Source organism: Raphanus sativus, chromosome 1 (assembly GCF_000801105.2).
Source record: "Raphanus sativus cultivar WK10039 chromosome 1, ASM80110v3, whole genome shotgun sequence".
In the NCBI taxonomy this organism is placed as follows: domain Eukaryota; kingdom Viridiplantae; phylum Streptophyta; class Magnoliopsida; order Brassicales; family Brassicaceae; genus Raphanus; species Raphanus sativus.
This window is the reverse complement of record NC_079511.1, coordinates 12,815,366-12,871,947: the sequence shown is the minus strand read 5'-3', so window position 1 is coordinate 12,871,947 and position 56,582 is coordinate 12,815,366. Positions and strand designations below refer to the sequence as shown.

At 36.3% G+C, this 56,582-nt stretch overlaps 9 protein-coding genes across 14 annotated transcripts; 8 read left to right on the top strand and 1 right to left on the bottom strand.

Moving 5' to 3' along the window:
* The first annotated feature begins 212 nt into the window (after positions 1-212).
* On the top strand, positions 213-3,826 carry LOC108845719 (disease resistance protein RPS6). Its single transcript, XM_056985663.1, is given in 6 exon segments — positions 213-727; positions 824-1,745; positions 1,748-1,936; positions 2,023-2,322; positions 2,429-3,513; positions 3,603-3,826. Coding segments are annotated over 6 exon segments (2,970 nt in total). The 5' UTR covers positions 213-254; the 3' UTR covers positions 3,604-3,826.
* A 1,462-nt stretch (positions 3,827-5,288) lies between these two features.
* Positions 5,289-11,279, top strand: LOC108806781 (probable LRR receptor-like serine/threonine-protein kinase At1g29720). 3 transcript variants are annotated; one of them, XM_018578976.2, is made up of 25 exons: positions 5,289-5,448; positions 5,550-5,739; positions 5,830-5,901; positions 6,142-6,213; positions 6,284-6,355; positions 6,432-6,503; positions 6,625-6,696; positions 6,991-7,062; positions 7,142-7,213; positions 7,309-7,374; positions 7,468-7,539; positions 7,633-7,695; positions 7,763-7,831; positions 7,925-7,975; positions 8,059-8,100; positions 8,209-8,252; positions 8,336-8,724; positions 8,813-9,011; positions 9,103-9,123; positions 9,232-9,366; positions 9,455-9,573; positions 9,649-9,859; positions 9,957-10,188; positions 10,263-10,413; positions 10,502-11,279. In XM_018578976.2, exons 1-25 carry the CDS (start codon positions 5,340-5,342, stop codon positions 10,868-10,870), a joined length of 3,036 nt encoding a protein of 1,011 aa, XP_018434478.2. In that variant the 5' UTR covers positions 5,289-5,339; the 3' UTR covers positions 10,871-11,279. The 3 variants fall into 3 exon arrangements, with proteins under 3 accessions (XP_018434478.2, XP_056841636.1, XP_018434485.1); XM_018578983.2 differs by lacking the exon at positions 5,289-5,448 and having other exon boundaries at positions 5,671-5,739; positions 6,077-6,213; XM_056985656.1 differs by lacking the exons at positions 8,813-9,011; positions 9,103-9,123 and having other exon boundaries at positions 8,336-8,548.
* Positions 11,280-16,959: 5,680 nt separating this feature from the next.
* Positions 16,960-19,965, top strand: LOC130494851 (uncharacterized). Its single transcript, XM_056985668.1, has 4 exons — positions 16,960-17,232; positions 17,368-17,961; positions 19,074-19,241; positions 19,325-19,965. The coding sequence occupies exons 2-4, from the start codon at positions 17,377-17,379 to the stop codon at positions 19,823-19,825; spliced, it is 1,254 nt and encodes a 417-aa protein (XP_056841648.1). The 5' UTR covers positions 16,960-17,232; positions 17,368-17,376; the 3' UTR covers positions 19,826-19,965.
* A 260-nt stretch (positions 19,966-20,225) lies between these two features.
* LOC130494857 (uncharacterized) lies at positions 20,226-20,785 on the top strand. The gene is made up of 2 exons (XM_056985678.1): positions 20,226-20,412; positions 20,502-20,785. Exons 1-2 carry the CDS (start codon positions 20,272-20,274, stop codon positions 20,712-20,714), a joined length of 354 nt encoding a protein of 117 aa, XP_056841658.1. The 5' UTR covers positions 20,226-20,271; the 3' UTR covers positions 20,715-20,785.
* Positions 20,786-20,868: 83 nt separating this feature from the next.
* LOC130494859 (uncharacterized) lies at positions 20,869-21,460 on the bottom strand. The gene is made up of 2 exons (XM_056985682.1): positions 21,206-21,460; positions 20,869-21,135 (listed from the first exon to the last, which is right to left on the bottom strand). The coding sequence occupies exons 1-2, from the start codon at positions 21,410-21,412 to the stop codon at positions 21,007-21,009; spliced, it is 336 nt and encodes a 111-aa protein (XP_056841662.1). The 5' UTR covers positions 21,413-21,460; the 3' UTR covers positions 20,869-21,006.
* Positions 21,461-27,142: 5,682 nt separating this feature from the next.
* Positions 27,143-33,025, top strand: LOC108806761 (probable LRR receptor-like serine/threonine-protein kinase At1g29720). Of its 4 annotated transcripts, none has more exons than XM_056985647.1 (25): positions 27,143-27,386; positions 27,488-27,668; positions 27,767-27,838; positions 27,939-28,010; positions 28,088-28,159; positions 28,239-28,310; positions 28,433-28,504; positions 28,817-28,885; positions 28,977-29,048; positions 29,133-29,198; positions 29,296-29,367; positions 29,583-29,645; positions 29,751-29,819; positions 29,907-29,957; positions 30,056-30,097; positions 30,187-30,230; positions 30,311-30,699; positions 30,785-30,986; positions 31,068-31,088; positions 31,178-31,312; positions 31,398-31,516; positions 31,601-31,811; positions 31,921-32,152; positions 32,232-32,382; positions 32,468-33,025. In XM_056985647.1, exons 1-25 carry the CDS (start codon positions 27,290-27,292, stop codon positions 32,864-32,866), a joined length of 3,045 nt encoding a protein of 1,014 aa, XP_056841627.1. In that variant the 5' UTR covers positions 27,143-27,289; the 3' UTR covers positions 32,867-33,025. The 4 variants fall into 4 exon arrangements, with proteins under 4 accessions (XP_056841627.1, XP_018434461.1, XP_056841633.1 ...); XM_018578959.2 differs by having other exon boundaries at positions 27,144-27,386; positions 28,814-28,885; positions 29,769-29,819; XM_056985653.1 differs by having other exon boundaries at positions 27,186-27,386; positions 27,939-27,980; positions 28,814-28,885.
* Positions 33,026-33,168: 143 nt separating this feature from the next.
* Positions 33,169-34,384, top strand: LOC108860010 (oil body-associated protein 2C). Its single transcript, XM_018633922.2, has 3 exons — positions 33,169-33,566; positions 33,643-33,840; positions 34,089-34,384. The coding sequence occupies exons 1-3, from the start codon at positions 33,308-33,310 to the stop codon at positions 34,343-34,345; spliced, it is 714 nt and encodes a 237-aa protein (XP_018489424.1). The 5' UTR covers positions 33,169-33,307; the 3' UTR covers positions 34,346-34,384.
* Positions 34,385-35,716: 1,332 nt separating this feature from the next.
* Positions 35,717-38,647, top strand: LOC130496962 (uncharacterized). Its single transcript, XM_056989719.1, has 5 exons — positions 35,717-36,052; positions 36,162-36,567; positions 36,770-37,687; positions 38,457-38,514; positions 38,635-38,647. The coding sequence occupies exons 1-5, from the start codon at positions 35,717-35,719 to the stop codon at positions 38,645-38,647; spliced, it is 1,731 nt and encodes a 576-aa protein (XP_056845699.1).
* A 10,848-nt stretch (positions 38,648-49,495) lies between these two features.
* Positions 49,496-50,221, top strand: LOC108854780 (protein S40-1-like). Its single transcript, XM_018628443.2, has one exon. It carries the CDS (start codon positions 49,680-49,682, stop codon positions 50,139-50,141), a length of 462 nt encoding a protein of 153 aa, XP_018483945.1. The 5' UTR covers positions 49,496-49,679; the 3' UTR covers positions 50,142-50,221.
* Positions 50,222-56,582: the final 6,361 nt, after the last annotated feature.

Genomic DNA, 56,582 nt, shown 5'->3' with positions numbered 1-56,582 from the left:
TTAAAAGTTCGGATCAAAAATTTAGTATTGTATTTAAAATTCATTTTGAAAAAAAAACTTATTTTGCAACCGCGTAGGTCTTCACTTGTGTTGTGTGGTGTTTGATTAAGTCAAGCGTCAAGTTGCATCACAAAAATCCGAGATACTACCAGCGTCAAGTTGTATCAAAACTGCTATATTATCTACGTGCTACTCACACTTTTCTTCTAAATCACACTTTTCTTCTAAATCAAGTATAACCATTGTTATTTTTAATGGCTTCTTCTTCTTCCCCCTCTTCTTGCAATTGGTCATATGATGTATTTCCAAGCTTCAGCGGAGAAGATGTCCGCAAGACATTTCTCAGCCACTTTCTAAAGGAGTTGGATGGGAAACTGATCATTGCTTTCAAAGACAATGAGATTGAGAGAAGCCTATCGATTGGTCCTGAGCTTATACAGGCAATTAGGGATTCAAGAATTGCGGTGGTTGTGTTCTCCAAAAACTATGCCTCTTCAACTTGGTGCCTTAACGAGCTCCTGGAGATCGTGAAATGCAAGAAAGATTTGGGTCAACTTGTGATACCAATTTTCTACCGTTTGGATCCTACTCATGTGAGGAAACAAACAGGAGACTTTGGGGATATCTTTAACAAGACATGCGAATATAAAACAGAGGACGAGAAAACTAGATGGAGAGGAGCTTTGACAGATGTGGCTAATATCCTTGGATATCATATTGTCACTGGGTACGTACGAAATTATGAATCACTCTATTCTTTGTGTAACAAACATTATTACTTCTTTTTTCTTTTTGTCAAATTTTTGTTTTTTATCTTTATTAGGGCTAATGAAGCAAGCATGATCGAAAAAATAGCCAATGATGTTTTAGGTAAACTGCAGTTATCTCCATCAGATAATGATTTTGACGAGTTTGTCGGAATTGAAGATCATATCAAAAAGATGAGTTCGTTGTTGTCCTTGGAATCTGAAGAAGTGAGGATGGTTGGGATATGGGGTACCTCCGGAATTGGCAAGACTATCATCGCAAGAGCTCTATTTAGTAGACTCTCTCGTCAGTTCCAAAGTAAAATTTTCATAGACAGAGTTTTCATATCTAGAAGTAACAAAGAAGGAGCTGATCTAGTTGACTATAACATGAAGCTGCACTTGCAACGACATTTTCTAGCTGAACTTCTAGGTAAAAAGGATATAAAGATAGATAATATAGGTGCAATAGAAAAGATGCTCAAGCACCGAAAATCTCTTATCATTATCGATGATTTGGATGACCAAGACGTGCTAGATGCTATAGCGGGTAGAAGTCAATGGTTTGGAAATGGGAGCAGAATCATTGTGGTTACAAAAAATAAGCATCTCTTAAGGGCTCATGGGATTGATAACATTTACGAGGTGTGTCTCCCATCCTACGAACTTGCTCTTGAGATGTTTTGTCGATCTGCTTTCAGGAAGAACTCTCCACCTCATGGTTTTTTGGAGCTTGCTTCCGAAGTTGTATCTCGTGCAGGTAACCTTCCTTTGGGTCTTAGCGTTTTGGGCTCTTCTTTACGGGGTAGGGAAAAAGAAGACTGGGACGATATGATGCCGAGGCTTCGGAATGGCTTGGATGGAAAAATTGAGAAAACACTAAGAGTCAGTTACGACAGGTTGGATAACAGGAAGGATGAAGCAATATTTCGTCACATTGCATGCATGTTCAATGGCGAGAAAGTCGATGACATCAAACTGCTACTAGCCGATAGTAACTTGATGTTAAATTTGGGCTTAAAAACCTAGTTGATAAATCCCTCATCCAAGAAAGATACCATACTGTAGAGATGCACTCTTTGCTTCAAGAACTCGGTAAAGAGATTGTCCGTACACAATCGGTTGAGCCTGGTGAACGGGAATTCCTTGTGGATTCTAAAGATATCTGCGAAGTACTTGGAGACAACACTGTAAGTTTTTTTTCCGTAATAAATATCTCATTATACGATAATAAAAGCATGCATGTAACTTGATTTAATCGATCTTATAATTTCAGGGTACTAAAAAGGTGTTGGGTATAGCATTGAATATAGATGAGTCTGAGGAACTGGATATACATGAGAGCGCCTTCAAAAAAATGCGCAATCTCCTTTTTCTAAAAATTACAAATAAGGAATGGTACATGAGGAGAGAATGGCACTTACCGGAAGGCTTAGACTATTTTCCCCCTAAACTGAGACTATTGTGTTGGGATAATTATTCAGGGAGATGTTTGCCTACTAAATTTGTTCCTAAAAATCTTGTCAAGATCCAGATGCAGGGGAGCAAACTCGAGAAGCTGTGGGATGGAGCTCATGTAAGTTCTTTTAGTATCAGTATCAAGAAGATTATTATATATATATATATGCTTTATACTTGCTTTTTAGAGTAATATGTGTAATTAAGTTACTTGTACACTTCAGTCACTTACAGCGCTTAAGAATATGGATTTGAGGGGATCTAAGGATTTGAAAGAAATTCCAGATCTTTCAAAGGCCACTAGTCTCGAGACCCTTAATCTGAGCCACTGTTCAAGTTTGGTGGAGCTCCCTGCCTTCATTCAGTATCTCAATAAACTGAGTGAATTGGACATGTCATTCTGCAGCAGTCTGGAGACTATTCCCACCGGAATCAACCTCAAATCTCTCCACAACGTCAATCTTGATGGATGCATTCTGTTGAAGAGTTTTCCCGACATCTCAACCAACATCTCAGAGCTCCATCTAAACCAAACAGGGATTGAAGAGGTTCCTTCGTGGATCGAAAACTTCTCTCGCCTCGGCTGGCTATATATGTATGGGTGCAACAGTTTACAACGTGTGTCCCTTAACATGACGAAACTGAAGCATCTTCATAAGGCTGAGTTTTCAGATTGCGCGGCGCTGACTGATGGTAGCTGGAATGATAGCTCAAGTGAGGTGGCGGCCATGTCAACAGACGATATTCAGCCAAAGTTCCTTGAAGATGAGCCTTCCTGTCCTCCAGAGGGCTATTTCTCAATGTTGAACCTTAGTTTCATCAACTGTGACAACTTCGATCCAGAAGCTATGATTAAACAACAATCAGCTTTGATGGAAATGATTATATTAGGTGAAGAAGTGCCTTCTTATTTCACTCATCGTACCACTGGAACCTCTCTCACCAATATCCCTCTGCCTCGCATCTCTCCCTCACAACCACTCTTCAGTTTTAGATGTTGCGCCGTGGTTGATGCTGCGGGACCTCTTTCATTTGAGATCGAGACTTGTTTTCGGTTCGTAGACATACTCGGGAACCATGTGGAATCTGTTGACTTAGTGCGAGACTTCTCAACAACGAAGATGGGTAGTTATCTGGTTATATTCGACTCTTACTTCCCTCTTATGCTTGAAGAAATTGCTGCTCTAGCTGATCAGCTTAAGGGCGGTTCCATGGATATACAGTTTCGTCTCGTTAAAGAAGACTCTCAGCTTCAATTAAAAGGTTTTGGTATACAATTTCCCGATCGAGATCACTCAATCCCTGGATGGTAAGTGCTTAAGATAAACTACTGAACTATATATATATTTTTATAATGATTTCATATTTTTATATCAACAATTGACATTGTTTATGCAGATGAAGATGGGAACACTACTCAAGAAACTGGTGAATTGTTATGTAGCCGATCCGCACACTAAATGGTAGCGGCCCCTCTGCTTTGAGTTCTAAAAGACATGAGGTTCTTCGACCTGTCTTTTGAACTCGTCTTCTCTGTACTGGCAGTGTATTGTTTATGTAAACACTATTAATTATGTTTTGATCAAACCAACTTTTATAAATAAATCTTAGTCTTCAACAAAGGAGGTATTATTTAACAAGCGAAAAACAAACAAAGTAGTTAAAACAACTGCAACAAGAGCTAAGCGAGAAACAAAAACACAAGGGATAGAAACATCCATAATACATGAGCAGATTATGACATAAACATCACAATTACTAAATGCTGAGATGGAGCAGAGGGAATCAGAAGACACACATGGTGAATTACTGCCCAAACATGCTACGACAACAAGTGCAAAGAAAGCAGCAATAAATCTGGTTATAGAGGTGATCATGAGCACTTTGATGAGCCTATCAACTGTGAGGATATATCCTCAGTAACAAAGGGGTGTGGAGTTGGAAGAATCACCACTGGCAAACAACCAAATCTGGACACAAAGATTCAAACTTGGCTTTTGTCAATTCTTCACCTATTTTTTTTTTTGGTATAAATGTTAAGAAAGTAACAAACCCTTCTTCTCCTCTCTTTCTCCAGTGTAACCCTGAAAAATCCGATAAAAATACTACCAACCAAGTAGACTTCGTTGCACAAGACGGCACTGCATGGAGCATTTAGGCGGCTGCAAAATCGGTTATTAAGTCCAAAATTCGCCACCTGAAACTCCAAAGTAGAGTTTTTTTCCCCAAAGTAGAGTTATCTTCCGCGTAAGTGCATTTTGCCTTTCGGTCATATCTCTAAAAGTAATATCTTTCCATGAAAATTTTGTAGTGTTTGCTGAAATTTTGTAATATATAAAGCTGTGAAAGATCCTTTAAACTAAATTGATCCATCATTCGTTTTAATTTGATAAAAACAAATATAAATAATTCTATGAAGTTTAGCAAATACAAAAGTCAAATATCCATTAAAAGAAATCAAATCATATAATATAAAATAATAAGAAATGTATTTACTATATATATATTTTAAATGTAAATTTTACTAAAAATATTTATTGAATTAATTCTTATATTATTATCTTTTTAAAAATATAAGTATTTTCTATACAAAATATTTTTTGACTAATTCTATACAATATATTTATTTTAAATTTTATTATTCATTAAAAATTATAGAGAAATCCAGTTACAAATTTTGATTTAACAGATATTCCAATAATACGAAGTGTATGGATTCAGAAAAATATTGATCCGGACAGAACATAAATACTACAAAATTTAAAGATATTTGTTTCTTGGGACCCCTTATTTGTACTGGGTTTTTTCTTTCTTTATCTGGGTTTAGTTAGGTGTCATATAGGGTAGCGACGAAACTTCTCTCTCCCCGTATAAAAGCTACTAAAATTGATTAACTAAACACATAAAGGGATATGAAATATGTGACATTCATGAATCTGTAAGTATTCGCATTGGCAACTTGCACAATAATTCAATCTTTACTTTTAGTCAAAACAATGCATGTACGGCTACTTTCTACTAGCCGACGAACCAAGAAGACCCCGAAATTATATTATACCCATTTCTTAAAATATATAATTGACATCACTAAACCCAAACAAGTCCACACACAAAACTATCACTATATTCTAATCTATGTCAATGATGTGGATCGTCTTCTCGGCTCTCCTGTTCTTCACCATCATCACACGCTTCTCCGTGATTCAAACAGCCTCTACTTCACCAGCTCTCCATCCAGATGAATGTAATTAAATCATATAAGCTTACCTTTTATAATATCAGAGGTTAACATCCAGAACTTTTCCATATATATATATATATATATATACTCGATAATCTGTGCAGTGAATTCGCTTGAGAAGGTAGCTACTACACTTGGTATAAAGAGAGTGAACCTAAGTTATGAAGACCCATGCAGTTTAGGAACTCTAATGATAACACAACAAGTTGATTCTGTTTGGAATCCAGAGGTGAACAACACCATCGCTTGTGACTGTAGCTTTAACAACAAAACGATATGTCATATTACAGAATTGTGAGTGTTTTCTTCATTTTCTTTCTTTTTCTTTTCTTTCTCTTATTTATAAATTTTTCTTTACTTTACAATAATTTCAAACAAATACAGAGTTCTCATGAATTTTACTCTTGAGGGGAAACTTCCACCTCAGTTGGCCAAGCTTCGATATCTCCAGTCAATGTAAGTTCTACCACTGCACAAGTTATAAATCAAATCGATGACTAGTCCAAGGTTTGATACATATAACAAACACTTTTTGAGCTAAAAGTAGACGTAGAGAGGGCCCAGACTTCTATGATATAGGATAATAGGAATAAAGAGAAAATTTAAATAAGGACTCTTGTTGATGTGTCAGACTTAGAGAGGATCTGCTAAGAGAACCACCATAAGGAGACGAGTTTTGTTTTCTCTTATTTGTAGCGACTTATCAGCAAACTACCTTACGGGCACGATTCCAGTGGAGTGGGCTTCAATGTCACACCTCGTTCTCATGTTGGCCCCCTCTCTTTCTCTCTGATGCTTCCTTTTCATGATTTACTTGTAACATTGAATATTCTCGCAGCTCACTCTCCGGGAATCGTTTGTCTGGGAAGTTACCAACCTGGTTGCAAAACTTAAAGAACCTGAAGTTCCTGTACGTCTCTAATGTTTTCCCACTTATGTGCCTTTGCATTTGAACTGATATTACGGTGATGTTATGAAATTTTCAGAGGGGTTGAAGGAAACCAGTTCTCTGGTCCCATTCCTCATGAGCTTGGTAACTTGACCAACCTTGAACGATTGTAAGACAATCTTTGGCTTTGTAGGCATCTAATCAGTTTTGTTATTTTTGTATCCAAATCTTTGGTTTTTATTGGAAAATTTTAAAAATGTTAGATCGTTTCTAAAAACTTGGTTTTGCAGGTATCTTTCATCCAATCAATTTACAGGAAGCTTGCCTATCACTCTCGCTAAACTAGTAAACCTGAGGCGGTTGTAAGTTGTTGATATCCTTTGAAATGAAAAATTTCAAAAACGTTTTTTTGTCTTTTCTTGCAGTTGTTGTTTTATTACCACCTAGATTGAACTGAAACGTGTATTTAAAGCTTTCTTACTGAGCACTTTTTATGCAAGCTTTATTACTTCGTAGTATGTGTAGTTTAGTTGTCAAAATTGATCTTGACACCTTCTAAACTCTTACTTAGTTAAGTGTGTGGAAAGATAGTCCAGAAAACCTATAAACATAGCTTTTGGACCTCTAAACTAGCTGTTTTTTTTTTGTTTTTGTAGTTGGATATGTGATAATAACTTAAGTGGAACTATCCCAGCATATATTGGCAACTGGTCTCGGCTTGAAAGGCTGTACGTAGACTTGTCCCTTGCTAGTTTTAACTGTCACTTATCTTTTCTAATGTAAATATGTATCAATTATGGTAAGCAGATATCTATACGCAAGTGGACTAAAAGGACCTATTCCTGATGCAGTGGCCAGCCTTGAAAGTCTTAGTGATCTGTAAAATTTACTCGTATCTAAATAGATTAGCAAAAGGACAACTGAGACAACACTCATGTACTAATTAAGCTATATATACACATTCATATGCGCAGGAGAATTAGTGATATGACTGGAATAAACTCCTTTCCAATCCTATCCAGCAAAGTCCTCCAAACCCTGTATTTACTTTTTCACTGCACCTCTATGGTTTCATCTGTAGTATTATTTTTATCCGAACATTTCAAACTAATAATGTCTCCCTTCCTGTCCAGAATTTTGAGGAATGTGAGTTTGTCTGGTCCCATTCCTCCTTACATCTGGAACTTGCCAAACCTAAAGAGACTGTAAGTTCTTTCTAATGATATGTGGAAAAGAGTTTTAGAGTGTGAGAGTTGTATGCAACTATGAAAGGATCCTTTACAACTTGTCTTATGCAGAGATTTATCGTTTAACAAGTTGACTGGTGAAGTGCAACAAATACATAAAGCACCGAGATTTACGTAAGTAGTTACAATCTAAGTTGAAAATGTTAATCCGAGATTGAGAATTATTGTTCTACTTTTTCAGCTACCTGGCTGGCAACATGCTTACCGGAAACGTTGAATCTGCTTTTTTCGTCAACAGTAAACCTAACATGTATGTTTTGACCAACTTGTATTCCTTAAGAAACTTGCCAGCGTCCCAACTAATATTCTTGTGGGCATTTCTATATATTGTGAGTCTTCACAGTGATCTCTCTTATAACAATTTCTCATGGTCATCGACCTGTCATGAAAATAGGTATCAACTTGAAATGGAATTTTTTTTATTTATTTCATATATAGTATATCCTGCTCATTTTGAAGTTTCTGTTGATGAATCAGTAACATTAACACATACCGGAGCTCAAACTCGAAAAACAATTTGTAAGAACAAGAATGGATTACATGGTTGTATATCTTGTTTTTTTTTTGTATACAACTTGGTGATATATATATGGTATAGCTTAATATTCTGATCGCCTTGTCATACAGAACTGGACTTTTTCCATGCGCTGGTCCAATCACCTGCAAGAGCTGTTAGTACATATTGAGATTTATTATCTTATATATAGTTTGCAGTCTTTCTGTTAATTATGGTGATACTCATTGTTGATTGTAGATCATAGATCATTGCATATAAATTGCGGTGGAGAAAATGTACAGGTTACAAACTCCTCTCGTAAAATCACTTATCAAGCTGATAACAAAAAGGTCTGGGCGGCAACAAATCTTCACATGGAAAGATGGGGAATCAGCAACACTGGCGACTTTACCGATGATAAAAGTGACGATGACACGTTTATCGTTTCAACTAGTTTAAGACTATCTGGAGGTTCTCCTGGTCATCTATATAAGACCGCACGTCGATCTGCACTCTCTCTAGTTTATTATGCGTTCTGCTTGGAAAATGGAGCCTACAACGTGAAACTCCATTTTATGGAAATCCAGTTTTCAGACAAAGAGGTATACAGTCGTATAGGCAGACGCGTATTTGATGTTTATGTTCAGGTAAAGCGTCACTACTTGTTACTTGTAAGAATATATGTTTTCAGTCATGCATGGATGGAAGATTGAATTGTTTCTGTCCTTTCTCTAGGGAGAACTGTTCTTGAAGGATTTTAACATTAAAGAGGAGGCTAATGGGACTCTGAAGCCTGTTGTGAAAGAATTGAATGCTGTTAATGTGACTGATCATATGTTAGAGATTCGGTTGTATTGGGCTGGTAAAGGGACAACTTTCATCCCCAACAGAGGAAACTATGGTCCTCTTATCTCTGCTATCTCCTTGTGTCACAGTAAGTATTTCCATTGTGGCTTTCTTCACGTTGAGTTGTGTCACTTTCATCTTCTTAACCTAATTATAACATTCATCTTTCAACATTTCAGGTCATGAGCCACTATGCGGAGGTCCTTAGACAAAACAAAAACTACTTTGTTAAACATTATCTTTTGTTATGATGGTTTATATATGATGCAGATGTATATATGTTTACACTCTTACTGTATCATTTGCAGCGGAGAAAATAAAACACCACATTAATTATCCCCTAGTTTTGGGGGCAACGGGTGCGTTTGTAACAAGCACACTCTTGGCCTTTGGAATATATGCTTGGAGGAGACGCAGGGAAGACAAGATTACAAGAGAAAGAGGTATCAGAGTTAACATATAATATGAACCCTTTAGCCATATATGCTCATAGCTGTACTGATGATTTCTGTCTTGAACCTGATCACATAGATCTGAGATCTCAGAGTCTGCAAACGGTTTGCTATACTTGGAGGCAGCTGAAGGCTGCAACAAACAATTTTGACCAAGCCAATAAACTTGGAGAAGGAGGTTTCGGAGCCGTATTTAAAGTATGTTAAATTATGTCAATATATGAGAATGAAAAGCTGTTTTTTTTTGGTTTTGATATGAAAAATTTAATGCAGGGAGAGCTGTGGGATGGAACTATCATAGCAGTGAAGCAGCTTTCTTCCAAGTCACACCAAGGAAACCGCGAGTTTGTGAATGAGATAGGCATGATCTCAGGTCTGAATCATCCAAACCTTGTCAAGCTTTATGGATGTTGTGTTGAAAAGAACCAGTTGTTGCTGGTCTATGAGTACATGGAAAACAACTCCCTTGCTCTTGCTCTGCATGGTAAATAACAATCATTCAGGCTTTTCTTCTTGTTTTTTTTTTCAAGTGTGTAGAATAGAATCACATCATTTCCTCTTTGGTTTAAACCCATTTCCAGAGAAGAGGTCCCTGAAACTAGATTGGGTAGCAAGAAGAAAAATATGTGTTGGAATCGCAAAAGGCCTTGAGTTCCTCCATGAAGGATCGACGATCCGGATGGTTCACCGTGACATTAAAACCAGTAATGTGCTTCTAGATGCCGACCTAAATGCAAAGATATCTGACTTTGGTTTGGCTAGGCTCCATGAAGAAGAACGCAGTCACATTAGTACCAAAGTCGCCGGAACCATGTAAGTATAGAACATAAAACAAAACAAAAAAAGATGCACCATTAGCTCAGTGTTGGTATATCTTGTAATGCCAGGGGATATATGGCTCCTGAATATGTACTATGGGGTCAGTTAACAGAGAAAGTAGACGTGTATAGCTTTGGGGTTGTGGCAATGGAGATTGTTAGTGGACAGAGTAATACTAAACACAGGGGAAGTGATGATCAGGTCTCCCTTATCAATTGGGTAAACCTTGGAGCTTTCCTTTCTCTTTATCCCATTTGATTCATAACTTATAATGTAACAAAACGTATTTTATTACATCAAATGTCAGGCACTGACGCTGCAACAGAAAGGGGACATATTGGAGATTGTAGATCCATTGCTGGAAGGTGATTTCAACAGCAAAGAAGCCATGAGGATGATCAACGTTGCTCTTGTTTGCACAAACTCATCTCCTTCATTGAGGCCAACAATGTCAGAGGCCGTGCAGATGCTGGAGGGAGTGATCGAAATAAAAGAGGTTATGCCAGATCCTGGTTTATATGGACACGACTGGAGCATGTCAAAGCTGATGCACATTGATACACGTGGACGCTCGAGCACCTCCGGTCTGACAGATCGAACAGAAACAACAATGAAATCCTCTGTTTCTGGTTTTAATCCCTATCAGTATCCTTCCTCATCACTGGAATGTCCCTAGTGCTCGCTGAAGCAAACAACAATGAAATCCTCTGTTTCATGAATGCACCAAGTCTCTGTGTCTGCTTGTGAACTGTACATAGGAAGTACCGAATCCATTATACTAAACCATTCCATTATCTCTCTCTCTCTCTAAACAACTGCTCTTTCTGTGCGCTAGATTGGGCTGGACAAAAGGGTCACTTGTGATTTTGGCTTGGCTTCTCACTCTTGGCCAGCTTCTCTTCTTACTCTGTTTTTCTTATTCTTCTTAACGCGTTCACTCTCTATTTTGTACTTGTGTAAAAATGCACAGGTACACACACTCATATTCTCTTGACTCTCACGTTTTGTTTATTCTTGTAGAGAGAAGAGAGAACACTTTGTATTGTTAACCCTTTTTTCATTACACTCAAACTTACAAATACACATACATATAGTTGTTTTCTCACTAACAACTCCACACACACATACTTAGACTTGTACATTTTAACTACTACAACTCTAGGCTTTAATTCTACTAACCACTCTTAACAACTCTAACAACTATACCTTTAGGTAAACTTTAACCAATACAAAACACTCCTTGTTGTAGGCTTTGTCTATTCAAATGGTTAGTTGCATCTTGATTTATTTGTTGTGACCAAGTCACAGGTCAACTCCTCATTGGTTTGTAACCAATTTAAAGTGGCTTCTTCTCCCACTTTGACTTCCTTCTTTTTTTTTTTTTTTTGCTAGGAATGTAAATATCATATAAATATGAAAAGGTTCAGATATACAAGATAGCTGCAAGATATCACCTTGGCAAAAAAAAGATAAAAAACAAGGGGATACAAGTTTGGGAAACAAAAGATGAGGAGAAAATTAAGAAAGCCATCGAACCATGAGACCTTCAAATCGCTTTCTTCCTTTTCTTGCTGTGATCACGTTGCGGACTTCACGATCAATGAGCCTAACGACAGTCTGAGGGGGTAGACAGACCCCGTTATGGAGACTGTTGTTCCTCAGCTTCCATAAATGGTACACTGTCGCTTGGGCCGCCACCATTTTTAGAGTTGGAGGCGTTGTTGAAGAGTGTTGTCTGATCCATGACAAAAGCTCTGTCCATGAGTAAAATAGATGAGAGCGATTGAGCTTCTGCAAGATATGGTGCCAAACAAATTCTGGATAACCACAGGTGATGAAGAGATGATTCCTGGATTCAGCAACAGTGTTACACAGACAGCATGAGGGTTGGATATTCATGCCCCATCTGATCAGCCTATCCTTTGTCGGGAGACGATTTAGATTTGCAACCCAGAAAGTGAAGGCGTGTTTAGGTATATTACCTTTAAACCAGATAGTCTTAGCCCATTGCTTGATAGAGGAGCGAGGTCTCAGCATGTCCCAAGTTTTTCCAGACGAGAACCCATGACAGTCGGTTCCGTTAACAATCCACACATTAGAGTCCGGCTCAGCAGAGGCTTGAGGGGGCGTGACAGTTGTTAAGTGGATATGAAGAGCAAGAGCACTGTCCGAACTTGGCTGTGGCAGTGTCCAGTTTAGGCCGTTTGAGGCTTCAGATACTGTGGCTGTTAATGGCATTCTCATGTTGCGAGGACCAGTTGGACAGATGTAATCCAGGAGCCGTCCAAGAGGGGTCCAACAATCATACCAGAAACTAGTGCTTTCACCATTTCCCACTGGACTTTTCAAAAACTGTTGCGCAACAGGTCTTAAAGATAGAAGCACATTCCAAGTCCAGGTATCTGTAGCCCTTGGCTCTATTGCCCAGAAGTTGACTTCCTGAAGGTGGTGAAATCTTTGCCATTGAGACCAGAGAGAGTCGCTATTTTCAATCAGTATCCAGATATAACGCAGACAAAGAACCTCATTCCAGACTGTAAACCTGCGAAGCCCAAGACCACCTTCTTGCTTTGGGAGGCATACAATAGACCACGCAACTTTTGCTCCCGAGCTTTTTTCGATGTCACCTGTCCAAAGGAATCTAGCACAAAGGGATTCAATCTTCCGTATACAGCTTTTGGGAAGGAGAAACGTTGAGATCCAGAAGTTCACTGTCCCTGCAATAACCGAGGCAATCAGTTGCACTCTACCAGCAAAAGAAAGCGTTTTAACACTCCAAGACTTGAATCTAGCAGTTATTGCAGCAAGGAGAGGATCATATTCAGATATCCTTAGCTTCCTAGACATCAACGGAAGTCCTAAGTAGCGGATGGGCAGAGAGCCAGTTGGGTATCCGTAAGCTAGAACCTCCGTTGTTTCGGAAGGAGTGAGACCAGCATGGAATAACTGAGACTTCGCTGGATTCATTTTCAAGCCAGACCAGGAGGCAAAGTCTTCAAGAGCCTCCGTGATTCCGTGCAGCAAAGAGCCCCCACCATCAAAGAATATCATTATATCATCGGCAAACATAAGATGTGAGATTTTAAGCTCGTCTGCCTGAGGATGATATAATATATAACCTGCTTCAAATCTGGATGCTAGAAGCTGGGAGAAGACCTCCATTGCTAGAATGAAGAGGTAAGGGGAGAGTGGATCCCCCTGCCTTAACCCCCTCTTGCTCTGGAAGAACCCGCTGGACTGACCATTTACCGAGATAGAGAACGAAGGCGTGGTGATGCATTGCGCTATCCAGCCAACAAATATGTCAGGTATGCCAATGGTGCGAAGAGAAGCAAGAATAAATTCCCAGCTCACCGAGTCGAAGGCTTTTTTAATATCCACTTTGAGCATAGCACGGCGAGAGATGTTACTGCGGTTGTAGCCATGGACAATTTCTGTTGCAAGGAGCACATTTTCTCCCAATAAGCGGCCAGGGATGAAAGCAGACTGTGATGGGGAGATCATCTTTGAAATCACCTTTACCAGTCTGTTGGTTAGAAGCTTCGCTATGACTTTGTATACTGTATTTAAACATGAGATGGGTCTAAAGTCAGCCATAGTCTCCGCGTTAGGGAGCTTCGGTACGAGGACCAGCGTCGTTGCATTCCATTGCTTCAATAGTGATCCTGTTCTGAAAAATTCTGCAACCGCAGCGGTAACCTCTCCTCCCACCACTGACCAGCAAGAGTTGAAAAATTCAGATGAGTACCCGTCAGGTCCGCTGGTCTTGTTCCTGGGAAGACTAAGAAAAGCATTTTTTATTTCCTCATCTGTAAACATTGAGTCTAGCGCTGTCCTTTCCTCAACCGAACATCTATAGGTCAGCAGCAAACTCAAGTCTTCTTCCTCAAACCGAGGCACTTCCTCTTGATCTCCCAACAACTGTGAAAAGAAGTCAACGCAATGGTCTTGTATCTCTTTCTGTGATTCAATTCTTTGACCTTGAAGGTCGAGGAGAAAGTGAATATGATTAACTGATCTCCTGGTGTCTACGAATCTGTGGTAAAAGGTTGTATTCCCGTCACCATATGCAAGCCAGTTCACGTGGGACCTCTGCATAAAGAAAGATTCCTCGGCATCAGATAAGACCTTCCATTTTTGCTCAGCTTCAATAGCAGCACACGCCGTCGTGGTTGAGGGATAGTCAAGTGCTCTGGCCTGAGCTTTCAGCATTTTTTCATGAGCCTGAGTCACTCTTTTTTCTATTCCAGAGTAGTTCTCCTTACTAAATGCTCTGATGATGGGTTTCAACTGCTTAAGCTTCGAAGAGACCCTAAACATAGCAGAACCAGAGACTGTGATCGAGAACCAAGCTTCAGCAATGATAGGCAGGAAGGCCGTGTTTTTCAGTAGCAGATTATAGAACTTGAATGGTTGCTTAGCACGCTGCATTTGCGGGTTCAGAGTGACAGTGCAGGGAGAGTGGTCCGAGAAATCAGGTTCACCGAAGAATCCTAGTGAAGCTCCAAAGAAAGCCAGCCACTGATCATTCACCAGGATTCTATCAAGTTTTTCTGCAACCGGGTTGGATTTCCTCTTATTCCACCATGTGAAGGTAGAGCCTCTGAAATTCAAGTCTGATAAATCCGCTTGAAGGAGACAGTCCCTGAAAGCTCTCATTCTCCTGTCTGTGTTCAAACTTGACGGTGATGAATGCTCGGTTGGTGATAAGATCTGGTTAAAATCTCCCAGGACCAGCCAAGGCTTTCTGCCAGTAATCGAACTTTCACTCAATGCAACTATCTCTTTCCACAACTCCTTCCAAACCTCCGCATCGTTTGATGCATAAACTAGAGATACGATGATTGCCTCCGTGTAGTCTGGTAGAAAAACTTCAGAGGTGATCATTTGTAGAGATGTTTCCAGAATTGTAACCCTTACACTCGGATGCCAGACAACCCAAATCTTGCCGAGGTCTGAGAAGTCATAGTTATCCACAAAATTCCAGCCAGGAAGGACGTTCTTTATGAACTTGGTCGCCTTGGCCTTCTTAACATGAGTCTCGATGAGACCCCCAAAAATTGGTCTATTGACCCTTATCCAATTTTTAAATCCGCTACGGTGGTTGTAGATGTTGAATCCACGTACATTCCACCCAAAAAAGTCTGTACACATTATTAATGAACAGAGGAGCGCTTGCCCCTGACCCCCTTACGGCGTCGCTTTGACACCACCTCTGTAAACTCAGCGAGAGTACGCTGAAACTCCGGATCCGTAGTATCCTCACTAGATGAGACGTCTGAGGAGTCATGTTCCACTTCTGTGTGGGGAGGACTGCCATCTCTCAACTCGAGGTTTGCCTTATCAGGTACTTCTGTGTTACTTGTACTACCTTTCTCGATCGTCTTTGTACTTCCGAGAGCAGTATCAATAACTACTTCTAGCGTTGAGAAGGTGTTGGAGGCTTTTGGAGTATTTTCTTTCGGCACAACGCTAGCCACTTTCTCCTTTATCTTATATTGCTTCTTATTCGAGTGAGCAAAGTTTGGTTTCCTGGGACAGTCCGCCGATTGATGAACTGTGGAGTTACAAGTGGAGCAGTTCTTCGGAGCAGCTTTGCATCTCTTTAAGCTATGTCCTATCTCTTTGCAGTGGGAGCTAACCGGTGGCATCCAAGGGCTCGATACACCGATGCGTTTAATCTCACCAGAGTCGAACTGCACATTAACAGCTTCAGGGAGAGGCTTTCTAGGATCAATAAGAGTCAGAACCTTCGCCACTTCCAAGTTTGTTTTATTGGCAGTTGAGGGATGGAGTAATTTTGGGTCGCCAACCAGACCTGCAATTCTTTCCAACCCATCTTCATGGAAGAATTGCAGAGGGACATCTCTCAGCTCCAACCAAATAGGGGCAGAAGTCAGCTCCGGCTTTTCAGGAATTACACCGGGTTCCCACTTGGCAACAAACATGGTTTGACCTTCAATCTGCCATAGACGTTGGTGTATGACATGATTGCGGGTCGCAGCATTTGGTATTCTGAAGAGAAAAGAAAATCCCTCCATTTTTGTCACCGTAATGTCCCTGTGATGACGACTCCAGATGCCGTTTGCAACACTATGAACCAGACCTTGTGGTGGTGGGTCAGAATAAAACTGGCCTAGGATGAAGCAATCCCAAGCTTTTCGGTTCTTCTCAATAATCTTGTTGGGTATTTTGACGCAGGCTTCTCCCGAAGGTAGGGTGAAGGCTTCGCCTTTCTTCTGAAGAAGTTTTGATGTTCCCTTAACCAACCTAGTCCATACATCAGCCGCCGAGGTAGGTTTGGGGGCTTGCGTTTCTGTTGAAGCCACCAAAGGAGTTTTGGGAGCTAGGGTTTCTGGGTTAGCCGTTGTTGGGGCCTTCGCAGTAGGAGTTTCAGAGTCGCCATTCTGGTTCTCTGAAGTTTCCTGGGCACCTGACGAGGAAGAGGTGATAGCCTCCTCTGGTGGAGCCAACGGGGTAGACGGCTCTGGTGGTTGCTGTCCGGCCAGATCAACTTGCGGCGAAGGTGATTGGGCAGATAACGATTCCGAGGAACCTATAGCAACGTGGGAAGCAGTCTTCTGAAGAACTAGGGCATGAGAAGAAGAGAAATCGTCTCCACCGCCCTTACATGAAAATTTTAATTCTGCAATCTCCTCGTTATAACTGAATATTGTATATACAATTATTTTTAAATCGAGAAATGAATGAAATACTAAAAAACCAATCAAGTTGACAATATTTACAAAGAAAACCAGGGTCAAACCCATCCAACCAGTGACCCGTCGGATCTACACGGGTAAACCAAAGTAAACCAGAAAATCCCAAAAATGAAACGCGATTTGTAATCGTTTCTCGAATCTGTTTATATTTTCCGATTTCTCATTTCCTTTAAACATTTTTTCGAGCCATTTTTTCATTCTCTCGGTCTCGAAACTCTTCAGTTTCTCTCTATCTCTCGCGAAACTCAAGAGAAGAAGCAGATCTCTCATCTCATCGAGGCATCTCGATCTCGGTTTCGCCAAACAAGGAGAAGAGGTAATGGTCGTGAGGAGATTCAATTCTAGGGTTTCAATTTAGGTTCTCGAATTTGTTCTTCTCTCAGTCCGTGTCGTGTCTCGATCTCTCGATTAGGTCTTGTAAGGTTGTTGAGAGTCTTAATTTTCGTTGCAGGAACTGAAAATGGTGAAGACGAAATGGACGAGGAAGAAGAAGAAAACGAAACCATTGAAGGATATAACATCTCCATTGAAAGATATTGAGATTCCGAAAGAGATTGAGAAAGAGAAGAAGAACGATGTGAATCTCGTTGAAGATAAAGAAAAAGAGGCGAACCCTGTTGAAGATAAAGATTCTGAGATGGAGACGAACACTAATGAAGAGAACGAGACCGAAGAGAGAGTTGATGATGAAGAGGCGAACAAGGTTCAAAGTGATGTAGAGGAAGAAGATGAACAGAGGTCAGAGGAGGAAGAGAGGTCAGAGGAAGAACAGGAACATAGGTCAGAGGAGGAAGAGAGGTCAGAAGAGGAAGAGAGGTCAGAGGAAGGAGAGGAAGAGAGGTCAGAGGAGGAACAGAGGTCAGAGGAGGAACAGAGGTCAGAGGAGGAAGAGCGGTCAGAGGAAGAAGAGGAAAGAGAGGAAAGAGAGGAAGGAGAGGAAGAGAGGTCAGAAGAAGAGGCGAACTTGGATGAGAGCAATGATGGAAGAAGAGAAGGACGTAGGGAAGAAGGAAGTAGGGAAGAAGAAATTTACAATGTAGACAATGTAAGTATTTCTACATCTCATAGTTGTAGAAAACAATTGATACAACTAAAGATAACTGGTTTGTTTGTGATATGATGTAATGATATGGTTGATCTTATTTAGTAATTGGGCGTGTGGTATGTGTGAGATGGGAGAGTTTGGTGAGGAGTATGTTAAATTAGATAGGCTGTTATCTTGTACAACTAGAATAACTACTGGAATAACTAGTGGAATAACTACTGGAATAACTACCGGAATAACTAAGTATAACTAAGTATAACTAAATGAGTTTGTTTCTTGGTTGGTTGCAGGAATTCGTCGAAGAGGAGCCGGTCGCGATAAAACCGTTAGGCATGTACTTCCCACCTTCTGAGTATAGGAAGAAGATCAAGATATCGACGAGGTGTTTTATTGCTGATGTATTAAAAACCCTAGGCGAATTAAAGCCTCCGATGACTCCGGTAGAGAAGAGTTGGTTTGAGACTCATCCGCAGTTCAAACACATATTCCACATGCCACAGGCTGGAAACCACAAGGTAATGGGGATGTGGATGCTCCTTCTCCGAACCGTACGCATAGTAAAAGAAAAGGAGGCTTGGTTTGCGGTGAATGGTTGTCCAATCCGCTACGGTATTAGAGAACATGCTTTGATATCTGGTTTGAACTGTAGAAAATATCCACTGAACTACAAGCAATCCGGAGGCACGAACTTTGTGAAGAAATATTTTGGCCATCGAGTAGTTAGGTATCATGACGTGAAAGCAATGGTTCAGGAGGGAATGGAACCTGGTCGTGATAGGTTGAAGCTGCTGGTCTTGTATTTTCTATCGAGTGTTATAGTTGGGCAAAGAAGGGCCGGTGAAGATGCCCCTCCCGTGGAGCCATTCTTGCTTAGAGCAGTTGATGATCTCAACTTATGCAAAACATTCCCTTGGGGTAGATTGTCGTTTGATTACATGCTTAGACAGATTTCTAACACTATGAGCCATTTTGATGGGGAGGTGAAAGAAGGTGTGATTTGGCCAGTTCCCGGATTCTGTCTTCCAATGGAGGTAAATGTATATGACTCGTATGTTGAATATTTGCATAGAAATTATGATATTGACACTGGAAAGGTTTTTTTACTTGTGTAGTTCTTAGCATTTGAGGCCATCGAGAAATTGGGGGAGAAATTCCGAGAGCGAGTACCAGATGAAGACGTACACCCAACATGTCCAAGGATGTGCCGATCAATGTTCAAGAGAAGTGAAATGAAGGGATTTCCACTAGAGAAAATAAATAAAGCACTCGGTGATACTACGGTTAGTTGTCCCATGTATCCAAATATTGTAGATAACATGTTATGTAATCTTTTGGAAATTTGAATAAGGCGTTGACACTGCAGGACATTGAGAACATCTTGGCTTGTACCGACGAAGACAAGACTCTACTAGATGGGATAACAGAACCAGAAGACATCAGAGATAAGGATGACACGATTGTGGAGAGTTGGATGAAGGTGGTGGAGAGGGGTTATGTTGTTAGGTTTGAAGATATGTTGAAGGAAGATGTGGCTGCTAGACAAGCCCCTCCCCCTGAGCCTCAGATTGGAAACGACACAGAAGCTACCAATGAAGCAGGAGGGAACAGCGTCAAGCTAGATGAATTGGTGCAAGTCATTAACAGCTTCAAAGAAGATATTGGAGGGCGGATGACGAAGATTGAGGAAAAGGTTGGGGAGATTGACTCAAGACTCGCTGCATCGGAAGGTTTTGTTCAAGAGCTCTTAGATGGTAGGAATGTGAATGCGGATATGGAGGAGGAACAACAGGGCGTCTCGAAGAGGTCAAGGAACAAGACAAAGGACATCACTTCCAGGGCAAAGAAGAAGTCAAAGAAAAACTGATCAATTGCTTTTGTTGTTTGTTATGAACTTATGTTGCTTATGTGTGTTCTAAAACATGTTGCTTTTGTTTGCTTTTGGAACTAGGTGTTCTAAAACTTTGTTTGCTTTTTGGAACGAGTAAGAGAAGGTGTGTACTAAACTTATGTTTGCTTTTGGAACTAGGTGAGTAAGTACAACTATGGAAAACTAATAAAACTATATCTAACTAGTACAACTAGGTGATTATTTGATTGGTTCTCCAATTAAATAAACCGGATTTGATTGGTTCTCTCTCACTCTTCACTCTCCTCTCATCTCTCTCTCATCTTCCCTAGAATCTTCTCATAAATATACTTTTACTTTTCTCTCTCTCTCTCTTCCTTTAAAAAGAAGTCAGACGATTTCTCATTCTTTATCTCTCTCTCTCTCTCTCTCTCTCTCTTCCTTTAAAAAATCTTCTACTGAAGATGGAATATGGTTCGGGATCGTCCAGGAGAAGGCCAAAATCTGGTCGGAAATTGTGCTCATGTGCCTTAGAGGCGACCATATATCAAGCTTGGACAGAGAAGAACCCAGGGCGACGATTTTATGGATGTCCGCGGTACAAGGTATGGCATCTGATTATACAACTTGTTATCTTGCAATTCCATGATGAATAATGACTCGAATAATAGATTGGATTTGGATTATGTGACAGGAGCCAAATGGATGCAACTTCTTCTCCTGGTTTGATAAAGAGGATGGTACATTATGGCAAAAAAGAGCTTTGCTTGAAGCCCGGGATGAGATCCGAGAGCAGAGTCTGGTGATTGAGCAGTTGAAGGAAACAATTGCGGAACTGAGAAGCAATTTGGAGAAGAAAGAAAATGAAGATGAGATTGTTAGGAAGTTTGAAGACTTCTTTGTTTAAGCCAATGAATCCATTTGTATGTTTAAGAAGACCTCTATGTTTAATAAGACCTCTATGTTTACTACGGAAAACTACAGAAAACTACCGAAAACTAAGGAAAAACTACCGAAAACTAAGGAAAAACTACGGAAAACTACGGAAAACCACACAAGTCTTAACTTAACACAACATCACATACATAATCCAAATAAGAAACACGTACAAGGAGATCCACATACAAGTCTTAACAAACAAAGACTTGTATTTACCGAAAATTAAAGACATACAAGTTGTTCAAACAAACTAACACTTCTCAAACACGTGGGATAAGTAGTTTCAGAGCTGCAATTTCCGCAGCCATGTCGTCCACCTCCTTCCTTAAGCGGCGAACCTCTTCCTCAACTCCGATGACCCATGGCTGACGGAAGTGGAGACCATCATCCTGTCAGTTTCACATTGTTATTACATATTGCATTATCTTTCGGAAAAGAAGGGAAAATCCATATTTTTACCTCAAACTTGTCGCAAGTGAAGTACTTGCGGCCTGGTGAGAAATCTTTATCTTTCGGATTAGCTGAAACCTCGTTGACAATTCGTCCCCCGCATGGGCAAGATCTTGGAATCCCGTACTCAGCATCGCATGTATATTGAACCATGTCCAAGTGTTTCTTCGTTTTCTTCATCTCCCTCCTTTCCTGTTTTTCAACCCATGGATCCATCTCGAGAGAAAGATGACTGAATTGTAATTTTGAGAGTAAAGTGAAGATGAGGAGAGTCGAGGAGAGATAAAGGTTGTAGAGAGATGAGGAATGTGTGGTGAATGAGAGAGTAGAAGAGATAATGTTTAGAAAGCCCGCCTAAAATTTAAAATGTTTTGGAAAGCCCGCCTAAATTTTAACTTAGTTCTCCCTAAGATAGTTGTTGTACAGAATTTACAAATAGTTGTACATCGGGTGATTTCCATTTATTTCAGTATTACAAGTATTTATATATTTTTTTAGTAGTTGTCCAATGATATATAAGATTTCATAATATGATTATTGGTGTTTCGCGTAATTAAAGTGTCTATAAGATCTCTAAAACGAAATCTCATCTTCAGTATTCACATATTTAGCAAAGTGAGTCCAAAAGTGTATGTAGTATGTTGGGTGGTTGTTTTGATTCTTGAATAATAATTTTTTATCTTATGTTGGATAGTTGTTTTGATTCTTGAGTAATAATTTTTTATCTTCTATTGGATAGTTCACTTCACTATAAATATCATTTGATGATGCAACTTTGTAAAATTCACACTCAGTTCGAAATTCAATTTCAGATAGTTATACCAGCATCAATATCAGTTCGACATAGTTGTACAAAGAAAACAGAGTAAATTCACACTCAATTCGACTTAGTTGTACAAACAGAACAGAGTAAAATTCAAACATTTCGATTTCCAAATAGCAACCATTGCAGGCTTTGTCTTGGTCGCCTTTTATTTTGTGTCCTTGGCCTACGCTCCCCTGCTGATGGAAACCGTTTCACTCTTTTTCTTCCCCTCTGCTCAATGCGCTTAGGAGCCAAGATCTTCTTGTTTTTTATGTAATCCGGGACATCCCATTGGCTCCTATCCGGAACCACATATATAGTCCTGTAATATGCCAATGCCCACAGCTCTGTCCAATAGTATTTAGATATCAAATCTTCTAAATCGAAAACGTGATTGCTATCACCTTTCTTAGAGTAGAAAATGAAAGCGGCTAAGCCGTGGACACAAGGATACTTTTCAATGTCAAAGAACCTGCAACTGCAGCTTTTGGCTAGTAAATTCACCAAATACGGTTTCCCATCTCTGCCCATGACACTGTATTCAAGGTGAAAAGCATTTAGCTCCGACACAATTAGGCATTCTGCTTCCCCCCACGTGTCATGCACAAAGTTTTCCACTAGAGGCACCAGTTTCCGCTCACTGGATCCTCGAACTGTCTCTTGCCTGTGCGTATTAAACCAATCTGCAGTTTTTTTAACAATCGTATCCAACATTGGTATTAAAGAGTACCTCCTCGCGTCTTTGAACACGCTTTTCATCGACTCCACAACGTTGCTTGTGTCAATGTTGTATCTATCTCCTGGAAACCAACACCTCGCCCACTTTTCTTTCTCACTACTTTCCTCAAGATACTTCGCAGCAGATGGATACCGAGTCTTGAAACCGGAATAAGCAGCATCGAATTCAGGCACTGTGTAAATCCGAGCAATGTCCATAAATCTAGCTTCAACAACATCCTTGTTGACGTTTGGCACATGACCTCTCACATTTTGCGCCAAATGCCATATACAATGCGCATGATGAGCCATCGGAAACACACTAGCTATGGCATTTATGAGGCTTACATTTCTGTCACTCATAAATACCAACTCCGATGAATCCGGCACAACACTTTTCAACATCTCAAAAAACCAAGTCCAACTCTCCTTATTCTCGCCATCTAATACACCAAAGGCTAACGGATAATGGTGCCGATTAGGATCTTGGGCAGTGGCAAAAACGAGTACACCACCATATCCATTTTTCAGAAATGTGGCATCCACTGTTATCACTTTCCGCATCACTTGAAAACCTTCAATGCTGGCTCCCAGAGCGATGAACAAATATTTGAATTTGTCTGACTCATCCAATTCCACGCTTGATATTGTCCCATAATTCATCTTCTCCAACATGTACAAATAACAGTACAACATCTGGTAACTTTCTTCCGGAGTCCCACGCAAAACATTTACAGCTTCGTTTCTACCTCGCAAAGCAGTGGAGTACGATACCTTCACACCAAGTTTGTTCCACACAAGTTCGATAATGCTTTTAGGAGGAGGAGTTTCCATTTGTCCAGGATAATCATCATGCAATAGAGATGCAACTAGCTGTGGTGTTCCTTTCCTCCTTGAGTTGCATTTACTCTGACTTCCACGAGAGCATGTATGCAAGTTCGAGTACGTTCTAATAGAGAACGTTTCACTCCGGCCAATTTTTGCAGCTCGTACTCCCCATTGACAACCTTCCTTCGGACATTTTAACACTAATCGCTGCTTATCCGATTTTACCACCTCAAACCCAAAACTATTCGAACATGCTCCTCGATCCACCACTTCTTGCACTGCCTTTTTACTAACAAACTCTTGTTGTATTTTCAACCCCAAACCGTCTTCCCATGCCTCCATAAATGGAACTGGTTTGGCAAGAGGAGGTGCCTCTATATATCTTCCACGCATTTCTGACTCTTGTGTACCATTGTCCTCCATTCCACCAGCATTACAATCCTCTCTTCCACCAGCATTACAATCTTCTCTTCCACCAGCATTATCATCCTCTCTTCCACCAGCATTATCGTCCTCCATTCCACCAGCATTACAATCCTCTCTTCCACCAGCATTACAATCCTCTCTTCCACCAGCATTATCATCCTCTCTTCCACCAGCATTATCGTCCTCCATTCCAACAGCATTATCGTCCTCCATTCTATCAGCATTATCATCTTCCTTTCCACCAGCATTATCATCCTCCTTTCCACCACCATTTTCATCCAAATTAACTTCTTCATCAACTGCTTCCAACATCTCCTGAATCGCCACTATCCCCCGCTCAGATTGTTTTTCAACTAGAATGTTGCCACCATATAAAGTTATGGCTCTATCTCCGAAATCATTGTCATTCGAATGCAACACTTCATAGTTCATACCTAACGAACTTCGTTTACCTAACGAACTTCGTTTGCCGGCTCTTGAAAGTTGCTCGGGGAGTTCTGATCTTCTGATGATTTCCACATACAATATGCACCTGCGGTTCTCTTTATCAAGAGACAATAGATATACACAAAGGTCTTCATCATCAAGAATGATAAATTGTTCCTCAGACCCAATCAACAGTGGAATATAACTCAATTTCAACTTCACTGAACTTTCATCTATCCCAAGCTTCTTGCATATCCGTGCTTCTACCATTGAAACAGTTATATCGTCCACTTCATTCTTAATCACTACACTATACATGTGACCTTCGCATCTGAAATGTATGATGACGTTGTTGCTCATTGGATCCTGACAAGACAACCATTGAATATCATTCATTATGCATCGAAATATTCCAACATAATTAATTATTAACCGTTCTCGTTCAGTAATACTAGTATAACTAGCTGTACAACAAATATCAGTAATACTAGTATTACTAGCTATACTACAAATATCAGTATTACTAGCTCTACTATAGTTTCACTAGTTCTCCTATCTTAGCCGTATTGATTTTCAAATCTACAATCAATGTACTACGATTTAACTCTCCAATGCAGCTAATTTCACTCATAATGGACCAAATCGACCTCCGGCAACATCTACATCCATTCCAATCAGGTTTTCTCATCGAGGATTGCAACATTTATACATACATACCCGTTTTCACCTTTCCAGTACAGTGGAAGGTAGTGCAGCCTTTGATTGCGAACTCGATTGATATAGATAGGACCGAAGATCGATCTTCGACTCTGGAGCTTCGGATTGGGGAGGCAAATCGAAAGAAAGGAACTGAATTGGAGGAGGGCAGCTCAGTGGAGGACGAGAGCGTCGTGCATCGTTTCTCGATTTCGTTTTTCGATTTTCTTTATTCCACAACGCAGAGACGCAAACGCAATTCCACTCTCGGTTCAATTGAGAGGTTCAATTGCAACTGGTTTAATTTTCTTTATTTTCAAATTTAATTTTATTTTAGCTGAGGTCAATTTCGTAATTGCAACTGGTTTAATGAAATAGGAGGGTGTTGAGAATAGGGGGGGATATAAATGATTTAGTTTTTTTGTAGGAGGGCATCTGAGGATATGTCTCTGAGAAGAAATAGGGGGTGAAGAAGGGGGTTTTTTATTTGAGGGTGATTTCTTACGGGATTTCTTAGGAGAAGGTTTTTTAGGGGGCTTTTTTTTCCCCATGAGGAGGGGAGGGCCTGAAGAGAGAAGCGGAGCAGGATTCCGACGCCGTGAGAGACGCCGGCGGACAAGAGAAAAAGAACTCACTTTGTCGCCTGAAAAATCGCTAGGAGAGAGAAAAACCGTCCCAATGGCTTCCTTCTTCTACGTGACTTTAGTCACTTCTTGTTCTTTTTTTTTGTGTGGCAAGTTCCTTGCTTTCACTTGTCTCTTGATTCTTCTACTCTTTATATGTTTAATCAAAGGTTCAATTCCAGCAGTTACACCATTTTTAATTTCAGTGAAAAAGAACAAGAAATCTAGAAGCTCCTTTTAACAATTACACTTGTTTTCTTAATCCTTAATTGTCTTGCGTTTACATAAAGACCTAAAGTCTTCAGGTTCAGAGTTCAGGGTTTCACAAAATGAGTGTTTACTTATTTGCTTTAACTTATACTCTCTTTTTTCGCAGTCCTCGTTAATTATTATTGTTATTTTGTTTACAACTCATATACGAACATTGCCGATTTTTTTTCCATTGCATTGCCGATATTAGAGAAAGATCACTAAGCTAAAAAACTTTGGTTCATTGATCGTATTTTTTTTTGCTGTTATATATATAAAGAGTGTTTTACTAAGGAAACAGTAGGTCGTGCGATTGTGATGGAAGAGAGAGACGTCAAGAAAAGGGAAAAGTTGGAAGTGATATACGTAAAGCCTTAAACTGTGTAGAGAGGGGCTAATTCCAAGTAATATACGTAAGCGTTATCTGATAAGGCGACACGAAATATCAATCATTCATGAACTTGCCAGTTGCCACATATTTTATTTTTATCATCTTTGGTCAAGCAACTCGTCATTTCAACACTAAGACATGACTTTTAGGCAAATAAAGTTGACCTTTTTTATGTTTAATTTCTTTTCAGCTTATAATGGAGTTGAATTTCTACAACCTGGAAGCAGATGCGTGATGGGAAACAAGATCCCAGGAATATAGCACCACCCTCTTTTTTTTTGAAACACAACTTTCATTAAAATTTAAATTCAAGGGCTACAAACACAAGAGGAAATTAGACATCCTCTTGAAGACAAATCACAAACTAAAATAGAAAATGAAGTTAAACAGGATAAGTCTTCATATGAAGGTGACAGCGAATTCAAAACAAAGTTTGAATGCGTCGAAGAAACTACAATAAAGTCGGATAGCTGAGAAATAATCACAAGTGACGTTGAGGGACAACCCTCACCAACAAGAAAAACCAAAGTAGTCTCGATTGCACCTTCTGGCCCCGTACAGACCGCTACGCAAGGTAACAAACTGGTGAGTAAATTGAAACAAGGACTCAGCAAAGAATCCGAAAGAGCATCTCCATTCATAGAAGGGAGGGATAGCACCACCCTCTTATTCGCTATTATACTTGATTTAAAAAAAAAAAGAAGAAACATGCCATGGACATATTGACTTTTAGTCCTTGGTATCTTGGATTAGTTTTCTTCACCTGTCACTGTGACCGACAGGGTATTGTTCCAAAGTCAATGTCTAAGGTATAGCCACCAAAGACGACCAGACGAAAACTCTAAATGAAATATTGTATGTTGCTGATGATAATATTGTAATCTGTGAATAACAAAACAAGTGCACATACAAAGAATCGCCTTATATGAGATATGTTGATCGTATTCTCAGTTCTTCTCTTCTTTATCATCATCACAAGCTTCTTAGCAAGTTCAACATCTGCTTCACCATCTCTCCATTCAGATGAGTGTATGAGATAAACCCCTCCTAATTATTCTTTTTACAAAATGAAGGAATAAATCCTCATTAGTATATATATTATTTGCTTATATATCAATTGTAATTAGCAGTGAATGCGCTAGAGAAGATAGCTACTACTCTTGGAATCAAGGGACTGGACCTAAGTTATGGAGACCCTTGCAGTTTAGGAACCCTAAAGATGATGCAAGACGTTGATGTTGAGACTGGAAACAGCACCATTCGTTGTGATTGTAGCTTCAACAACAGCATGACATGCCATATAACAAGCATGTGAGTGTTATTAATATGTTCTGTCTTCTTTTCTTTTAAGTAGATGTTTCCTCTCTGTCCTGATATATTTTCTGGTTGCACTATCTGGACAAAAACAGAGACCTCAAGACCCTTGGCCTTCCAGGAAAACTTCCACCAGAGTTTGCTGACCTTCCATATCTCCAATCGATGTGAGTGAGTTCAACCACGCAAAAATCATGTATAGGAGATGTTGTAAATGTGTAGCGAGAGAATCTTCAAAGAGAGCTGAGCTTTTGCTTTACTTTGCAGAGACTTGTGCAGAAACTACCTTACGGGCACAATCCCTATGGAGTGGGCTTCGTTGCCATATCTCACTTCCATGCTAGTTCCCTCTATTTCTATATTTCTGATGCTTACTATTCATGTTTCACCAGAGTGACTTTTGAATTTTCTTGCAGCTCGCTCTGCGCAAATAATTTGTCCGGGCCTTTACCAACTGGGTTACAGAACTTCAAGAATCTTACAGTCCTGTACGTCTCAAATTGTTTCCTATACCAAATATGCCTCTTGATTTGACCTTAAATTACCGTGATGTAACGGTACTTTCAGAGGGGTTGAAGCCAATCATTTCTCTGGTCCAATTCCTGAGGAGCTTGGTAACTTGACCAACCTAATACGACTGTAATACCCTTTGCATCTTATCCATTCTTCAAAATCACATCAATATTTAGTTTTATGCACCAAACTTTATCCAAAGGAAAACAAAAAGTAGTTATAATCTTCTCAAACACTGGTTTGTGCAGGCATCTTACCTCCAACCAATTTACAGGAAGCTTGCCTAACTCTCTCGCTAGACTTGTGAACCTTGAGGATTTGTAAGTTGTTTCTGTAACTAAACAAAATAATTTTTTCTTAAGGTTTTGTTGCCTTTGTAACTAGAGATGTTGTCCTAAGGTTTTGTTTTATTGGTATCTACATTGAAGTACAACCTATTTGATTCAAAGCTTCCTTGTCGAACTTCTTCCTCGACTTCTTATATGCTTTGTTTCTTCCCTAGTATGACTTTCATGGTTGCAAATTGATTTATAGTCAGGAAAATTCTCACCTTAGAACCTATAAACTAGTCCAAGAAGATAAGTTTTACAGAACTCTTAATTAGTTGTTTGTGTCCATAATATATGCAGTAGGGTAAGTGACAATAACTTCAATGGTACCATCCCAGCATATATAGGCAACTGGTCTCGGCTTCAAAGGCTGTAAGCTTGTCCTTCATTGCTAATTTTCATTTCTCTTATGGTTTCTGTTTATCTACCATGCATCTAAAGCTGTGTTGGTTATTATCAACAGAGGTCTACTGGCAAGTGGACTGAAAGGTCCTATTCCTGATGCTGTCACTCGCCTAGAAAATCTTATTGATATGTAATGGACTTACCTTCAACTCATGTATTAACAGAAGGACAATTGAAACAAAACTGATGTTTTAAGCGATATATCCATATGCAGGAGTATTAGTGATACAACTGGGATCAACTCCTTTCCAAATATGTCCAGCAAAGCCATCAGAAAACTGTATTTTTCTTTTCTTTAGTCTCAGTCATCAGTTTATCTTCTTGAAGCTTAACTCTATCTGAAAAATTCGTACTAAAATCCCCCTTCCCTGTTTCAGGATTTTGAGGAATGTGAGCTTGTCTGGTCCAATTCCTTCTTACATATGGAACTTGCCAGAGCTAAAGACTTTGTAAGTTCTTTCTGTCAGTGCTAGTTTAATATACTCCACATTACCTGCCGAGGAATTAGAGTATGATCAAATGTGTATACTCATGACATATAAGCGCTTATAGTTACAGGACTATGTCAGTTATATGTGTTTGAGTATGAGAGGATCTATGTAGAAGCTTTTGAGAAATTTGTAGAGGATCTACGTTTACTTTGTTTATTACATGTTTACTGCAGGGATTTATCGTTTAACAGCTTGACTGGTGAAGTTCGTGGGATACAAAGTGCACCAAAATACACGTAAGTACTATACAATCTGAGACGAACATGTTAACGAGGTGTCCAAACATTGTCAAAACCATGTTGTCATGATCAAGTATGCATTATTCTGACATGTTTGTTCAGCTATTTGACTAGAAACAGACTTTCTGGAGACGCTGGATCAGGTGTTTTTCTCAATAGCCAATCTAATATGTACGTTTAAGCTTTCCTTTGTCTATATCTTTTTGAGATATTTTTTCGTCATGTCAGCTAATCTTTTATTATTGTTATTTCTCACAGTGATATCTCGTACAATAACTTCTCTTGGTCGTCTAGTTGTCAGGAAAAGAGGTACAAATATGAAATATTGGTTGATATAATACATCTTCTCTGTTTTGTTGATAACATTCTCATGTTGAAGTTTCTATTTACATTTTGTGCTCAATCAGTAACATTAATACATACCAGAGCTCATATTTGAAGAACAACTTGTAAGTATATACTCTTCTGCTTTATCTCGTATCAGTAGAATATTTTGTGCCATTGTGATGTCTAACTACTTTGGTTTTTTTTCATACAGAACTGGGCTTCTTCCATGTGCTGGTCCAATCAACTGCACAAGCTGTAAGTACAGAACGTCTCTAACATAATATTTTGCTGTCTGTTTTGCCTGTTAATTTATCTCTTTCAATTATGGATGGCAGATCAGCGAACATTACATATAAATTGTGGTGGAGAAGACATAGTCATTAAAAACTCCTCTCATAAAATCGCCTACCAAGCTGATGACAGTACTGTCTATTCCGCAACAAATCAACACTTCAAAACCTGGGGAATTAGTAACACAGGTGTGTTTGCCGCGGATGAACATAGCGAGAATGATACGTACACCATTTCAGCTAGTTCAAAGCTACCTAGAGATTCTCCTAATCTTTATAAGACTGCACGTAGATCTGCTCTCTCACTTGTTTATTATGCATTTTGCTTGGAAAATGGATCCTACAATGTGAAACTCCATTTTATGGAGATTCAGTTTTCAGACGAAGAACCATTCAGTCGCCTTGGCAGACGCATATTTGATGTCTATGTTCAGGTGAAGTGTCACTTAATAATTGTTTTCTAGAATGAAGCATGAAAGATTGAAGCTTATTTGCTTTTGTCACTTCTCTTTTTGTTAGGGAGAATTGTTCTTAAGAGATTTTAACATCAAAAAAGAGTCTAGAGGGACTATGACGCCTGTTGTGAAAGAAAAAAAAGTTGTTAACGTAACCAATCATATGTTAGAGATTCAGCTGTATTGGGCAGGGAAAGGGACAACCCTCATACCCAGAAGAGGAAACTATGGTCCTCTTATCTCTGCAATTTCCTTGTGTCACCACAGTAAGTACTGTTGATCATATTTCTTTCTTCCCTTTCAAGTGGCCATAACTTCAAATGACACAGGTTCTTTTGAATTTTCAGGTATGGAGCCACTATGTGGAGGTCAAAAGACTTGAAAATATACTTTTGTAGCTTGGTCTATATATGATCTATCATGTATATATTTACACTTCTGTTTGTCTTATTCACAGCGGAAAAAATAAAACATCAAACTAATTATCCCCTAATTTTTGGGACTATAGCTGCCTTGGTAACAATCATTCTCTTGGCTTTGGGAATATATGCTCGGAGAAGATGCATAAGAGACAAGAATACAAGCGAACGAGGTATCATATTTCACAGTGTATGAATACATGACCAATTCGTTTCAGCTATATGTAATTATTTTCTGTTGTGAATATGATCACACAGATCTAAGAGTCCAGGGCCTACCAACGGTTTGCTTTACCTGGAGGCAACTGCAAGCTGCAACAAACAATTTTGATCAAGCCAACAAACTTGGGGAAGGAGGTTTCGGATCCGTATTCAAAGTATGCTAAAATAAATGTAAAGGTTCTTTTCAAATGTAGATACATGAGAAATTATGGTTTCTGATATGAGAAAAATTAATGCAGGGAGAGCTGTCAGATGGAACTATCATAGCAGTCAAACAGCTTTCTTCCAAGTCACACCAAGGAAACCGCGAGTTTGTGAATGAGATAGGCATGATCTCTGGTCTGAATCATCCAAACCTCGTAAAGCTTTATGGATGTTGTGTCGAGAAGAATCAATTGATGCTCGTCTATGAGTACATGGAAAATAACTCCCTCTCTCATATGCTCCATGGTATTAAAGTCATTCAGCTTTTCTTTAGAAATATGTTTCCTCTCTAATACACAATGTTCCTATATTTTAAAAATGATATTATTTCCATTTGGTTAAAACCCATTTCTAGGAAAGTGTTCCGTGTACCTGGACTGGAAAGCAAGACAAAAAATATGTGTTGGAATTGCAAGAGGGCTTGAATTCCTTCACGAGGGATCAATGATCAGAATGGTTCACCGTGACATAAAGACCACAAATGTACTTCTAGACGCTGACCTAAATGCAAAGATATCTGACTTTGGATTGGCTAGGCTATATGAAGAAGAACATAGCCACATTAGCACCAAGATTGCAGGAACCATGTAAGAGTAGACTATAAAATAAAATCTCAAACAGTGGCCAAAGAAATCTAGCTCAGTCTTCGTTTCTCTTATAATGCAGCGGATATATGGCTCCAGAATATGCACTATGGGGTCAGTTGTCAGAGAAAGCAGACGTGTACAGCTTCGGGGTTGTGGCAATGGAAATTGTTAGTGGACAGAGTAATAGTAAATACAAGGGAAGTGATGATCAAGTCTCCCTTATCAATTGGGTAACTGACACGATTGTTTTTGTTTCTCTTTATCCCATTTGATAAGTTATAGTTTACTTAAACCACATGTTGCCACGAATCTCAGGCAGTGAAGCTGCAACAGAAAGGGGACTTAACGGAGATAGTAGATCCAGTTCTACAAGGTGATTACAACAGCAATGAAGCGGTAAGGATGATCAAAGTTGCTATTGTTTGCACAAACTCATCTCCTTCCTTAAGACCAACCATGTCAGAGGCTGTGCAAATGCTGGAGGGAGAGGTAGAAATAACACAGGTTATTTCAGATCGTGGTTTATATGGACATAACTGGAGCATCTCAAACCTCAGGGACATTGATACAGATGGTATCTTGAGCACATCTGGTGTAACCGATCAAACGGCAACGACAATGAAATCGTCAGTTACTGGTTGTGATCTCTATCCATTATACCCAGAATCCATGACCTTAATCTCCACAGTGGAACGCTCTTCCTCGTCGCTGTAAAGCTGTGTGCGTTGCCTTGTGTCTTACGAGAGACAAAAGGCTTGTAAGTTGTCTTATATTAGTAAGATGTCTGAAACCTTACAGTAGCTTAATTTACATGTATATGTGTATGTACATGATTTTTGTGTTACAGCGAAGGGACCAGCGAATCATCTTGTACGTGTTTGGTTCCTTACAAGAACCGTTCGGTTTGGTTTGTTTTTGTATTGATTAATTTTAAAGTTCGGATAAGGTTTGGTTTTGCAAACTTTTTTTATTAAATCAAAAATGTAAATTGTAGTCGGATTCAACACATGGTCGATGTACGACCTTTCCATGACACGTCTATGAAATTTGCATGTCTTGTATTTTATTCATTATCATAAATTAATCTAACCATGTGACAAAGAAGAATAGAATCTTATCTAAGCGTGAAACCAAATACGAAAAGAAAAAAGAAAGATGGCCTCGAGTGGCGACGAAGATCAGGTGGCTCCTGGAGATCCGGTGACGGTCTCCACACGCATGCTTGATGCCGGAGCTACGATCATGCAGAGGAGATTACCAGTGAAGCAAATGAACTGTCATGTTTCGACGTTTGCGATTTACGGTGGAGATATGTCCCGGCAAATACAGACTCACCACTATGTCCACAGAGTCAACGCCGAGTTCCTCCAGTGCGCAGTATACGGTTCTGACCGTTCTGATGCACCTCTCATCGGTACTATTTTTTTCTTTTTAACTCAGATTAAAGCTCAATCTTTTGAAAGCTTATACTAAATTTGTTATTTTGTTAGGAATTGAATATGTAATATCAGACCGGTTATATGAAAATCTGCCTCAAGATGAGCAAAAGCTTTGGCACTCTCATGCTTACGAGGTTAAGTCAGGCTCGTGGGCTTATCCACGATTGCCTGAGGCTGTGGCTACTCCAGAGCTCAAGAACATAGCCAAAACGTACGGTAAATTTTGGTGCACCTGGCAGATAGACCGAGGTATGATATGTGACATGTCTAACAAAATATCGGCTGTAAACAAGATCAATTCTATGTAAACGGTTTCTATAAGTTAGTACAGCAATTAATCTTATGGTTAAACGGTTAATTACCCGGTTTAAAGATTAAACATTTAAAGCGATCAAAAATATCAGAATGAAGAAATTTATAGTTGTAAATCGGGTTTGATTTGTCCGGTTTTGTTTGGGTTGAACAATGATTTGTCTTATATGTGGGTGTTTCTGTAGGTGACAAATTACCGGTGGGCGCACCCGAACTGATGATGTCACCACAAGGGGTGGGGCAGGGGGTATTAAGGCCGGAGTTGGTTAAGATCAGAGATGAGAAGTACAACATATCGACTGATGAGTTGAAACATCAGCGAGCGGAGATAGCTGAACCGGAGTGGATCAATCCGATGGCAGATTACTGGAAGCAACATGGTAAGTGTTTCGTAATGGATATCGTGACTGTCGATTTGAAGCGTAACGAGCAATTCCCTTGAACAAATGTACTATGAACCGGTTTATAAATAATAAAATAATGTTATACTTGTTTTGATTTTATGTCAAGAAGATTTTTGAAAAGGTGTTACACGAGAAGATAACACATTAGTTCATTTGTTGAACTTCTTTAGTTTCTGTTCAAATAAACCAAATACAAAAATTTCAAAGTTTTGAACTAAAACCCCAGTTGATAAAAATGAATCCATAAAATGAATCCAAGCCGTAAATACTGAACATATCTTTTAAGATATTTGGTGTTATGGATTTTATCCAAACCAGAAAACCCATAAAATTCAAAATCCATACAAATAACTTGATGAGATTCAGTCTCGGTCTAATAATATATATCCGCGTACCTAAAATTAAAAACTATCAAATAGATTAAATATTTTAAGAACTTCTTATCACTTGAAAAAAAAAGGGGTTTTCTCTCGGGCACATTTATCAAAAAGAAAAAGAAAAGTAAACTTTCGATTTCCTTTCGGCCGCTCAGCCGTTCGCGAGTCGTCGCCTCTGCTCCGCCGGCGTGATATTGTTCCGGTGGACTTCTCCTCTCAAACTCCAACTTCTATCTATACTATTAAAGTACAAGCACATTTAGATTTTTACTCTGTTTACCCCTATTAAAGAGGCTTTCTTTTGTATTCATTAATGACATTTTTGGACATTTTGCATTGGTTTCTTTTTTAATTGTTTTTGGTTTGTCATTAACCACCGGTTTCCTAATTCAATTTTGGTATGTGATTATTCCGTGTTTGATACTGTATCATTTTAATATTTTTCCAACCGGACATGTTTGAAACAGCATCGTTTTTTCTCAAACTATTTAATGGTTTGGTTTTAAACCGCTTTTTTCTAAATATAATCCCAACTATCTAACAAAAATTATTTATAAAAAATAAAAATTGTTTATTGGTTCAACCGGTAACTGGATTTCGATTTTAGTAGTTTTTATTGGATTTTTAAATTTTGTTTTTTTTTCAAACCCGAACTGAATTTATCTTTGATCAACCGGTAATCCGTTCAACCGCAGGTCTCAATCGAATTTCAAAACACCGATCAAAACTATAAAACTGTTATATTGATTTATATTTAAAATATCTAATTCAAAATTAAAAACCTAAAAATACATGTATAATATAGTTTTACCGAACATAAATCTGGATATAAAATACATATATGAGACGGATTAAATAAATACATATACAAGATGGATTATATAAATGTGATTATATAAAATTTTCACCAAACATAAATCCGCGCTTTGAAAGCGCGGGTCAAAATCTAGTTTTGCTCTTATTTCTCAATCTCTTTTAAATGGCTTATTCTCTCCAACCCCTAGATCTAATTAAAAACCTGAAAATAGCCTAATGTTCATCGTACTCCACCGTTCTTCTTCGACTGGTTCTCTACCAGTACCAGCTTCCTCAATTGGTTTTGATGGGTTTGTTGCCACTGACGTAAAGTCTCCATCAAACCAAAACTCAGGCCAAAACCCACATGTTAAGGGTTTGGTCGGATTAGAACCTCCAAAGATTGATGCTCTTGTGGAAAGTGTAACTCAAGTTGAGAACTACAAAGATGTAAGAGGAGAAGCTGTTAATGAAGTCTCTACTGCCTCAGCTGTTCATGTTGATTCAATCATCGTGCAAAACCTAGTCACTGTTGAGGGTTCTTCTACTACAGAAAATATTCAAAATTCTGATGTATCCTCTTCCCCTTCTCTAGGAGCATGGGCAAAACCTTTAAGGATTTATCCATCCTCTCCATAAGCGGTTGATGTTCTGCCTGAAGCTGGATCAAATCTTCCTCTAGAACTATCATCCCCATCTCACTGGCCTTCTCTTTCTGTTAGCCAAAGTCGCTCTGCAAACAAACATACTAGAACCTCAATTGGCAAACAGAGTTACTAACAAAGCTCTGGTCAAACCAAAGCCCCCTGCTCCTGAAGTAAATAAAGATGGTAATCTTCGATTCTCTTGGGCTGAGAAGATGAACCCATCTACCAGGAATCTCTACAAAACAACATCTCCCACGTACCTGGAAGATGGTACTCCTGTGGTAACAATCCCGAGCAAACTTCTCCTTCATGGTCCTGAAAATCAGAAAGAGTACATTATTGGACAGTTCCATCGTTGTTCCACTCCGTCAGGTGGGCTCGTAAATGCTGTAGTTAATAGGATTTGGGGTAAGAAATGCAGAATCTTTTCTAAGAAACTAGGTGAGTCTTCTTTTTTGTTCCACATTCTAGATGAATCTTTACGTTCTTGGATTCTTCAGAGGGAATTATGGCATGTGGATGACTGCTTGATGTTTGTAGCTCCTTGGGGTCATGCAGCTTCATTATCTCTTCCAGAGATATCCACTATTCCAGTCTGGGTAACTCTAAAAAAATATCCCTAGTAGGTTATACTCTATTCCAGGAATAAGCCGAATTGCCTCTGCCCTGGGAGCTCCAATGCTGACAAACAGACCTAGACTTGATCCTACTCTAATGGGTGAGACAAAAATCTTGGTGGAAGTTGAATTGAACAAACAATTCCCGCAGAAGATCGCTTTGAATGACAAAAGAGGTACTATATCATTGGTTGATGTAGAGTATTCATGGATCCCAACTATGTGTGGTATTTGTGGACACTTAGGCCATAAAGACTCGAGATGTCTGCAAAAATTTGCTCAGCCTAGGAACAATACTAATTCATCTACAGATCAAGTGGGAGCTTCGCTTGCTTCTGCAAGTGTTTATCCTTCTGTTTCTGTCTCTAAAGTTAATCCAGATGGTACAAGTATTTCTGCTTCTGTTACTGTGGCAAGGATTGATTCAGCCACTATTCCAACAGTCTCTACTCCAGTTGCTGCCCTTGCGTCAGTCATAGGAACTCATGTTGTTGCCGTTGCATCAGTTACAGAACATGTCCCTGCTTCAATGGCTCCTTCACCTGCTGTGAATATTGGTTTAGTCCATGTCCCACCCACTCCAGTCTCCACCACAGTCATTGAAGCCATGGAAGCATTACCTACTACATCAGTTGCTACTTTAAAGTCTACATCAGTATCTGATGGCCAAGTACTAGCCTCTTCACCTTCATCCTTTGTTGAGATCCTCCCAACAACTACTGAGTCAGAACCAACTACTCCAGCCACCATCTTTAAAGCAACAGTAGCAGCCACTCCTCCTAGCAAATCAGTCTTGTCTGAAGATGCTCCGCTTAATACAGACACTGCAACTACTTTGGAAGATTTTCCGGCCACTGAGAGTTTTTTCTTAACGCCCCCACCTGAAGCTTCAAGTGAAATTCCACCACCCACTTTTGGAGGTTTGCCTTTTACTCCTTTCACAGGTGATTGCACATGTTATTTTAATGAATATGAAATGGCCCAACGATCACGACATGGACGAGAGTTGAAACCATCCCAAAAAGTCCAAAATATGCAATGGCATACAGTAAGAGGTCGCAAAAGCCGGGGCTTCCGAGGGAGAGGTCGTCACGGAGACCAAAACTAAAGTTATTTAGTGAGCTAATTCCTCGCTCAATTTTTTCAAATGCTCAGAGATTTATGATGTAATTCTCTAGCTCCATATGATTTTGTCAATCATCTTTCTTTCCCAAGGTTTACTTTGAACTCTATGATGTCAAAACTCATAGCCTTGTAATTTTATTTTCAGCACTGCAATTTAAATATGAAAGCCCTTTTTCAAAAAAAAAACTATCAAATAATTAACCCGCGTTTTCAACATTTTACTCTTTGAATTCAAATATCAATCATATCGAATTATAATTTATGTACCAAAAATAGATTTTAATATTTTTATCACAAATATATTGCACAAATGTATGCTAAATCATTTAAATTTTATTAGACATCATATAGATTTCAAAGTGCGGATATTGTTTTCTTTTAGAATTATATAAAGATTTGTTCGTTAATGAATTATCTTTTTGTATGAGACAGTCTACTACATTTATGATTTGTAGAAGTTTGTTTTGCTTTGTGTTGTAAATTTAGTTATAAGTTTACTGGATTGAAAAATTATAAGTAAATAGGAGAAAATAAGAGAAAAGAGAAATTGATGTGTCATATTCCATGAGTAATGAATGTTTTATATAGGATTACAACTGCTTGGGGATCAAGTAGAATTTAGAGAAGGAGTAATCTTGATAGTCAAGTAAATCTAATAGTTTTTATAAGCGACATCACATAATATTCATAACATTTTTCCTTGATGTTCATTATATCAAAGTGCTTTCAAAATTCTGTAAATGTTGGCCTATTAAAAACCTCACAGGGAAAACGAATAGAAAAACTAAAGTTAAAAGAAACAGAGTGCAGCGCGTAATGATTTTCCTCATGTGTACATACGTTAAGATCTTAGAGATAATATATTCCGGTAAGATGAATTAGTTTCTTAGAAATAGCAGTGTGTAACGCCTTCTTGAATAAATCAGCTAAACTGTCACTTGAACAAATATGTAGCACATTGACATCGCAATTTTTGATAGTGTTTGAGTTTTGTATGACTTGATCATTTTCTTGGACTTTCTTTATCTCAAAAATTTTAGAACAGTGATAAATTTTTCTCTGTCAGATTGTAACATTTTCTTTGAGTGTCTCTTTTTTGTGTATTCTTTGTTGCATCGTTAAAACTTTGTTATTGAAAAATCCAGTAGAATAAAAATTATGTTAAGGAAAAATAGTACAACACATAAGTATCATATTTTTTCCCCTCGAAACAATATCTTTAGGATATGCATTCCAATAAAAATAATCTCTTAATAAATACAAAATATGTATTGATTGATTTCTAATATTTCATATATCCCATAAAACATGTTTCAATATAATAGCTAGAGTTTCTGGGTACATGATTGTGATATCATCATTCCTTCATGGATTCTTTGTTTCATGTATTATCATTTTTCAGTGGGTCGTATTCAAGTTCTTCATTTATTGCCAGACTAATAAGGAACTTAAAAGTATTTGTATCTACCACCACATGAGATTATTTCTCTTCATAATCAATTACATATTGATCTTTTTTGGGGGGCAACGATCTATTTATATCCCACTTGTTTTACATCTTCTAGTTTATGTTCGGACTACTGGTCCAAATACCTCTCTATTTCACAAGAGTTTATATCTTTGTTTATTATTTTTTTCTGATTTGGCCATTCATTTTTGTGTATTTCAATAGAATTTTTTCCATGATTTTCTTTCTCATTTATCATATCAACTGCTTTGAATGCATAAATATTATCGACGTCGATTCGCTAATCGGTTCTATTTTATTCTATACATGACATAATTTATTGAGATCTCTTTCATTGTTTCAGGTACTTGGATTTCTTTCAGTCATGTTTAATGTCTCTTCAAGAGTTCATTCGAAAACTTTTATTTCATCTTGACCATTATTAATTTACGCTCTTGTTTCTTTTATGAGAATTTTAATATTTGGAACTAACATGTCTAATACGTTTCAAGCCTGTCTGGCAGTTGATATTGTTCTTCTGTAACATCAATTCTTATTTGAAGCATTTATAGCTGGTATATGTGACTTGGTCACACTTTTATTAGAATCATTAATTGCTTTTAACAATTGCTTTTACTAAGCTATGTAATAGAATTATCTTTTGGATTTTTATTCACTTTCTTTTTATTCTGAGGATCAAGGATAATTTCTTTCAACTTATTTTCTTTTCCAGCTGTTTATTTTATTCCTCTTATGTTAGAAATACTAATTCACTTTTAGCATTTATATAGAACCAACCTTATATCTTTCGGGGATTGCTCTAGATTCTTAAGTATCAATGAAGATTCATGTCCAACATATAATTCTAACCTCATTTGAGATCCCATCATAAAGCTCTGTGGTGGAGCAACTAGAATGTGTATTGCAAATTCAAAAATTTTAGATGGAAAAAAATGGTTGTTTCTGATCCAATACCAATAACGGAAAGAATTTATGATTTCTTTTGGTTTGATGCGAATCAGTGTTGCTCAAAATATAACACTTATCCCAGTAAAATTGCTATAATCATCAAAGACTTAAGACGTGAATTCACCAATATTTCTATCTTTTACTTTATAGTAGAATAAAAATGAGTTTACTCTATAAAACTAGAATAATCCATTAACTTTTTGTTCATCACTCTATATTGCATTTTAAGATAGAGTGTTATTGGAATAAAATTTAAGTCTAATATAAAATTACTCTAATTTTTATTTAAAATAAATAATAAAAAATAATAAAACATTTTCTAAAAGATCCACATTCTGGAAGAAATTTTCATTTCAAAAAGATACATTTTTGTATTTTCAATACACTGATTAATGAAAAATTGTAAATTTCAAACCATATAATAGTATTTATTAAAAATTTATTGGTTAAAAATTATGGGAAATAGTTTATTAAGAAAAATAATGCATTGGTAACTACAATTTTATGTTTTTGTTAATAAGTGTAAAAACTTAAAACATACGTCCTTTAAAAACGGAAGGAGTATGATATTCTACCATAAAATATTTAATAATTTTACTAAGATGCATAAACTAATAAAATAAAAACTAAATATAAATAATATGATACATATAATATAAGTGATATAATAATTTGGTAAATTGATTTGGAACTATTAAGATTGGTGAAGTATTTTTCAAATGAAATATATGAGTTTATTTATTTTGTGGGTCAACATTTCAATTTGATAATATTTGTACTTGTTGAGTTTGATATATGCACAAATATTTGGATCTTACGGACTTCAAATTACAAAACAAAACTTTGTTTTCTTCTTTATTGTATTTTAAGGGAAATTTGGACTCATGCCATTGTTGTAGGATATAAACTAAAGAAATGCACATAGCAACCTAATGGCTGTAATATAATACATATTATGATGAATTTAGACAAAAATGTCATTTTCTGCGCGTGAAAGATGAACGATGTATTTTTCTTTTTTTTTCCTTTTGTAACCAAAAATCATTTTCAGTTCACTTCTTTTTGCATACGACGGAAACGAGAAATTTGGAAGAGGAGAGCGATTGTGCGTCGGCGGTTGGAAAAGAAAAAGGATACACTTCTTTAAAAAGATGAAGAAAAAGAAAAGTCAGGTTAACAGAGGCTCTTGCAATTTCTTTAAGAAGATGAAAAATAATTCGATGGATTGAATTAGGGAAGATGAACAGTATCATGCTTCATATGTTCCATACTATTTTACTTTACAGTATAGTATGATACATTTCTTTTTTTCTTTTTTTTTTTGCAATATGTATCTCCTTCTTTACCTTCTAGTTTTTCTTACTCACTAGTTCATCAGTTACACTGTTTTGTCCTCCAACATCGTTGCCACTCATCATCTCTCTCTATATATAAGGAAATTTTAGAGAATTTCATATATACAAAGTTTGTGGTGTGTCGAGTATTCCATACCATAATATGTATAGTATAGTCACGTAATATATAAGAGTTTGAGTTTAGGGTATATGGTTTGGGTTTATAGTTTGGGTTTAGGGTATATGGTTTGGGTTTAGGGTATATGGTTTGGGTTTAGAGTTTGGGTTTAGGGTATATGGTTTGGGTTTAGGGTATATGGTTTGGGTTTATGGTTCAAATTTTGGGTTTAGGGTTTGTGTTTAGGGTTTAAGGTATATTGTTTGGGTCTAGGGTTCAAAATTTGGGTTTAGGGTTTGTGTTTAGGGTTTAGGGTATATGGTTTGGGTGGAAATTTTAGAGAATTTCATACATACAAAGTTTGTGGTGTGTCGAGTATTCCATACCATAATATGTATAGCATAGTCACGTAATAGATAAGAGTTTGGGTTTAGGGTATATGGTTTGGGTTTAGAGTTTGAGTTTAGGGTATATGGTTTGGGTTTAGGGTATATGGTTTGGGTTTAGGGTTTAGGGTATATGGTTTGAGTTTAGAGTTTGGATTTAGGGCATATGGTTTGGGTTTAGGGTATATGGTTTGGGTTTATGGTTCAAAATTTGGGTTTAGGGTTTGTGTTTAGGGTTTACGGTATATTGGTTTGGTTTAGGGTTCAAAATTTGGGTTTAGGGTTTGTGTTTAGGGTTTAGGGTATATGGTTTGGGTGGAAATTTTAGAGATTTCATATATACAAAGTTTGTGGTATGTCGAGTATTCTATACCATAATATGTATAGCATAGTCACGTAATAGATAAGAGTTTGGGTTTAGGGTATATGGTTTGGGTTTAGAGTTTTGGTTTAGGGTATATGGTTTGGGTTCAGGGTATATGGTTTGGGTTTATGGTTCAAAATTTGGGCTTAGGGTTTGTGGTTAGGGTTTAGGGTATATTATTTGGGTTTAAGGTTCAAAATTTGGGTTTAGGGTTTGTGTTTAGGGTTTAGGGTATATGGTTTGGGTTTAGGGTTTAGGGTTTGGGGTTTAGGGTATATGGTTTGAATTAGGAGGGATTAGGATATATAGTTTGGGTTTAAGGTTTAGGGTTTGAGTTTAGGGTTTGAGATTTGGGGTAGGGTATATGAATTTGTGTTTATTTGTATTTGTCTCTCTCTCTCTCCCTCCCCTTCCCTCTCTCTCTCGTGCTCTCTCCTTCCTCCTCCCTCCCTCTCGTGTTATCTCCTTCGTGCTTGCTCTTTCTCTCTTTTTACAGACACATAAACACTATATTTCTTGGCAAATGTTGAATGACTGTATAGGTAAGAACAACTATGATACTATAACTTTTATAATTTAGTATAGCTTGCTAATATTCCTCACAACATTTTGTTTATAGTCGGGTCTTTTTAAAGCACTTTTCTCCATCCATTTCCAAATTGGATCCGCTTCTCTTTTATTACAAAAACTATTATACACGAGTTGGAACTTGTGCAATAAGAATGGGAGATTAAACATATTGTAATTAGAAACCATTTGTGACCATTCTACATTGAATATGGTATAGTCTACTGTTCACACAACATCTATGGAACTTTAACGATATGAGTTCATATTTTTCTTATAATACCATACTACATATAATATAGTATAGTATAATGTTTACGTTAGAGTCATTTACACGCGCACACGCCTAGAGGGAGAGAACGGGAAAAAGTGAGCTTTAATTATCCCATCCATTGTTAGTTACTGTAGTATGGCCATATTCTCAATTGTTTGCCCACTTATGAATATTCAGCAAAATCACCATATTTTTAATAATAAATGTTTAGTTTAAATAAAATATCTTTTATGGAATATTTTTTTAAACATAAAATAATTGGGTTAATTGTTAATTTGAAGGTATTACAAACAGCTGTTTAAGAATATATTTTTTTGAAATGGAAAATGAAATAATATGTTGGAGAAAATTCAACTCCATTTTGAAGTAAAATTCACCTCTATTTTGAAGTTAATCATTTTGGAGTAAAAACTAGATCGTAATATATTAGAGATCACAATCGTTTTTTTCTTATAAATTTACCTACATTTTAAAAATAAACTAGAGAGAATTAGTTAAATATCCCAATTATGAGTCTAAATTAGCTGTTTGTCTATGATGTGAAGTAATTGAGCAGCACAATTCTTTTATGCAGCAGGATTGTCGAAATTACCCTTTTTGGTCTGACACAGAACCTGCTTCAATACTGACACAACAGTTAGAGCAGGTTTGGTATGGTGCTCTGTGACTGTGTAATGACAGCTTTTTTTTGGTAGTTTCTTTTTTTCTTTTTTATTTTTCTTTTGAATATTTTGAATATAAATCATATTTTTCTCTTCCTATCATTTAAACATGAAAACATACAAATTTTTTAGAAAAAAGATTATATGACAAACTTTTAGAAAAAAAATAAAGTTTGGTTATAATATAATATATATATATGGTAGTCTTTTTATTTTAAAAACTATGTTATATGAATACCATTGGCATATATTGTAATTTATTTTTGTTTATACTATGGTTTGCTCAAATATTCTATAAAACTACCACGTACAATTTTTGAATTCTTAAAAAGTCGCCACATAAGATAGGATCCTTTTATAATTCTTACAAAAATTGAGATTCATATTTTTAAGAGATTCCCAAATAATATATAGAGGATATTTCATCGAAGCCAATAGTGATCAGCCGATAAAGTTTATATAAAAAAGAAGTTATCTAGCTAGTAACTTAATGATATATAAAATGTAAAAGAAATGTTCAATTTGACTAGAAAGTCTGAACTATGGACCTGCAAAAAACCTCGAGAATACACTTCTTTGGAAATAGAAAATTTATTTTGACCAAAAAAATTCAGCAATTTTAATCGTCCTCATCTTAATCTAAAATTATCGAAAACTAAATTTTGTTTCTAAAAATATATATCATCGAAGTTAATTTACCCCACTGAACCAAAAGGTCCAAAACGTTCTCCTTTTCTTTTCATATTTTTTTTTTGTAATTTCTTTTCTTATATAATAAACATTGTTTATACACCTTTTAAAACCAGCACAAACGTTAAAATAAAGTTTTTTTTTTGAAAATCCAACGGTTATTTAAAAAAAGGGAAAATTATCATTTAAATCACGAACTTTCAAATTTGATTGAAAAAAGACTGAACTTTCCTTTGGGCCATTTAAAATACCAACTTAATTTGACTAGCCCTTTTAAACATCAATTTAGTTTGACTAAACCAAATTAAGCACGACGTTAACTCGGGTAACAGAATGATTAAACAGAGTTAAATGCCGTCTCTAATCTCCATTAAGTCTAAAACGATGTCGTTTAAAAATCTTTTAAAAAATCGCATCTGGGTGGATCAAACTTGTAACTAAAGACACATACATATAACACTCAAACCACTAGACCACTTGCACTTTTTTAAACTTGATTGACTACTAATACCAATTATTGTGAAACCTCCAAATCATCTTCTTCCATTCTAAATCCCTAAATGATATTATACATATTAAAACTTCTAAATAGCTTATTAGTTATTCGAAATTTTGTGAGTATAAATAACTAAATGATTTTTAATTATAATTTTTAAATAATAATAATACATATGATTTTTAATTATGATTTTAGAAAAACAATCTTTTAGTATTATTAAAAGTTATAATTAAAAATTATAGTTAATAATAACTTGACTGATTTATAATAATAATTAATTATAATTTTAATTACTAGTAATACTAAATTATTGTTAATTATAATTTTAATTACTGGATGATTTTTAATTATAATTTTTAATTAGTAATAAAACAAAATGATTTTTAATTGTGATTTTAATTAAAAATATTTTAGTATTATGAAAAATTATAATTCAAAATCATAATTCAAAATCATTTAGTATTGCTATTAATTAAAAATAATAATTAAAAATCATTTAGTATCATATAGTTATTTATAAGTAGTATTTTTTATAATACTTGTAAATAAAACTTAATATTATAATTAATTTAATAATTATTATAAGTTTTAATATTTTTAATAATGTTCACAAAATTTTGAATAGTTAATAATTTATTTACAAGTTATAATATTTATAAAATTATTTAGGGATTTAGGGTTGAAGAAGAGATTTGGAGGTTTCACAATAATAACTATTACTAGTCAAACATGTTAAGAAAAATTTAAGTGGTCTTGTGGTTTGAGCCTTACATGTGTGTGTCTATGGTTATAGGTTTGATTCCACCTAGACGCATATATTTAAAAGATTTTTAAACGACGTTGTTTTGTACTTAATGGAGATTAGAGACGGTATTTAACTCCGTTTAATCATTTTGTTATTCGAGTTAACGTCGTGCTTAATTTGTTTTAGTCAAACTAAATTGATTAAAATGGCTAGTCAAATTAAGTCGATGCTTTAAATGGTCTAATGGAAAGTTCAGGCTTTTTTCAACCAAATTGAAAGTTCATGATTTAAATGACAATTTTCCCTTTAAAAAAACCTTTATACACGAAGTAAGACGACTAATAAGAATCAAATAAAACATGTTAGTCAAGTCAACGAACCGAGTATCCAATAACTACGAGAGCTTCAAATCAACATTTTATATATGCATGTACATTTTACCCGGATTCGAAAACCCGACTCAAAACCGGCCCAAATTCCGGTCCGGGTAAGAATCGACCCGATTAAACTTGGATCCAACTCGATCCGAATCCAAAATTCGATGGATACCCGAATTAATAATGTAAATTAAATAAATGAGTTGAAGGGTCGACTGGTTATTTGTCTATAGAGTAAGGGAGGCAACCACTAAAAACAACAAATTATTGTTGTATCTCACCTAATTTAATATATATACACATTTTAATATAATAAAACACAAACTTTGAATAAAATTTCGAGTATTTTCGGATATATAAATATTTTCCTATATTCTTTTGTATTTTTATGTATTTCTTAGATCGAACCCGAACCAAACCCGACTCAGAGCCGAACTGATAGATCATAATTATCCGAATGGATCCAACTATCTAAGACCAGACCTGATCCAGATCCGATATGATCCGAACCGATCCGGAACCGAAATTTTGAAATTATCCTATCGTGTCTTAAACTCTTAGACCCAAAAGACTTGGACCCGAAAGGACCCGATCCGAACCAGATCCGACGATGAATGCCCATGCCTAATTTTACAGACAAAATTGATCAAATCAATAATCTAGAAAAGAAAAAAGAAAAAAAGAAGAAGGATTCAGTCCAATAAGAGACCCCGATCTAAAACGCGACATATCCAACAAAAAAGAAGAGAGAAGCGAGAGAGGAGAGAGAAAGTAGATCGGTTTTCTGGCCGACGACGATGGCTCCTCCAGTCACGTCGTCGGTCGGGATTTATTGAAGTTGGGTTTCTCTTGTCATATCATCAGAGTTTTCTTTTTGGTTCCGGCGGTGCATCGTCTTCTTGGTGACCGGTCGGCTCTAGCTCCCGTCGTGGCTCCTGTTTCGATAAAGGAGCACGGTCGGTTAAAGTTTCCGCATCACCATATCCTTCGGTTGACGGCGGCTCTAGGGTTTTCTTGTTTCTTCTTCCTTCTTTCGGCTTTCTAGTTTTGCTTCCCGTCAGGTTTAGAGGAGCAGTTTATTTTGTCTATGGTGTGCGAGTTGGATTTGTAGTCGGAAGAGTAGCGAAACTCTCCGACGGTGAGTGGTGATGTTTTCATGCGATTCTTCTTCTCGGTGGTTGCGATGAATCGTTGTGTATGAGATCTCGCAGTCGCTATTGAATCTCTCCGTTTAGAGAAACACCTGAGTCAAAGACGTTTGTGGTGAAGAAGGGGTGGAGCGGTTGGGCTCCAGTGAGTTCTGGAGGTGCGATCAGAGGCGCAGAGGAGCAGTGCATGCGGCGGCAGCTCGCTCTTCCTCTTTCTGCTTCTAGGGTTTTCGCAGTTGGGCCTATAGGCCTTGTATGGGTTTGTGGGGATTAAAGCCCGGTTTGTTTTTGGGTTATATCTCTTTTGTAATTTTTTGGGATTGACCCGTTTATTAAATTAAAAATTTCGATGGAAAAAAAAAGAGACCATCCGATGTATTAGAATGTGTCAATAACTACACGAAGTTTATGTTAATACATGTCACATGTACGAAGTTTATGTTAATATGTTGCCAACATCACAGTCGGGTTTAATTGATTTAAATTTAAGTTAATGGGGTCAATCCGTAATTTATCAAACTTAATAAATTTAATGATTTATCAAAAAATGATTTATTAAGATTAATAAACCTAATTGATTTTATTAATGAACTTAATAAACTTAATAATTTATTGATTTTAATAAATTTAAAATTAATAATTTACTAATTTTATAAATTTTATAAATTTGTTAAACTTATTAAACTTATTACACTTATTAAACTTAAAATTAATAAAACCAATAAATTTATATGTTTTGATAAGTTATTAAGTTAAGTTTTAAAATTTTATTAAGTTCAATAAATCATCAAATTTATTATGTTTCCAAATTTATTAATTTTAATAATTTATGAAGTTTAATTAATTTATCATGTTTAATAAATTATTAAGTTTATTAATTTATTAAGTTTAATAAATTTATTAAGTTTAATAAGTTTAATAATTTTATTAATTTTAATAAATAATTAAGTTATTAAGATTATTAATTTTATTAATTTTTATAAATTATAAATTTTATTAATTTTTTAAATTATTATGTTTATTAATTTTATTTAATTTAATAAATTATTAATTTTATTAATTTATTTAAGTTTAATAATTTTATTATAGGTTTAATAAGTTAATCATTTTAATAATTAAATTCATATATTTAATTTTCGTAAATTATAAAGTTTATTAATTTTATTAATAGGTGTAATAAGTTTAATAATTTTATTAATATGTTTAATAAGTTTAATCATTTTAATATTTAAATTCATATATTTAATTTTTGTAAATTATAAAGTTTATTAATCTTATTAATTGGTGTAATAAGTTTAATAATTTTATTAATATGTTTAATAAGTTTAATCGTTTTAATAATTAAATTCATATATTTAATTTTCGTAAATTATAAAGTTTATTAATTTTATTAATAGGTGTAATATATTTAATAATTTTAGTAGGATTTATAAATTTATTAAATTTGTTAAGTTTAGTAAATTATTAATTTTAATTAATTTATTAATTTTAATAAATCATTAATTTTAGGAATTCCTTAATTTTATTAAATTCATAATAAAATCAATTAGGTTTATTAATTTTAATAAATCAGTTTTTTGAAAAAATTATTATATTTATTAAACTTAATAAATTACGGATTAACTCCATGACTTAAATTTAAATCAATTAAACCCGACTGTGATGTTGGCAACATATTAACATAAACTTCGTACGTGTGGCATGTATTAACATAAGTTTCGTGTAGTTATTGACATATTCTAATACGTCGGATGGTTTCCACCATATTAGTGTAAACGTTGTGTAGCTAGGAAACTTTTTTTGCATATTTATACAGATACATTATAGAAAAGATAACATTCTACATTTTGAAGTAAATTTTTTTTAACTCAAAAATATTTTCAAGTAATTTAGAAAGTAATTCAATTTATATTCGAAGTGTAAAAAACACATATACATACAGTGTAGATAGATAGAAAGAAAAGCGGGGTCCGCACTCAATGCCATTAATGATGATATATCATCACATTAATAAGCCACCAAAAAGAACTTGAGTACTCTCTACGTTTCCTCTCTAGTCTTCCTCCTCCTCTATATAAAACCCTTCCTTTTTTTTTTTTTTTTGTAACTTGGGCTTTCAAAAACCCTTCCTTTCTCATCTCCTCTGCTTACTGTTCTCTAATCTAATTTCACCTTTCATTAAAAACCTAAACACTTTACCTTATTAACAAAACACCTTGAGTTTCTGAAAAATGTCGGAAGAATTCGACGAATCTGAGATCATTTTCCCCGACAACTGCTTCCCAACTCGCCGGCGTGATGAAGAGAACGAGAAAGAGAATCTTCCAGTTGACAACCGAGAAAACTCGAGAAGGAGACGGAGCAAAACGACGCCGTTGCCTTCACCGGCGGCATTCTCGACGTCGCTTCCGGTTAATATTCCGGGAGATATGATGCGGAGGTACTCGGAGGATGATGAAGAATCTGATGGAGGAAGGAAAATGATTCCGCCGCATCTGATCGTGGGACGGAGGACGGAAGGTTTTCAAATGGCGTTTTCCGTTTGTACAGGTAACGGAAGAACACTCAAAGGGCGAGATCTGAGCCGGGTTCGTAATTCGGTTCTCAGGTTAACCGGTTTTTTGGAGGCTTACTTTCAGACCGGTTCTCTATTTATCAAAATTTTCCATCTTCCAATTTTTTTCTCTCTTTAGCGGAAGAAATCAGCGGTCTTATTGTTTTTTTTTTATATAGTTTTATTTGAAGTTCAAAAGGAAAATGTTAAAAACATTAATTCCTTGTTTATTTAATTAAATTCTTAATTTTAATTATTCTTAAATGTAATAGAGAAAAGAGAAAATGACCTAAATAGCACTAGTCCAAGTTTTTATCCCTAAAAAAGCACTTATGGTCAATAATCACAAAAATAAGTTTCATTAAAGGTATTAATTACCTTTATGCCCCATAATTAATTAAAAAAAAAATCATTTCTCACCGTCATCGTCTTCTCATTTCCTCTCGTCTCCTCTCGCCGTCGTCTTTTTTTTCTCGCCGTCGTCGTCGTCTCCTCTCGCCGTCGTTGTCATCTTCTCTTGCCGTTGTCATCATCGTCTCTTCTCGCCGTCGTCGTCTCCCCTCTCACTGTCACCACCACCATCGTCCCTCAGCTTTGTCATCACCATTGTTCTTTAGCTTCCTGATAATCTTTCTTAAATTTGCGAAAATCAATTGCGACGATCTCACTCAGCTTTGCCGTACGATCTCCCTCTGCTATGTCCGTCAAATTTCTCTGTTTGGAAAGCAGAGGTTTTGGTTACATGGGATCTCTCCATTGAGGCAAACTGTAATTTGGTGATTGATGGTATGAATATTTGGAGATATGATTGGGTTATTGCTAGTAGTATAGATTTCGGTAAGTCATGTGGTAGAAGGATTTCTCCATTGACCATTAGTTTCCATCTAGAAGGTATAAGAAACTATAAATCTCTGTGTAAATTCTAATCTTGGCTTTCACAGTTTCACTGACACAGAAGACATGTTCTGCCATCACGTCAAAATGAAGCACCGAGTGACGAACTAACCTCAGCTTCTCACCTGCTGGATATTCCAGAGATGGTTTGAAGCAGGATACAAGCGATGATGACAGTCACATGTTTGGACTGTACTCAAGCACAAGTAGACGAAGTGAAACTTTAGAAACCTGTTTTCAGAAATCGCCAAGATGGGCTTCAGACTCGTCTGCTTCTGGTGGGATTGAAGAGAATGCCATACCGAGAACAAATAGCTTAAAGCCTTCATGCTTGGATGAGGTAACTTGATCTTCTTACAATCTTCAAGATGAGCTTTTCATATAGATTTTATTCTTGACTTTTCACAATCTTCACTGATGTAATTGACTTGTATCACAGGAGAAATATTTTGATAGAGAAAGTACAACTATCTCCCCGAGGTTAAAGTACAAAATGGTTTATTAGGCTTGTGGCATTGGTGTTTCATTATTGTGGAGAAAGAGTGGACATGAGATTATTATTACTAGCTTGTAATGTCTTCTGAAAATAAAAAAGAATAGGTATCATATCTGGTTTCTTTAGACCACAAGAGTTTGTGGAAACCGACTTATGGTATGAGAGGAAATGGGGCTGTAGATTCTGTTAATATGATGTATCCACGAGGAAGTAAATCAAACTGTTAATCTTTTTTTTTACTATAATGGCTAGTGATGTTTACTTAAACAGGACAAAGTGTATTAAGCTCACAATTTATACACTTTGTATAACTGAGAATGATATTCTGGAAACTCATTCTAAATATCTTACATACTATCCTAAAGATATCAACATGCATAAGCAGAGCAAGACACCAAGCAAAAAAGTTTATAAATTTGTTACCATCTTATTTTCTGGAAGGCTTTCCTGAAACTACACAAATTTTTCCTAAACCTTTTCTAAACACTAGAAAATTTCACAAACACAAGCAACAAGAGACTCATAAGCAAATTCAAGAGCCTACCAAATATATCAACATGCCTAAGCAGAACAAGACACCAAGTAAAAAAATTCAAAATTTGTTACCATCCTATTTTCTGGAAGGCTTTCCTAAAACTACACAAATGGTTCCTGAAGTTTTTTGAGCACTAGATAGTTTCACAAGCACAAACAACAAGAGACTAATAATGTCATAAGCATATTCAAGAGCCTACCAAATATATCAACATGCCTAAACAGAACATGACACCAAGGAAAAAAATTCAAAAGACCAAGTTTGACATGTGATTGATGTCTATATATACCATCAGGTTGTAATATGGGTATGCATATGGGTAAATGATAACATTTCTTACACGCATTTTGATCCTCTTCAAAAAAAGAGTTATGTAATAAAACACACTCATTTTATTTTCTAGAAACCCATCCTGAAAGTGCCAAAAGCTATCATATATAACATATGTGTATTTAATGATACCACATTTAACACTTTTGCAAGAAAACACATTCATTTTAGTTTTAACCCATCCTGAAAGTGCCAAAAGCTATCTTATATAACATATGTGTTTCTGATGATACCACATTTAACACTTTCTTGATAGAATAATTGAAAATGCTTCATGCTATTCTATTTTAATGTACTCTGTTTGATATGTGTTATCTATTTTGTAGACAATGAACTATATTTGGTGATTTCTACAGCCAGTGAAATTTCTTATAGATTTTGATTATGTTTTTTTTTTTGTTTTAGAAGATTAAGTTCCAATTTAGGATATCCATCCTGAATAAGGATTTTCTAACATTCCTTATACGCTTTTGATTCTCTTCGAAAACAAGCTTATGCAAGAAAACACACTCATTTTATTTTTCTGGAAACCCATCCTGAAAGTGCCCAAAGCTATCCTATATAAAATATGTGTGTTTTTAATGATACCACATTTAACACTTTCTCGATAGAATTATTGAAAATGCTTCAAGCTATCGAATTATTAAACATGACAGATTTTGACTATGGCTTTTTTTTTGGATGATTAAGTTCCAATTTAGGATAGCCATCCTGAACAAGGATTGTCTAACATTCCTTACACACTTTTGATTCTCTTCGAAAACAGACTTATGCAAGAAAACACACTCATTTTATTTTTCTGGAAACCCATCCTGAAAGTGCCAAAAGCTTACACACTTTTGATTCTCTTCGAAAACAGACTTATGCAAGAAAACACACTCATTTTATTTTTCTGGAAACTCATCCTGAAAGTGCCAAAAGCTATCCTATATAACATATGTCTTTTATAATCATATCATATTTAACATTTTCTTTATAGAATTACTGATAAGGCTTCAAGCTATCATATTTCCATTTTCTCTCTTTGATATGTGTTCTCTTCTTTGTAAACAATGTTTAGTTTCTTCTTATTAGAGGCTTTTTAATTAAATATTAACATTTTATTTTTAAATATCTTACTTGCTATCCTAAAACTCTTTTTTTTTTAAACCCATCCTGAAAGTGACAAAAGCTATCATATACCACATTTAACACTCTCTTGATATAATTATTGAAAATGCTTCAACTATCCTATTTTCATGTTCTCTGTTTGATATGTGTTCTCTATTTTATAGACAATGAACTCTATTTGGTGATTTCTATAGCCAATGATTTTTTTATAGATTTTTATTATGTTTTTTTTTTGTTTTGGAAGATTAAGCCTCAATTTAGGATAGTCATCCTGAACATGGATTGTCTAACATTTCTTACACACTTTTGATTCTCTTCGAAAATAGAGTTATGCAAGAAAACACACTCATTTTATTTGTTTTGGAAACTCATCCTGAAAGTGCCAAAAGCTATCCTATACCACATTCAACACTTTCTTGATAGAATCATTGAAAATGCTTCAAGCTATCTTATTTTAATATTCTCTGTTTTATATGTGCTCTCCATTTTGTAGATAATGAACTCTATTTGGTGATTTCTATAGCCAACGAATTATTTTCTTATAGATTTGATTATGTTTTTTTTTTGTTTTGAAAGATTAAGTCCCAATATAGGATAGCCATCCTGAACAAGAATTATCTAACATTCCTTACACACTTATGATTCTCTTCGAAAACAGACTTATGCAAGAAAACACACTTATTTTTTTTTTGGAAACCCATCCTGAAAGTGCCAAAAGCCATCCTAGATAACATGTGTCTTTTATAAGACCATCTCCAATGACACTCTATAATCTCCTCTATATTTTACACTAAAATAGAGTAACTCTATTATAGAGTTGGATTTGCTCCAATGGTTTACTCTATAATAGAGTTACTCTATAAATAGAGTGAATTATAGAGTTATGTTGTTTTTCCACTCCAAATATAGAGTGAAAATCAATATAACTCTATAATTCACTCTATTTATAGAGGAACTCTATTATAGAGTGAACTATTGGAGCAAATTCAACTCTATAATAGAGTTACTCCATTTTTCTGTTAAATATAGAGGAGACTATAGAGTGTCATTGGAGATGCCCTAATCATACCACATTTAACACTTTCTTTATAGAATTACTGTAAGGCTTCAAGCTATCATATTTCTATTTTCTCTCTTTTATATTTGTTCTCTATTTGGAGATTTCTATAACCAAATGAATTTCTGATTATGTTATTTTGTTTTGGTTGTTCTCAAGATTAAGTTCCAATTCAGGATAGTCATCCAGAACAAGAATTGTCTAACATTCCTTACACGCTTTTTGATTCTTTTCGAAAACAGATTTATGTAATAAATCACACTTTTTTTTTTCCGGAAACCCATCCTGAAAGTTACACAAGTTATCCTAGATAACATGTGTGTTTTATAACCCTACCAAATTTAACACTTTTTTGATAGAATTACTAAAAATACTTCAAGCTATTATATTTACATGTTCTCTGTTTTATATGTGTTCTCTATTTTGTAGACAATGAACTCAAATTGGAGATTTTTATAGCCAATGAATTTCTTATAGATTTTGATTATGTTGTTTTGTTTTGGTTGTTCTGAAAGATTAAGTTCCAATTCAGGATAGCCATCCAGAACAAGAATTGTCAAACATTTCTTACACGTTTTTTGATTCTCTACGAAAACAGATTTATGTAATAAAACACACTCATTTTATTTTCCGGAAACCCATCCTAAATAACATGTCTTTTATAATCATACCACATTTAACACTTTTTTATAGAATTATTGAAAAGGCTTTAAGCTATCATATTTCCATGTTCTCTCTTTTATATGTGTTCTCTGTTTTGTAAACAATGAATTAAATGTTTGAAGTAAAACGTTTTGTAAATATGTTGATATGAAATGTTCTGGAAAGCTTTCCTGAAACTACACAAATCTTTCCTGAAACTACACAAATCCTTCCTGAAATTAACAAAACCACACAATTTCACAAGAACAAGCAAGCGACTAGAAATGCCATAAGCAAATTCATGAGCCTACCAAAGGTATCAATATGCTTCAAGACTTCCAAGAATTTCCTTAATAACAACATAAATGAAACAAACGTCGTCATCATTCATTATAAACTTCTTACTTGTCCAAGACAACATCAAAGTTAAAAAACATAGTCTTAGCATAACAGGTCTTGAATCTTCCATCGTGTTGCTGTCCAGTGTAACCAAGCAAAAAAAAATTCAAATTTTCTAGTATCGGATTTTCTGGAAAGCTATCCTGAAAGTTTGAAACACCTTCCTGAAACTAAAAAAAATCTATATCTAAACAAACTATGTAGAAAACTAGATCATTCGTCCCTGTGGAAGACTTGAGTCTGTAAACAAAGGTATGTAAAAGAGTGAAATGTAAGTGAACCATAAACGATTTCATTTATTCAAAACAGTCAAGTAACAAACATAGAATGACGGTTAAAGGACAAAACAGTTTATACAACCAACTCTCTTGTAAAAGAACAACACATCTCATTCCTATAGACTCTAGCATACACATCTCATTCTGGAAAACTATCAGAAATTTGCACTGTTGAAACACCTAAACTCAAGATGGAAAGATAATACACAAATGAGAGGGAGAACGAGAAGCATTTAAATTAATGAGAAATATAATACTAAAGTAAGCTGTGGAACATGATTTTTGTTCACCACTTGGTGTCATGATAGCAGCACCCTTTGACGTCCAAGGAACTCCATGCCTCCCTAGAATGTAACCTAACCTAGACCTTTCAAGTATCTATAAACCTCATAGCTTTCCCAACATGATCCACGTTTTTCCTCTGCAATTATCTCATACAAACCCTTAAGTGAAATCACTATATCTTCACTACCCAAGATCTGCAACTCTCATATTTCATACTTGTCAAAGTAAGAGACTTTATCAGATGAACTGAGTAAAAAAAACAAAACTTTGTTTGACAACATACAAAACCTCTTCTATGAAACAGTTGCTGTCCAAAGCTTCCCTTTTTTAACTTTAACTTCAGCCATTCCTAGTTCTCTAACCCAACAAGCCTTTGAAGATCCAACTCTACAAAAAAGAAAAGAAAAGCAATGAGGATGATTAGCTTTGATATACAGAAACTAGTTGATGAAGTTAGATTCACTTGAATTGAAACTCTTCGTTGTCATCGACTGCAATATATGGATTACAGAGTGCTTCAGATGCAATATATGGTTTGTAACCATTTTCACACA

Excerpts from the sequence above, each read along its gene's own strand:
- LOC108806781 (XM_018578976.2), top strand. The coding sequence starts at position 5,340 with ATGTCAATGATGTGGATCGTCTTCTCGGCTCTCCTGTTCTTCACCATC. Across the intron at positions 7,063-7,141 it reads TGGTCTCGGCTTGAAAGGCT|ATATCTATACGCAAGTGGAC; the intron begins GTACGTAGACTT and ends TATGGTAAGCAG. Across the intron at positions 10,189-10,262 it reads ACCAAAGTCGCCGGAACCAT|GGGATATATGGCTCCTGAAT; the intron begins GTAAGTATAGAA and ends TTGTAATGCCAG.
- LOC130494851 (XM_056985668.1), top strand. The coding sequence starts at position 17,377 with ATGGTGAAGACGAAATGGACGAGGAAGAAGAAGAAAACGAAACCATTG. Across the intron at positions 17,962-19,073 it reads AAATTTACAATGTAGACAAT|TTCTTAGCATTTGAGGCCAT; the intron begins GTAAGTATTTCT and ends TTACTTGTGTAG. Across the intron at positions 19,242-19,324 it reads AAGCACTCGGTGATACTACG|GACATTGAGAACATCTTGGC; the intron begins GTTAGTTGTCCC and ends TTGACACTGCAG.
- LOC130494857 (XM_056985678.1), top strand. The coding sequence starts at position 20,272 with ATGGAATATGGTTCGGGATCGTCCAGGAGAAGGCCAAAATCTGGTCGG. Across the intron at positions 20,413-20,501 it reads ATGGATGTCCGCGGTACAAG|GAGCCAAATGGATGCAACTT; the intron begins GTATGGCATCTG and ends ATTATGTGACAG.
- LOC130494859 (XM_056985682.1), bottom strand. The coding sequence starts at position 21,412 with ATGGATCCATGGGTTGAAAAACAGGAAAGGAGGGAGATGAAGAAAACG. Across the intron at positions 21,136-21,205 it reads TCACTTGCGACAAGTTTGAG|GATGATGGTCTCCACTTCCG; the intron begins GTAAAAATATGG and ends TGAAACTGACAG.
- LOC108806761 (XM_018578952.2), top strand. The coding sequence starts at position 27,290 with ATGTTGATCGTATTCTCAGTTCTTCTCTTCTTTATCATCATCACAAGC. Across the intron at positions 31,313-31,397 it reads CAAGAATACAAGCGAACGAG|ATCTAAGAGTCCAGGGCCTA; the intron begins GTATCATATTTC and ends ATGATCACACAG. Across the intron at positions 31,812-31,920 it reads CCTCTCTCATATGCTCCATG|GAAAGTGTTCCGTGTACCTG; the intron begins GTATTAAAGTCA and ends ACCCATTTCTAG.
- LOC108860010 (XM_018633922.2), top strand. The coding sequence starts at position 33,308 with ATGGCCTCGAGTGGCGACGAAGATCAGGTGGCTCCTGGAGATCCGGTG. Across the intron at positions 33,567-33,642 it reads TTCTGATGCACCTCTCATCG|GAATTGAATATGTAATATCA; the intron begins GTACTATTTTTT and ends TTATTTTGTTAG. Across the intron at positions 33,841-34,088 it reads CACCTGGCAGATAGACCGAG|GTGACAAATTACCGGTGGGC; the intron begins GTATGATATGTG and ends GTGTTTCTGTAG.
- LOC130496962 (XM_056989719.1), top strand. The coding sequence starts at position 35,717 with ATGTTCATCGTACTCCACCGTTCTTCTTCGACTGGTTCTCTACCAGTA. Across the intron at positions 36,053-36,161 it reads AAAATATTCAAAATTCTGAT|AACTATCATCCCCATCTCAC; the intron begins GTATCCTCTTCC and ends ATCTTCCTCTAG. Across the intron at positions 36,568-36,769 it reads AATCTTTTCTAAGAAACTAG|GAATAAGCCGAATTGCCTCT; the intron begins GTGAGTCTTCTT and ends ACTCTATTCCAG.
- LOC108854780 (XM_018628443.2), top strand. The coding sequence starts at position 49,680 with ATGTCGGAAGAATTCGACGAATCTGAGATCATTTTCCCCGACAACTGC.